Below are 70,817 nucleotides of genomic sequence, written 5' to 3'. Positions count from 1 at the left end.
ATATTTGTCTTATTATAAACAATATTTTTTTATGAACAAATGAGCAATATTTGTTTTATTATAAACAATATTTCAGCAGCCTTGTGCAAATGAACAAATATTTACATAGAAAATTATAAAATAAACACAAGTACTTGACAAATTATTAAAAATATTTTATGTGCGTATCTTCAACCTGTCTTCTTTACCGGCTGAAAATAAACTTTTTTCATAGATGTCCAGTATAGCAAACATGATCCCATGCAGCCATAACCAATGTTTCACGCGATGTGGCCACCAGAGAAAGCAACCACTGCAAATATATTTTCACGGATAGTCTTGCTAATTATTTTGGAATGAACATATTTGCATATTATTTGTCAATAAAGTTGGATGTACTATTGAGAAATAACTTCATGTTGTCTGTAATCGATCAATGTCTACCAGTGGCTCCGAAACGAAAACATCTGTCAATACTGTCTTAGATTGAAGTGAAGCCTTCAGCAATTCCAAGCTCTACAAATGTAGAAACTCATCAGTCTTTACTAAACTAATTAATAAGAGCTATATTCGCCTTACAAAGGCTAAATATAGTATGGAAACAATACTTTTCGAGTGAGTCTATGGTACTGTGCATATCACGGGTTGTTACTGTGCTACGGCTCTATATTCAAGTTTTCAAATTCTAACGGTCGATCCGAACCGTTCATCTTGTTCTCCATATTAATATGTGTTTGGAGACCAAATTTTACATTTTTTGAAAAAATTTTACTATTTTTTTAGATATTTAAAAAATCACTTGATCTGAAAATTCTGGACCATTCAAAAACAGTGATTTTCAATAAATCTAAAAAAAATAGTAAAAAAATTTCAAAAAATGTAAAATTTGGTCTCCAAACACATATTAATATGGAGAACAAGATGAACGGTTCGGATCGACCGTTAGAATTTGAAAACTCGAATATAGAACCGTAGCACAGTAATAAATCGTAATATGCATAGTACCATAGACTCACTCATACTTTTCAATCTAAATTACCGAGCCTGCACAATTGATCTACAAAATTTAAACTATGTCATTGTGATCCTCAGTTATGCATGTTTTCCCATGCAGTACTCTGATTTAAATGAAAATCACGAACGATGGAAGTTTTCTTCCTTAATTGTAATTTATAATCTAGTTAATAAAACTTGCAAGGATATGAAAAATTAAGATACGATGAATTGTTAATCAACCACCTCTTTCCTCCCGAATTCAACGGTCATTTCGCAAAGCATAGATAAGTCCTTCAGTTGAAATTTCTTAAGCAACGCGATAGCAGATATAGTCGACATGGGCATCATGGATAGATCATCCATTACTAGGTATGTGATTGGTCCCTTCACGTAACCAGATTTGCCGCTGTTTACCTTTGGTTTCTCTAGAAAGTTCATCTCCGTCCCCATGGGTTGGCGACAGTTGGGGCAAGGCATCCCTCCTACGTCTGTCATATATAACGGGTTCCCTCTACAGGTATGTACCGTGCCTGAACACCTGGAATGATTATGTATGTTCGCCTAATCAGTCTTTATGAAATGTTAATCTTATTTAAATTGATATTCTTCAAATTAGTTATATGGGAACTACTTAACGTGTCACCAAGATTGTCTTTATTGTTGTGCCTAGCTAAACAAGATTTATACATATTAATTGCTGCGCTAACTTGAAATTTAAGAAAGTAAAATCAGAGGGACAAGAAATAAAAAAACATATATATATAGACACAAATGCTACGAACCTATAATATCTCTTAGGCGGTGGTGTTGCAAGAGCCGGTGAGTCAGGCTCAAGGAGGGGGAGAGACACTGTAGGCAACCTTGGTTTGAGGAGTACATCACGATCTGACAACATCAAATACGATTCATCGAGATTCTGAATACTAGAGTAGATGGAAGTGAATGACCCAGGGATCTGCTCTTCTGTCAGAAGATGCACTACCAGGCCGAGAGGGATTCTAAGGAGTCCAAGGAGGAAATCAAGTGCCTCCTTGCCGGCCTCCGCAAACAGGACCCGGTTTGAATGCTGGTCCACCAACAGCTTTAGTTGGAGCTTTGGAGCTGACAGCCCTTCCTTTTCTTTTGTGGTCATGTTTTTCCTTCTTTGTGGGGCTGAGAGGAATTAATTGTGGGTTTTAACTTAACAACAAGAGGGTGTTTTATGAAGGAAATAAGGTAGGGTGCATTGAGAGGAAAGGATAGTTTTTTTCTTGGATGATTTGCTATTCTTTTCTTTGCTACGGAAGTCAAGTTTTCTATATTTCTAAACATTATCTTGGGATTAAAAAGTATCACATTATATAGTGTTTCAAGAATGCAGCATGAATTAACAGTCACGTTGTCTTCCGGAGTTGAAAGTTAAGTTTTTTAACTTTTGGTCTGGAAAGAATCAATTTCTGGCAAGAAAAATCATTATATAATTGAAAAAGAGAGAACAAGTAAATATATTACATAAAGTACTCGCAAGAATAAAGAAAAGTTTTTTTTCATCGTGACATTAATTAAATTGTTTTGCTCAATCTAAATTCTAGGTGAGTTCCTTTCATGCATCATCAGGAATCTCCCGATCATCAGGAATCTCCTGATTGGAAGATAAATGATTTAAAATAAGAGAAAAGGTAATCGTCCACACTATTTTGTCCACAGTTTGTTCACAAACTTTATCTCAAGTAATCCAGTTTGTCTTCTAAACTACTTTTAACGGTTCTCCCAAACTAACTTTCCGTTTTAAAAAAAAAAATCTACAAAACTGATCACTATCTTCTTCAATGAATTAATCTACAAAAAATAAATCTGATCGGTCTCTCTCTCAGATAGCGAAGGAGATCAAGGTGACCACTGCTGCCCCCATCTCCTTCACGCTCTGACCGCCGTACACACGAGATCCACACCAACGCTCCGGTCAAGCCATCTCCGCCCAATTAAATCGTCATTGTTAGATCTCACATCTACGTTGAGATCGACCGCCTCCCATTGGAAGGCGAGACCACCTCCGCCCAGTCAGGCCGCGCGCTTACTCCACGATGATTCGACAAAACAGATCTATTTGTCTCTGTGTCATCGTTCTCTCTTATCTTGTTGTTCCTTCTATCTACTCCCTCCAATCAAGGTCACGTAATTCCATTTGAAAGCAGATGCCCTTCTCACAATTGATCAGATCAGGTTAACAAAAGTAGTGAATAGATGAAATAGTTGCTTCAATCAAGTGTTGGTTCAATTTCGGCTTGCTACGAACAGTGCATGCGTCGTTTCAAGTTTTGGTAAGAAATATTGCACATTATTTTCTTAGATTAGTCAAAATTTTCTTACTTAAATTTTATAAAATAAAGTAAATGTCCTCTACTCATTTTTGTCAGTATTTGCAATCAATCTGAGTTTGTGACGGATTTTAAGTGTAATTTGATTAATCTATTTGTCTTTTCTGTTTTGATAATTTCAATTTGGATTTTCACGTCGCGTGCAAATGCAACGAGAGTAGAGATTCATATGAGTTTCTATTTGTTTAATTTTTGTATTTCTTATTCCCTTTGTGTTTTCGTTATGCATCATGTTATCATACACATGTGTTTGATTTCTCAAATTAAATTGATAGTGGGGTAGATTTTTATCTAGATCCAATGAATATCATGCATGTAAAAGGAATATATATAACACTATAACAGTATCGTTTCATGAGTAGACTGAAATGGTATATACAATAGTTATATCTACCTTGTTACAGTTGCTTAAAGTAGATAGTAATCAGATCTATTATTTGATTATGCATTGATTTGTTTTTTATAACTTGTTTTTTGAATGATATGGATTAAATTCCTAGATGATAGAGAGATGCGAATCGAGCTGATACATGTTTTCAATTTTTATAAGACTAAACCTCAAGTTTCATAATTTCAACTATTATATATAAAATTACTGATGCATGATTTATTCTACTAGCGTTCGATCTGAGAATTGTGTTACTAGCGTCTGATCCCCAATCATCATTTGAGAATTCTGAACATAAAGAAATTTGCAGGATCTATCTAATATATAGGTTTATGAGATCTATACAATATTTTACAGGATCAATCTAATATATTTACAGTATTCGCCGGAGCTCAAAGGAGGAATAGGTTCGGGCCTTTTTAAAGTAATCATAGTTGAAAGGTCAACCAGGCGCCAATGTAGCACCGTCTAAGGAGCTGTAAGGAGATCGTGATCTTCTTCCTCGCAACTGTTGGAATTCGCAACAACTGTCGGTCCAGCCGCTGCTCTGACCACTGAGATAGAAAGAGACGATTTGATAGAGGTGATCAGGAACATAACCGGGTTATTTTACAGTAGTCACCTTGTAATTTTGCAATATGCATCTTGTTGGACAGATATATTTGTGTGGTGAATATTATGGTTGTGTTGAACAGATGTTGTTGAACTGATGTGTTTTGTTGAGCAATTGTGTATTACAGTTTGGAATTGTCATATTTCTAGTTAAGATGTGTCAGTTTACAGTATTGAGCTATTGTTGTTTTTATTTTTTGTCTTTTTATTTTGAATATTCTGGATGTTGTATACATGCAATTGATTTATAGTTTAGATATAACAATTTTACAGTATTGGTTTTTTGTAGGTTATATGTTTTGTTTTTGTAGTTTAAGTTGACAGTTTTATAGTATTGAAATTTTGTATTTTTTACATTTTGTTTTATCGTTTTCATATGCTTATTTTATATTATTGAAATTTTATAATTTTTACGTTTTGTATTCACAATTTAAGTTCACAATTTTATAGTATTGAAAATTTATATTTTTTAAATTGTATTTAATCGTTTTCATCTGCTAATTTTACAATGTTGTAAATTTATAGTTTTTACTTTTTGTTTTCACAGTTTTAGTTGACTATTTTACAGTATTGAAAATTCATATTTTTCAAATTTTGTTTAATTGTTTTCATCTGCTAATTTTACAATTTGGTAAATTTATAGTTTTTACCTTTTGTTTTCACAGTTTAACTTGATAATTTTACAGTATTGAAAATTAATATTTTTTAACATTTTATTTTATCGTTTTCATATGTGAATTTTGCATGTCTGCAATTTTATAGTTTGTACATTTTATTTTTACAGTTCAAGTGGTCTATTTTACAGTATTCATTATTTTGATGATTTATTTGTGTGTTCATTAAATAGAGAAAAAAGAATAAAAAAATTTATTCTGAAAATTTAATTTTGCCTTTTTATCACATTTTTGTCAAAATAACTGCTAATAACTAACACTAACTGCCAATAATTTCTTATAACTGCAATTTTCGAAAGTACAGTTTGAAAATACATTTTTTTGTCATGTTGTGCAAGTTGCAATTTGTTTCTAACTATCATGAGACCACTTCAAATAGTTGCTGAATGTTTTGTGATTAACTGATATATTTTGTGTGATATATTGTATAATTATACAGCATGTAGAAGTAGTTTTACACTATTCGCGCAAGTCAAATCTGTGGACAATTAGACGCTTCCTTAAAATAAATATTCAAATATTGCAATGGCCCTGACATTTTTTTAACAAGTCAGAGGATTTGTTTTATTCTCTAACTAACAATTAGCGCACTCCAACATTATTATTCTCTAACTAACAATTAGCGCACTCCAACATTATTCTCTAACTAATAATAGCGCACTCCAACATTAAGCTCAGCACAATAGCAAACTATGTCAAAATACATCTAAAAGAATGAAATATTCCCCTAATAACCTAGATATAATCCTTACTAATAAAATTGCAATTTTCAATATTCACACGTAAGAACCAAAAAATATATATATACATTCACACGTACAGTTAGTGTCTAGAAAAAACCCACACGGACCAAGACCGAAACGTCCGAACCGTGGACCGGACCGGGTCAAGGGACGGATCTAGCAAAGATGAGGGTCAATTTTTTTCACTAGACCTGCCCATACCCGGACTAAACTAACCCGAGACCCGCTTAGACCCGGACCGAACCATGAAGAACCAGATCCGAACTGGAGTAAACCCCCCTAAACCTGAACTAAACCCCCCAGACCCGGACCAAACCCACCTGGAACTGGACCAAACCCCTCGGACCCAGACACGGACCAAAACCTCTAGATCTGGACCAACCCCCCCCCGGACCCAGACCAAACCCCACAAACCCGAACAGAAACAACCCAGTTCCAGCCAAAAACAGTCCAGTTCCGGCAAGAAACAGAACTGTTTCGTCTAGGAACTACTGAATCTAAATATAGTAATTCGGGATAGCCCAAAACAGAGGCCGAAACTGAATTGTTTTGGTTAGTTTAAATAGATTGACTTTGAATTTTTGTAGATTTATTTTATGTTCAATAAACCGAAACAGAGGTCTTGCAAATATTAAAGATGTTAGATTTTTTAATATGTTAGATTTATTATTAAAGAGATTAGACTTATTTTTAAATATGTTATGTTAGATCTATTTTTAAATATGTTAGATTTATTTTGAATATGTTATATTTGTTTTTAAATATGTTAGATATGTTAGATTGGGATTTGAGAAAAATAAATGAATTCATATACTCTGATGTAACATAATATTTTTGTTTAAATCTGACTGTCTGATCATTATTATGCACGGATATTAAAAGAGTTTGTGTATCATCTAGGATCGGATTTAAACATAAATGTTATGTTAGCTAAGAGAATAGGGATTATCTACCCACAACTATCTCAAATGAATAAATCAGGACCGTTCTTCACTTATCGGATGACATGGAAGCTTGATATTTACTAATTACTTAATGTATGTACAACAATAAATATGAAAAAAATTCAATTTTTTTTTAACATCTTATATGGCTAGATAATACATATAGATGTCATTTTTATATAATTTCATCATTATATGACTCTTCAAATTTAGAAAATATATTATGACCGTTCATTTTCACGCAGAAAATCAAGGGTTGATCTGCAATAAAATCATTCCAAATCTATTTTAAAAAATGATCAAGGGAGAACATTGAACGTAACCAACATAAAAATTTGGAAGTTTTATCATGTATGAGTTTCGATCCAACACGAAGCGTTTATGGGCATATGATGCTTCATTTTTTTTGTTAACTAGATGGATGAGTAAATAAAAACAAATTTTGATCAAACTTGAGTGCAAGACAAGAAATGCATTGCTCTTTAATTTAAACGATTCTGATCGACCAACGGACGACGTATTCCCGTGTGTCTTCATTAACTCACAAAACAAAAGGTTATGTTTCATGTTCATGCATAGAAGATGTCATATATGCAACATGCATGTAATGTTATATAATTTAATATGTCAAGATCATTTAATTAAGCAATAAATATGTTATGACATTAATTATAACATAAATTTCATAATTATAATTTTCATTACACAATATTTATAAAATTAAAACCAAATTTTGTTGTTAATTGACTAAATTTCATTAAATATTTTCACAAATACTAACACATGTTAAAGCGGCAAATTACTATAAAATTTTATAAAATTAATAATTGTAAATATGATTTGGTCACAAAAACTCTAAAAGAAAATGAAAATCCTTTTTAATTTCGACTTTACAAATTTGACAACTTAATTTATTTTGTCAAGTATCAAGAATTGTATGATATGATGACATGATGCACCTTTGTTTTGACGACATGATGACATGATATCAATTTGACGGTTATTTGATTCACCTTTGTTCCTGCTATACATCATGTTATTTTATCAAGTATCAAGTATTCACCTTCTAATTTATAATTTATCTAAAATACTCTTATACTTTCAATTATTCCATGAAACAGAAGTAGCTTTTTTCATATCTTTTATTCTCTGTTTTATCTTTTATAGAAGAGGTGGCAGAGCGGCCTCTTGTTTATCGGGCTTGGTTTCCCTAGTCATGAATCGTTGGGGGCTTAAAAGAAATCCGAGTTGATGACCCTCGTCTTTTCCTACCATTTCAGTTTTCACCTGTCATACATGATGGATGGAATCTATATTTGGGCCAATGATACCCTTTGTCTTTTCCTCCTATTATACCTATTATCTACAATTGACGGGGTCCATGCATTTTCATGTGGAGGCCCACAGTTGGTCGGTGAAATGGGGAAAGGAAAACAAGATCAGGAGCTCAGCACTTTGTGCATGTAGGAGCTCATAATGAGCTTCATGCTGGGTTCATCTAGTTTGAGGAACTCAAATCATCATGTGAGTTGTGACAAATTTTGAGGAACTCATATAGAAAATAACTAAACTCAAATAATGCTCAGATACTACAATAGCATCACATTAATGTTTCCTAATATATTTTTCTTGACTTGCAACAAATTTTCTATCAATTAGCTCATCAAAGACACGTAATGTCATGCCTGAATGAATCTTAAACAAGAAAAGACTCTTTTACCAACTTAAATATAGTCCCTACTAATAAAATCATCATTTTCTATATTCACACGAGCCTTTGCCATATCCCATGCATTAAGCTCTCTGATCTTCACCTCTTGAGAGCCATGGTTGAACACATAAAGTCCAGAGGTTTGACCAGTCAACACATGTTTTGGGTAGACCCGCATTGTCATACATGTTCTACCACCGCCTACAAAGCTCTCTAGCACTGAATGATCTATCTGTTATGGATAATTTATACAGTATTTAGTTTTATTCTTTTTGAACATAAGTAGTGTAATCATACCACCTGCTATTCATTATTCAAAGTATGTGTTATCCCAAAACATAAAAATAATAGAATCACCAAAACAAACTAAAAAACCCTGTATGATTTTCTTCCGTAATGTGTAGTTAAATAAAAAATTTGAGCATTTAATGATTGAACAAAAATCTACATAAGACTGTAAAAGCTCTATCCCCAAATCAACTGGTAAATGAGAAAAGAGCATGCTCACTTGAGGATGTTTGGAATAACTTTCTCCTTATGGTTTATTTTAAGATTGTTGAGTTTCTCCTTATGGTTTATTTTAAGATTGTTGAGGCTTAATTGTGCCTTCACAGTAACCTCTGACCATGAAGTATTACAAATAAAATAAACTAAGTGTGATTTAGAGATTAGCAAGGCCAACTTAAAGTTGAAGCACAGAAATGAATAACTCTATTATGATAAAATAGGTTAAACAAAATATTTACCAGGGTTCTCAGTGAAATTCTTTTGTCCTTGATTATATCTACTTCAACAAAGGCACCATGTGCAGGTTTGTAAACACCCTCTCTCCTTGATGAGCTAATTTTTGGATAAAAAAAAATATATAATTCATATGCATGACTCAATATTTTTTTTAAAAGTAGGCATTTTGTCTACTAAACATATACACAAAACCTTGATATTTTCCATCCCCAAATAATGCAACAAATGAAAATTCCCATATACAGGACTAACATCAGGACAAACACATCTCCTCATGTAATATATCTAATATGCAACTTTCTAGCAAGGTAGAATACTTTGGGGCTTTTAGCATATTTCAATAAGGTAACTGACAGTACTTTCAGATTTTCAATATATTGCAGGGGAACACATGAAAATTGTCTTGTTAATTATGATAAGAAGTTGAGAAAGAGTGCCTTTTGAGGTCAGAGCACATGAGAGTCATCTATCTATCAGAGCTTTTGTATATCCTGAAATAGATAGCAGTGTATTCTTCCTAGCCTTCTACATCACTAGTTAGAACAAAAAGGCCAAAGGGGCCAATTCCTCCCTCATCAGATGGTGTGATCTCATCACAGAGCTTGAAAGGATCTAGAAGAAATGAACTATCAAATGATTTGGCACCTTTGAGGCTTGGTAATTCAAATTCTACCTCAACATCTGCCTGTTATTAGAAACTAATAAGTCTGTGAATGACTTGTTTAATGAAATTATTATCTTACATGCAATCATCATCCAAATCCTTTGGGTATGTATTGTATACTTATAAGCAGGGTTAGGAAGAAGAGAGACTTGGGAGTTGAGGTTATTGGATTTTGGATCTTTCACGGATCTAAACTGTACCAAACAGAGATGAGAAGCAGATCCAAGAATTTTTAAATCAGAGGTGCGATCTGAATTAGAAAATATTTGTGATGTCTCCAAATTCCACTCCTACTGGTGATTTTCGTATATATTATAGTCATATTTTTAGCGAGATAAACAAAGAATAATCTATGAACAAACATTGAGGGCATGTTCGGCCGACAAATGGGAATGGGCGCGGGCACGGGATTTGAACTGAAAAACACTGTTCCCGTGGGAAAAAAAAAATTCAGTTGAACTGAATTTTTTTTTTCCCACGTGAATAGTGATTCGGCCGAACAGGCCCTGAAAGTACCAATCTGTGCATTTGCGATCCGAGATCCATGTTGACCAACTGTACCAGGTCGTCGGGCATTATTACTTTATTACTTATTAGTAAACTTCTAATCCAACAAATTATTAAATAAATCCGCATTAGACCATTAGTCAAAATTTTATAATCGACTTTGTCACTTTGTAAAAGAACATTTTGTCACATATGCCCAATTATCCCCTACCGGATAACCCAAGCATTTGATTGGTTGATTCCGTGTTTACTACTATTCACGCTATTCTACGAATTGGGTGGAACCCACTGTCAGTCACTTGTGACATACTCTGTTCTAAAGAAGTAACAGTTATTAAATTCCGAGCTTTAACCAAATAGATTTTGGAGGACATGACGAATTGATGACTAGGTGACGAGAAAAAAGTATATCAAGTTTATCGCAAACTTGAATATTATACTCGGTATAGTAATGTCAAAATGACATGTATGCTGCTTATAAAAATATCCGAAAGGTTTGTTCAAGTTGCATGAACTCCTACCTGTTTCATCAATTTCCTTTTCTGATGAAAATAAAAGTAAGTGAATCAAGTTAGACGCACAATTTTCTTGAAGAAAAAACGGGTTTCTTACTTCTTAGTATTTGAGTATCTGGAAATTTCTTATCAAAACTCGCGGCAGGTTATTCCCTGCTGCGTAGGCGTGCACGTTATCTCTCATTCTGTTTATTGGCTTTTTCTCTCCTTGGTGCCAAATAGGAATCTAATTTTGTAACGATTAATCAATGACCATGAGGAGATTGATCGTTGATTATCATTTAAAACAATTTAATTCGATTTAATAATGGTAAGGTGCGTTTGTCCTATTCCGCCTTGATCCGCAGTATACGGAACCTATGGAATTCGTATCCTCTGAGATATCTCAAACTTTGCGTGACTTTATGGAAAATCCCAACCGTTTAAATAAGTTATGCACGAATCTCAAAGCACTCGTAATACTGACCCCCTACATCACCCCGAATAGGCACCGGACACGTCGGTCACGCAAAAGTTGAGATATCTCAGAGGATACGCACTCGAACCTATGCGGGGATTGGATGACATACAATAGTTAATGTGCTATCATAAAAATAATTATATTCTATTATTTTGGGTGTTGATATATTTTTTTTTTTAAAGGATGGTGAAATTGTTATCTTGACAATTACTGGTTTGACATTTTTTTTTTAAATCAAGAAAAAAAATCACAAAATAGAAAGAAACGTACAGACATATTGTTATTGTCGACCTTATGAATGATTGCATACTAAATTTCATGCAATTTAAATATTATTTGATATTCCATTAATTAAGATTGATGGAAAATTACAAATTTACAAGTTGTTTGATAAACGGTAAAAGATGTATCAAATTCAATTATGTTTCGTGTGTACTACAATATAAATATATTGTAGATCACATTTCAAATAAATTAACTTTTACGATTGTTAATTTGTATTTAGTATATCCTAGTTGTTATTAAAATTTATCTATTTACTACTTTTATCATCATTTCTCTGCTCAACTCACTTTTTTTCCATTATGTTTTATGTAACGATATGACCTAAAGTTCCACTAATATAAGTATTATCTTGAAATTTAATGCTTAATTATGATGATATTCACTTGACAATTATTTATTTTGACAATCACTAAAATTGATGTTTAAATTTGAAATTCAGCATTATAAAAAGCATGATCTATAGTTTTAAATTAATGTCTAAAATTAATAAATTTTGGTGTATAAATTATTGCTCATTAAGTAAAATGAAATTTTCAACAAAATTTTAATTAACGATTGTTGTTGCTCAAATCCCATGAAATAAGCTTGACCTATATGTTTTAGAGGAGGGTTCAAATGCCTCCATTTTTTGTGTCTCCACCATGCCTCTATTTTTTTAAAGTTTAATAACTCAAAATTTAAAACTTAAAAGTCAAAATAAAACAGTTGGATATGATCTATGTTATTTTATTTATGCACGTGTAAAAAATTATGACATTTCAATTTTATTTTGATTATCATTAAGAGCTTGTAAAAAATGCATTAATATGGATGATTTCTAGACATTGATTTTTGAACTTATTGATTCACATAAAAACAAAATTAAAATGTGATAATTTTTATGAGCACATAGAGAAAATAACATAGATCATCTAACGGTTTTATTTTGACTTTTAAGTTTTAAATTTTGAGTTATTAAAGTTTTAAAAAATGGAGGCATGATGGAGGCACAAAAAATAAAGGCATTTGAAACCTCCTCTATGTTTTATAGCTGAAATCAATATTTTTTGTTATTTCAGTTTATTATTAGCCGAAATTGTTCAGCATTAATTAGTTTGATATTCCGACGGAATTAACCTAAAAAAGAAAAAGAAGTAGAAAAAAAAAACATTCGTCTGATGTGCTGAGTCTCGAATCTCGATCCGAGCATGATCCATATGCAGGCCACAGATAGCAACATCCAATGATTGTCTCCTCAGAAAAAAAAAAAAAAATTCCAATGACTCACAATTAACATCAGAAAATATAACATAACTAAAGAATTAACAAGGTCAAAACCTATCTGACAAAAAAAAAAATGTACCGTACCGTATTTGCCGTGTGTTGGCACACAGTGCAAGACGCAGGTTTTTTTTTATTTTTTGCTTGTTCCATGAAATTATATACAGCACAGTATTTAGTTATTTACCATTATTTTTCTCTTAAAGACAATGCGGAGCGGACCTATAGGCTATAAGCAACAGAATATCACATAATGTCATGTAAACTGACGTTTATACTGGTAGGAATATGTTGTAATAATTTCATCACGTTACGACTAAATTTTTTTTATTCACGTTACGACTAAAACTTTTTTTATTCACGTGACATGAATTAAATATGATAGAGAATAACTATGTCATTAATCTGATCAAATGTGACAAAACCAGTCACGCTTAATTTTTTTTTTAATTTTAAATTAGTTCATAAAATTAAAAAATACTAAAAAGTAAGAAAACAATATTAGAAAATATTGATAACGTAATGAGTCACATGACACGACCATATTAGTTTGTGTGATGTGATGTATCATTTTCGGCCATTTTTATTAATATCCTCCAAAAAATACAAAATTTTTAAAATAACCCCATATGTCGTTTTTTTTTAAATGCCCTAACCGCCTGAGCCTGAGGCGGGCCACATCCCAACCAGACCGCCTCTGGCAGGGGCGGTCCCCCCTTTTTTTTCTTTTTGGAGATTTAATATTTTTTTATTTAAATAATTTTGTGAATTGATCATAATTTTATTCAGTGTGTTATCCGGAGCACTTTCACAACTTTTTCATCTGATCATAACACAGATCTCTTCGAAATTGAAAGATGCAAATAGATAGGTGACGCAATCACTCTTTCCTCCAAAATAATTCATCTTATTTGTCTCCGCATGAAAATTCAAATATTTGTTGTTGAAACTTCAAACAACCTTACTACATGGCATTCAAAAAAAAAAAAAAAAACTTGAAACAACCTCGCAAAGTCATTTCTTTTCTTTTCTTTTCGTCTTTTTTTTTGGCAACTGCACATGCAAATATTAATTCTACTAATGCAACTTTCAAATTAAAAAAACAGAAATGCACTCTTCAAGTTTCCAAGCAAACAACACGCGCAACTTGCAAGCAAGTGCAATCCAATTTACAGTTAATTTGACAATGTTAATATGACACTCTTGCAAAATAACTATTTTATCTGCCAAAAAAGAAATAGCAAAGACTTTTGGAGTTCACAATGAAAAAGGCTTTGCGTACGCATCAAACGGCTCACTGGCCGTTAATTGTGGCTCCTGCAAAAATAAATTTATAGATTATTGTAGTTTTTTTTAGCATGGATAGATTATTTTATTTTATTTTTCAAAGGGACAAGTTTAATATTTAACAAAATTATTGCGACTTTATTTGCTTAAATACAAAAGATGGATTGCGAGCTTAAATGTTAAATGTCAAAGAGAGCAAAAAGAAGACTGAGAAGATGAAAGCTGCAAATCATATCATAGGATTTGGTCTGTTTTGAAAAAAAGAGACAGAAGTCAAGAGAAACTTTACAGCTCAAGCCTATTGCTACCCCCTTACCAGTGTACCAAAATCTGAACAACCAACAATAAAATTTCCAAATGGTTCTAGATGAATTTAGTAGGCTTTTTGACCCTGATTCAAATTTCTTTTGGGTTATCTCTTATCCAATTTCATAGCAGAGATGATAACATGATGTGTTACTGGTCTGGGCTGATATCAATCCCTTGTAAAATGGTATGGTATCTTTAGATAATTAATGAGCTTTACAAAATTTACTTAACAAATTGAGAGAGAATTAACCTGTCTCAGTCCTTGTAGCACAGTCTTACGATGCAATAGCAAAGTTAAAATAGTAGCCACACGACCCACACCATCCAGCAAGTTGGCGTTTCTAATAGTAGCCTTCATGGAATTTATTAAGGTTCCATATGTGGCTGCTTGACCCTCTTCAATCGCTTGGATAAAGGAAAATGTCATGGCACCTGTTGAAGTGACCTTTGACAGAGCCTGGCAAGGTATTGCAAAAGCTTTTAAGAACATTTATGTGGGCAATTGCGAAACATTAGAAACAAAAGAATATCTATGTGAATTCATAAAGCCTAGTACTGGTAAGGTATCGCTTCTGGGACTGATTGATGAATTGGATACCTCAATCAAAACACAAATAATCAAGTTGAAAACAAGCAAAACAAGATAATCCTTTTGGTACTAGTCATTACTTAAATAATTACAGCAAACTGGTATCGAGTGCTCATTTATTGTTTTCTGAAAAAAGGATCAAACTAGCCAATTCATACCACTGTATCAGCAGAGGTTTGATTATCATCACAGCCACTGAAGCAAAAGACTTCTCCGCCACTGGTACCTTTATTTTGTCCATTTTTCGGCCTGTGATCCTCCCAACTGTATTGCCCACTCCTGTAATAGTTTCACAAGTGAAAAAACAACTTGAATCACTCAACCTTTCTATTGTATATAACTTAACAAATCAAATCAAATAAATGGTGAAATTAACTGACGCAGTCATTTTACAAAGGAAAGGCAGATCCAAAACAGTCCCACTATGGCATGCATCTACAATGGCATGAAGCTTGGCCCCACGTGGCAGTGGATTCACAATAGTTTCATTTATCTCATCATCTATAATCATTCCTTCTTCCTCGAAATCCACAGGAAGAATTGTTTCGTCAAACCCATCGATCTCATCGCCATTTTCATCTTTCTGTTGACCGCCATGTCCAGAATAGTGGAACACCAAGGAGTCGCCAGCCTGGCACCCATGCACTAGCCAGTACAAAGCCATGCGTATGTTCTTCTTGGTAGGTATTTTGTACGGATCAGTTTCATCATCTGCATCTCAACTTTCATATAATGGTGAGGTTAATATCATAATTTTATTACATGGATATTAATTTCCTGTCATCAAATCAAGTATCACCCAGACCAAACTATTGTAGTGAGGATTATTAGTCTGGACATTTGACGATGTGACTTTTGCAAGAAATACGATGGCTTCAAATATGTGTTACAATGCCGTTTTTTTAAGGCTTAAATGTCCCCACGCGGTATCAGCTGGTTTGCAACTGGTGCAATGAATACCCTCCCAGGACACTGACTGTCTGACAGCATTTTTTTTTCATCAAGGATATCCATTTGTTTACCACTAATTCCCTCATGATCCGTAAAATCTCCATTTTTTTCATTTCAGCAGCAAGTTTATATACATGAGAATTCAAAATATCTTCAAAATTTTGTCTCCGATTTGTCTCTAAATTAAGTGATTTATGGAAATAAATAATGGTAATACATTTAATATCAGAACCTCCTGATCACTGACACAAAGCCAAAACTCTGCAACCTTTTTACATCCACATAGGAAAGTAATATTGTTCATGTCTACTTGATTGTTCTACGATCAAAATAAATTTACTTATTCTTTTTTTTTTGATAAAAAAATTTACTTATTCAATGTTGAAACATTTTATACAAAAATGGTGGCACTTGTTTGATTCGTATACCTGTGAAAGATCTGAAAACAAGATAATAATTATCACCAATTGACTACCTTTGTTAAAAGTCTATCTTGGACAAAAAAAAAATGTAAGATATTAATTCTAGCTTACATTTATTTGATTTCTTTGAACAATCGCTGTAAACAACTATCAAATTCTATAATGTTTTTAGAAATTCTCCATCATATGGATATGGTCCATGTCAAGTTCAGCCCAATTTGGAATTGGTAATCACCATCCAAAGGCGTTAAAACCAAACTACTGAATGTTTCATATTGTTTGATGAATGACCAATTTTCTTTTAATTCGCCCAAATTTCACAGAAGCCATTTTCAACTTCTCAACAATTCTAATTTTTAGATTTGGACAAAATATTGTGTCAATTTTCAAAATTATCAGATAGTTGTAGCATAGAAATGGATGAACGGCATAACTACTATTAATGTTAACTTTGTATGCTAAACTATAACAGAATGTTAGCATTATCCATGATGTACAGAAAGAAGCAGGGGACCCACCTGTCAGCATGAGAATTGACGACTCAGGAAAGTTGAATCGATTCACAAGCATATATTTCATACACTTGGCATCATTAAGGCACCCCTTCAGCTCGTACTCAGAGCCTTTGTATGAAATCCCACATATCACGGCCCTCTTACTCCCCTGCGCGCTTGGTGGAGCCGGGGCCCAGGGCACTGACCCGCTGTACGGCGCCGGAGCATAGGGAGGGAGGCGGTGAGAGGTAGAATGGTTATTGTTGTAGTAAAACTGAGGAGCGGGGATGGAGCGGGGCGCGGCCACATGGGTGATTGCACGGCAAACAGCACAGCGGATCGAGATGGCACCTTCTGGGAGATGGAGCGTGGTGTGACAGTTGGAGCAGTCTATCACCTTTTGCATTGTGGCTGGAGATCGGTGAGGATAATGGAAGAGAGGAGGTGAAGTCGCTTGTGTAAGAGAAAACAAGATTTATTTGATTATTTCCCTTTCTTATTTTATCTCTGTTTTTTCTTTCTCGTTTCGATCTGTAAGCTGCGAGGAGAAGGAAAGGAGGAGCTGTTCAACGGGTAGTTGACCGAGTGATGTTGACTTGGGAGAATTGTCTAATTACACCCGATTCATGGCACCAGGGAATGGGTCCCGTTGGCAGAGTTTCTGCTTCTCAGACACTGAAGACTGGTCTATGCCACATGGAGTCGCTGACCCATAATTCCCCGTTTGGTCTTAAAATTATTAAACACCGTGTCTATTCTTCCTATAGAGTCAAGTCAAGGACCTTTTTTTTAATCTGAGAAACCCATAGCCGTAGGCCATGTCAAGGACTTTTCAGGGTTAGTGGGTTGCAGTCTTACAGATGCTCTTTCGGAGAAGCTGAGCAAAAGGGAAGAGAGAATTTTTCACAAAAATAACCCATGGGCTAAATTATTAGATTAGGTAATGAAATGGTCAAAGTTTTAATTTATAAATAATAATAATAATAAAAAATTAATTTCGAATTACAACCTTCTTCAAAAAAAATTTACTCTTTATATTTTGTATTTAGTTAAAGGTTTCATTTTTTTTCTTATGGGTCGCTTAATTCTAACTTTCATTAAGAAACATCACTAATGTGATTTATGTGCCAATCAATTGATCGTAATTATGGGATAAAAGAGGCGACTGCTTAAAAGTCATAATGATCCTTATCGCAGGAGGAATGAAGGAACCGACGGCCACTGAAATTTTAGGAAGATTTAAAATTTGATTATATAACAAATCTCAACGTTTTGTATTAAATCTTCCATCAAATTTGGCTATATAATTTTTCATGCGATGAAAAAAAATACGCAACTTATTTCTTAATCATGGGGCAAAAAATAGATCTTATGCTTTGTGAAATGAAATGCATCCTCTTACGGATCTTATCCTTTATGCAAGTTCTTTTACTTAATTCATTCGAGGATGGGGGGAATTACATATTCATCGGATGTCAAATTGAGTTTTTTCAAAAAATAGATAGAGTATTTTAGAATTTGAATGTACTAGAAAGATCACGATAATTTCTTTAGTCATGTAGAAGTGATTTTTGAATTAGAATCAATAACTCATATTCAAAACATTTTGTTCAGTAACACACAATAAATATTTTAATTTATCTTATAACTGCAAAAAAATTGACCTGAAAAATATTGATCCCGATTATTTATAATAATCTTTCTAATAAATTCAATTATATAGTATTTCATCTATTTTTTTTAAATAAATTATAATATTTCAATACAAAAAATTTAAAAATCCTATTTTCGGTAAATAATTTACCAAAAATGTCACTTGATAAATTAAATTATTTACCAGAAAGAGAAATTCTTGATCCAGAAAATTATTCTGCGAATTCAGACTCTGGAAGTAATTTCTCAGAGCAGATTTCAAAAATTTTGCAATTCGGATGTAAATTTGAAAATTTTATATTTTTTTCAATATTAATAAATATTTTCGGTAAAATATAGGTCAACAGATAAATATCCGAATGTATGAAAAAGGAAGAAATAGAAGTCGGAATAGCGTGATTTTAATAATTTGAGAGGTTTCATCTGGATTAAGAGTCCGCTTAATGCCATCTAAAATAACGCCAATAAATTTCTAATATCGTAGATGCTCTTATAATAAGGACTTAAAGTCATTCAGAATTTATTTAATTTAATATGATTTTATATAGAGCCCAAATATTATTTGACTAGTATGCGCTGATATAACACTAACTCGAAAACTTATCGAATTAGTTTAAAATAATAAATTTAAATTGTTCAAACTGATTTCTTTCATTAATTGTGTATTTACATGTAAAATTTGTCATTTTTAAAACTTATTTAGTATCAAATTAAATTACATTAATTTAAACAGTTTAAAATCGTTCTTTAAATGTATCTAATAAATTTTGAAATTAATATCAGATTATACCAATATCATACTAACCAGACTCTGTACAAAATATTCAATATATACTCGCAATACAAACTATTCCGAGTCTCTGACATAATGCTACGAGTATGGTGTCAATTTATTATTCGATCTGAATGGACTGACCCGATCCAACCAACCCATAAACGATTGATTGGATGATTAAACGTGTCTGATACGTGTCTAAATTTTTTTGACCTTCCTCTGTCAAGTCAAATTAAGGATATGGCCTAATCCGATCCGTTTAATTTTACCATCTTTTTTTATCAATTCCTGTGATCATACTCCTTAAGCTCCAATTAAAATGCCGATATAGATTATTATTGAAAACATTTTGGCCAAGAAACATGCTTTTAAGATAAATGTTTCCTGATACTACATTACTACTACACGGGGCAAAACAAAGAACAAAATGTATTGAGTTTGAATTTTTTTATTATGTTGTTTGCAAAGACCTTGTAAAGTGACAAGGATACTTTGATTTTTCTTTTTTTTTTTCTTTTTTTTTTCTTTCTCAAGTAATTTTTTTTAGTAAACGTTAAATGCCTCGGGTACGGAACAGATCCAATCGGAGCCATTTAATTATATTTTGTTAGATTTAGTTTGAAATTTAGTTCTAATGAAGATTAATTATACACTAATTATTAATTAATTGAGATTAAGTTGCATAGATAAATAAAAAAATATATTACATAATCAATCAAGTGACACTGATCGAATTCGGTCAATTAATTTTGACCAGAACCTTATATAAAAATAATAAAATAAGAATAATCTGGGTAATTCAATCATATCGATGACTATATGGGTTGGGTACAGATTGGGGCGGATCATAATTTCTATCATATGTTATAATTATGAAATCAATTGACACTGTATTGAAATATTTTTCTATGCTAATTAAAAATTTGTTTAGCACAGTTTAAAGTGGAATTGTTCTTAGTAAATTAGCAAATTGAAGTTAAAACTTAGATAAAAATTTAACCGAAATATATGTATTAAATAAAAAAATATTCAAAAAGTTCTACTAGTCCATTTCCTTAAATTGTAATTATAGGTCTCACCATTAGACATTTCTTGTTCTCTTCTTCTCACTCAATATATTTATGAAATGGAGTATCACAGTCATAAAAAAAACAAAATATGAAAAATCGAGCAAAGCACGAAAGAAATCGGATCAAGAATCATACTAGCTCAGGCTAGGAGTAGGCACACTGAACAATTAGTACTGGATTGAAAGTTCAAATTCAAATTCAGGGTAGGCATTTCCTACTCCAATTCCTTCTTGGGTTCACCCATGGGTACAGACCGCATCTTACCTGACTCATTTAATCGCATTTTGGTTGGATTTAATTTCAAATTCAACGCTAATTAAGATTTATTGTGTATTAGTTGATATTAAGTTGTATAAATAAATAAAATGGTATTAGATAATTAATTGATTAATTAAGTGCCCTATTGGCTAAATTGTGGGTTCGATTTCAAGATTCTCAAACTAAGGGTCTTTGGAAATCTATCATTTTATCTAAATATGGGCACACTGGTTATTCTTCCCTTTGCTCCCCATTCTGGAAGGGTATTACAAAGGGTGCTTATATTGTTGATTTATGTTTTATTAAGCATTTGGGCAATGGTTCAACAATACTATTTTGGAAAGATAGATGGATATCAGATTTTCCTCTTTCCCTTTCTTATCCTTTTTTATTCTCTATAGCAAGAGACCCTAATCTATTGGTAATAGAGGTCTTTTCTAATCATAACATCCTTAATATTCAATTTACGAGACAATTAACAGGTATATTGTTGATTGAGTGGAATAACCTTCATACTCAACTCCAATACTATACACCAAATCCAGCTACAATTGATTCTTTGTTGTGGAGATGGTCCTTTGGGAAAAATTTTACTGTGCATTCTTTTTACAGGTGGCTTGAATATGGCAGCATTGTTAATATTGAATTCACTTCCATTTGGAATTCAAAATTACCCCTCAAGATCAAGGTTTTTTTGTGGTTATTAAAAAGAAATAATATTCTTACAAAAGAAAACCTATGCAAGAGGGGTTGGACTGGAGATCCTTCCTGTCCTTTCTGTGGTGCTTTTGAAACAGTAGATCATCTCTTTGTTTCATGTCCTTTTGCTTTTCAAATTTGGACTTGGATTGCATCTCATAATAATTTTCAGTTTACTAGCTCTACCATGTCAGACATTTGGCATATAGCAGCTCTTATTCCTTTAAAAGATCCTTTATTGATTGAGCTAATTCGAGGTGTTGTACTATGGATATTGTGGCTGGAGAGAAATAAGATTTGTTTTCAACATACACCTATTCCTTCTTTACAGGTTGTTGGTTCCAAGATTATCTCATTGACTATATTTTGGTGTACTACTCTTAACAGCGCTTTATTACCTTTTTTACCCCTAATTATGCCAATGGATATTGTTTCTATGCCTTGTCAGGACTTGATTATTCCAAGTGCAGATTTGAGCCCTATAGGGGTTGGTTTCCTCCTTCCAGGGGCAGAGGATGCAATCCATCAAGAGGCCGAGGAGGACATACAGGAAGATGGAATGCTTGGTACCGATCTACTGATGGCTCTGGCATGAGTTGATTAGTGTTCTTTCTTTAGCTAGTGTTGTTACTTTTGATGCTATGTGAGCATGTTTTTGTTGTTAGACCTCCTATGTGGCTTTTCTTGCTCTGTGAGCATCTTTATCATTTCGGTACACGTATGTCGTTTTCATGGTACTTGTATATACCTTTTGTAAGTTGTTACTGGCTTCTTTTTTGGAATTGGTACCAACATAACATCTATTTGTTTCAATGGAAACTGGTGGGTTTTTTCCCCACTTTATCAAAAAAGAAAAAAAAATGATTAATTAAGTGACACTGGTCGAATTTAGGTAGTATAATTTTGACTAATGTCAGTTCTACCTGTATTAAAAAAATATATATCCGACCCGAACCCAATTCATTAACATTGCTTAAAATGTATCATTTTAAATGAAAATAAATCACTACTATCAATCCCAAAACTCAACAGTCAACATTGACAAAAAAAACGTGAAATGAAAAAAAAAATAACAAAACAGATCGGATTAAATAACTGAACAGATTGGATATGGATCAAAATGTCTTGACCTGCAAATTCAGATCTGGTCCGTATGAAGATAATAAAATTATATTAATCTGATTCAAACCCCGACTCAATCCAATCCATTGACATCCCGACTAATAAGTTATCTGCAAACCACACTGGAATCAACAAAAAGAGAAACTTTTGCTTGCAGAGACCCGAAACCCATTAGTGGTTCACGGTCCTTGCCAGAGAATAATGTCAGTAGAAAACCACACCTTTGACTCTGCATAAGTCTTGGGAAATCTAGATTCAATATCCAGGTCTCGGCTTATCTTTTTCAAATCAATAAATTATGGCAGAATCTGTCTTTCATCAAAAAAAAGAATATCCAGGTCTCGGCTGTCGTTTCACTACAATCGGGTTGAGGCCTACATTCGATCCTACACCTTCCCTTTGCAAACCCCAATCAATCGCGGTCCAGTAGTATTGAAGCCCATTAAGCCAGAATTTGGATCCCCTCAAGTATAATAAATTTTGAGTTTGGATAAGACCGTCCGATCTGTTTTTGGCACGAATATTAAAGTACCCGTGCATTCCTTCTCGGACCGGATTGGTCTGGATTCTGATCGGACGCTCCATACGCAAACTCAAAATTTGGGGTTAATTTAGGGGACGTGGACAGATTAAGCCAGAGAACTAAAAAAATAACCAACAAATGGATCCTCGAATCGAGCTTCTCGCAAAGAAACCAGACCACATGACATCGCTCGGATCGTCTCCTCACGCCACACCCATGGCCGCCTCTACCTCCCCGCCGCCGCATGAATACCCGAGCGCAGCTAAAATATCAGACTCTATTTGCTTCCCGCAGTACACTGCCTCCCTCAAATGTACGCTTCATGCCCCACTTTATACTTCATGTTTTATTCCCTGCTGATTTTTGTAGATGCAAAGTTTTCCCTTGTATCAATTGCTTTATGTATTAATCGACTACATTTCATTTCATTTTTCGTTAAATTTAACCATTGCTATGCCAATAATACATTAAATTGTGTGAATTTCTTTGATTTTCAAGTGCTGCTATTGCTCTCTCTATGGCGTTTCTCTTGATTTTTTTTAGGGGGTAATTGCACTGGTGCTATCTTGTTTTATTAACTATAGTGTTGATTAAAACCCTCTATCAGATATAGGCTTCACATTGGCTTTCTTTGTTCTTTTATATATAGTGTTTTTGGGGTAATGACAGGAGAACCAACAAATTTCTTGCTTGTTGGATTTAATCTGTAGTTATTAGATTTCTAGTTTCTACAATAAACTGCACAAACTTGTCTCCTGAAATGATTTAAGTGCGATCTATCAGGTAATTGATGTAGTGCACCAGATATCACACTGTATGGTATAATCTGAGAGTGGTTGACCCTTAGATTATACTGCTTAATCTGCACATTGAGATGTTTTTCAAATTACAGCAACTGTCTAATTTACTTGTACATAACACCCTTTTTGAAACTGATGCTTTATATGTAAATATCTGCAAATGAGATTTAAAGATTAAATCAGTGCGATGTCAAGGAATGTATTGTTATACTTTTATTATAAAAATATATTTAGCCCTTCTCGAATGAGCCTTTTATGTTGAAGGTCACATGAACTCTTTGGTATAGTTTGGTTTAAAGCTGTCATGACACCTTCATGCACCCTGAAAATATTTGATATTAGTGTAAATACTTGGTTTGGAATGTACAAATAAAATTTCAATGTGTATATAAGTCGGTCACCTTCCATTTGAGTTTTATTCTAAACAATCCTGCTCCAATGCTTCTGCTCTGCTAAATTCTTTCCTTTAGGGGTAAAGAAGTAAAATCCAAGTGCTCAATTTTATAATTAGCTGCATATAAATTTACTTATTCTTTTCTGATATGGTGAGGACTTCTGACTTAGGTTTAGAGGCTAACCAAGAGAAGAGCAACTGTCAGCAATTCTTTGATGATTATAAAGAATGTAAAAAGAAAGAGGTATCACTTTCTTGACTTCATTTCTTTTCCTTTTTTTTGACTGATTGACTTAAGCTCTTGGATCCATGTCACTGTACTTGTACATACTTTTGGATTGTTAGTGCATAGATCTGTTCTAAGGCACTTGTACTAGCTGACAACAAGTAATTTGTTGTTGGGAACTTGGAAAATCTTGGAATAGTTACAGTATTTTTTTTTTCCATTTACTTCTTGTAGATTCAAAGATGAATTGAACTTTCTGTCTATTTTTTTGGTTTCATAGTCATAACTGGAAAGGGAGGGAGAATAGCAACCTTTACCAGTTTTTTTTTTTTGAGTAAAGGTTGGAGAATATGAAGCTTTACTAGTTAAAGAGCATTTTTTTTAAAATATATAATTATAAGAATTTAGATTTGTTCATCTAGGGAAGGAATATAGATTTAGTATTTGCTTGACAATACTTCTATATACTTGCGTGCTTAAGTGATGCGAAAAGAACTTTCTGGGATTAGCTAACATTCTAGGGAAATATGTTGGGCCATTTTTTAACAAAGCAACAGCTTTTGTACTACCCCTTTAAATTTGGTTATTTAAGGTTAAAATGTGGGTGGTATTTTATATGCTATATAAATATGTTCTCCGTATCCGTTAGCATAAGTTAACACTTGAAGTCAGGGGTGGAACACAGTAGTGAGCAAGGGGGCTAAGCCCCTATAAATTGAAAATTTATACTTTAGTCCATTAAACTTTGTAATTCTCATATGTATTAATACCTTTTAGCCCCCCCTTATAAAATAAAATTGCACTGTATCTGATTTTTCACCCCCCCCCCCCCCCCCCACACACACACACACAACAATCTTTATTTCCTAGTTCTGCCCCTGCTTGAAGTTTCCTTTGCTTTGCATCTTGCCTAGTAAAGTAAATTTTTTTTTTTTTTCCTCTTTTTCTTTAAATTTGTGACAGAGAGAGGCTCGACTGGAACGTAACAGCAAGAGATCATTCTTCAGTTAGAACAGGAGTTCTGAATTCTGCATTTAAGAGCGGTTGCACTTAACTGCTGCATTTCTAGGGCAGTTTGAATGGAATAATCCAGGGTTTTTTTGGAAACTGTGTCAGAGGATTGCATTTCTGATTTCATCCTTTAGTTTCAATTTTAGCTGTGCTAGGATTTGCCAGTTAGAGAAGGTATATCCTAAACTTTGATAAGTTTGAATGGTTATGAGGTAAAAAGGGAAGAAATAAAAAAAAAATTGTGGTTAAGTTTTGCTCATAAGTGGTGTGTATGTAAGAATGTCAGTTCCTCGCAATAATATGTGTATATATTTATAATTTTCCTGGCCAGCATAGGATTTATTCTATAGCATGTCAAAAGAATGCATTTCTGATTTATGTTTTCACTAAATGCATATACTCAAATGAACACATGGAGTCATGGAATACATGCAAGACAGGTAGGTTGGTTGTAGAAACTGAGAGGATTTATTAACGGTAAAGGCTCAACTAGGTGTTCTTTTACAAGCGCGGATCATTCATGAGCGTACCACTGAATTTGGAGCTGTTTGTCCGCGCAAATAGGAGAAGGTTTTGTACCAGCCATTTTGGTTCTGATAAGATGATAAAATGTTGGAAATTGTTTCTTAAATTTCTCTAACAAGGGCATTAAAATTAGCAGAATTTTAAGTTTTCGAAACAAGGTCATGAACCAAATTCGTCCGCACTTCTGAGATCAAAGAAAATTTACAAACAGAAAATTACACCAGATATTTTTTTTCCCTGTACGAAAAGAGAATTATATTATCTCTCTCAAATTTCTAGAGACAAAATGGGATAGCCAGATTACTAAAGAGTAATAGTTTAAAATCTCTGAGAGATGATTAACATGCTTGGTCACTTCACACTTCCATTATATATAAGAATACTAGCTATTCAATTACCTGTTTCCACATTTATAAGAATACTAGCTATTCAATTACCTGTTTCCAGTTGTTTCTTTAATCAAGTAGCCTGTTCAAAATACAGTTGGTTAAGTTTCCTGTCGAGATAGAAATATGCACCATTTGACGGTTGGATTGTTTTAGATAACTAGCCGTTGTTAAAGAATAAAAAGATGCGTTGTCATTATCATATCTAGAAACAAATCCTGATTGGTCCGTAATCAACACTCCGAAAATTTAATTGAAGATTTTTTTTGTGAATACATAAAATTGAAAGATTCACAGAAAAAAAAAAAATCTCCGAACAAGAACAATAATTAACGTCGTCCTCTCGGCCCTCCAGCATTCAAAAACAAATTTTAACTTTTAAAAAATTTGCAACACAGAATTGAGCATAGTGGTACCGTGGGAAACGAATTTAACGGACGCAAACAACAAGTTCGGCAAACTTACTCGAATCCTTCAAATTTTGTAAGTGCTTAAATAAAAAAATATACAATTACGATTTGAATTACATTACACTATGTAACTTCCTTAGGAGTAAAGCTAGGGTGTGATGTGCTCACCAAGAGAGTTTGGTGAGCACAACTCCAAAAGTTCATCGGATTGACTTCAAACGCAAAATTCAAACCGTTGAAATCCATGTGCTTCATGAGTGATACATGTGCATGCAAAATTTTGAAAGTTTTGAGTTTATGTGCTACACGGTCAAGCGGTCAAAGAAATAATAAAAATTGACTATATGAAATAACTTATAAATTAACTTAATAAAATGTTCATTTCTTTGACCGCTTGACCGTGTAGCAAATGAACTCGAAACATTCAAAATTTTGTATGCACATTCATCACTCATGAAGCACATGGATTTCAACGGTTTGTATTCGACATTTGAAGTCGATCCGATAAACTTTTGAAATTGTACTCACCAAACTCTCTTGGTGAGCACATCACACCCTAACTTTACTCACTTCCTTAGCCCATCGAGCACAATCTCTCTTTTTTCTCTAAATTTCTCCAAAATTTGGACCGGTTTCGAAATATTCTGTAGCACGGACTTTATGTACAACAGTGTAGCAAGTAAAACAGAGAAGGAATGCGAGTCAATAAACTTGTTTCGTGTTTCCGACAAAGTTCGGTCACAGAAAATGTATGGTGCGTGGTCCGCGTGCGCTCGCGGGGAATTCGCATCCTCTGAGATATCTCAAACTTAGTGTTTTTCGGAATATCTGTACCGTTCAAATACGTTCTGCACGAATCTGCAAGCAAACATAACACTGCCCCTGCGGTATCCCCGAATAGCCACCGTACACGTTGGTCACTCAAAATTGAGATATTAATATATTTTAGATTGAGTCTATGGTACTGTGCATATCACGGGTTGGTCCGTAATATGGCTCAATATTCAACTTTTCAAAATCCTAACGGTCAATCCGAACTGTTCATCTTGTTCTCCATATTAATATGTGTTTTGAGACCAAATTTTACATTTTTTGAATTTTTTTTACTATTTTTTTAGATATTTAGAAAATCACTTGATCTGAAAATTCTGGACCATCCAAAAAAAGTGATTTTCAATAAATCTAAAACAATAGTAAACAAATTTCAAAAAAATGTAAAATTTGGTCTCCAAATACATATTAATATGGAGAACGAGATGAATGGTTCGGATCGACCGTTAGAATTTTAAAAAGTCGAATATTGAGCCGTATTATGGGCCAAATCGTAATATGCATGGTACACTCACTCTATATTTTATTTGATCTTTTAAATTTTTTTGATAGATATTTTTTACACTGAAATAATAGGACTATTTCAATGTGTGCGTATTTTTTTTATCCTGAATGTGTGTACTTTTTCTTTCTTATATTTGTTACATTCCGAAATTTAAAACATGATTTAAATTGATAAATCAATCATTGGCTTAAATAAAAAGTTTAATTAACTAAAACGAAACTAAAATTTTGAAATATAAATGAATCATAAAATTATGTACATTAAAATTTAGAGGGTTAAAATCAATGGTTTAAATAGCGTTTATCGCGAAATAGCGTACGGGTTAAAAAAATCGCGCTATGCTCAAATAGCGGCGCTATAGCGCAGAATAGCGCGCTATAGCGGCGCTATTTGGGCATAGCGCCATAGCTTTTTTGGTCGGAAAACGCTATAGCGGCGCTATAGCGCCGCTATAGCGCGCTATTTAAAACACTGGTTAAAACATAAAATAAATAGTTGTATTGAGTTCTAATTAGGAGAATAAATATACAAAATTATTGTGCCAATAAGATTAATATAAAACTTACGAATTTCATTCAATTATGAAATTTTAGGATTTGATTTGATATATATATATTGTTTGATAACGAATTATTTAGATTTTAAATTGACAAATAAAGGTCCGAAATATACATACGAATTTAATTGTAAAATTTTACGAAAATTCGATTCGAATTTATAGGAGAAACAGATTTTAAATCAATTAAAGGAGACCATAATGAAATTCTGATTTGTTTGAACCTTTGGATTTCAACCCAGCACGAATCTTGATGCAGCCCCTTTAACCCCTCTCCTTCTCTCTTTCTCTCCTCTCCCTCTACCCGTGACAGAAACAGAAAACCCCCCCTCTTCTTTCCGTCCCCTTCCTCTTCCTACGCCCAAGGCCAGAGGGCTCCGCCCCTCCCCTCTCCCGTCGCCGGCGAACCCACCGAAACCGCTCCCCTTGCTCTCCTCTCTTCTCTGGCCGTGAGAGTTGCAGCCCCCGCCCCCGCCCCCTCTCCTCCCTTCTCCGCCAAAAACAGGGCGGCCCCCTCCCATTCCGCCGCTGCAACGGCCAGCCACCGCCGCCGCTCCACTCTCTCTTCTCTTTCCTTCTCGGTCTGACCCACCAGACCCGGCCGAAACCCCTGCCCCTCCTCTTTTCCCGCCTCCCATCCCCTCCCGTGAAATCCTAGAAACTAGGGTTTAGGCTTGGTGCCGTCTCGGTGTTCGATTGGTGCTATCTTGGGGTACTATGGTGATTGCTAGTGCTCAAGTGAGACGGCTGCAAGGCGGAGCGAGACGAAACCCTCGAAATCGACCGTTCTCCTTTGACATCCTCTCTTTCGGTTAAATTTTAAATTAAATTATAAACTTCTTGAATTGTGTCTGGATGAATTGATTAATGTCGTAGGATGTGAATTTGTTAATTTTCGAGTACGGGTTGTTGATTTTCCCGACTCGATCGAATTGCTCGAATAAATTAAGTATAAGGGGTTATATTGTAAAATGATTTTATTAATGGTCGGAATTGTAAAATATAGAACCATGGTGATTTGTATGAATTAAAGGGGCTAAAATGTAAGAAATGATTTGTTTGAAATGGTGGCCGGCCATATGTGAAATTATATTGAATTGGTATTGAACACCTTAAATATTCTAAGTGTTGGTATCAGTTTAATTGTGTTATTAGTTTATTAATTATTTGAAGTTACATGGACTGAATTGTTGAAATTGAAATATAACATAGTTCAAAAATGAATTATGCATCTCAAAATTTAGATTAGAGTTGGACTGTTTTAATTTAAAATGATCTGGACTGTACATATATGGATTGTCAGAGTGAATATGAATTGGAGTGGATTTATTGGACGTGATTTTAGACTATTAGATTAAAATAAATATAAAGGAAACAAATAAAATAATAACTGATAAACCGTGTTCTTATTTATAATGATGTATTGTTATTAAATTAAATCCAGATTGAGGGTGATTATAGGTGTGACATATTATATGCATGGCTTGATATTATGAAGTCCTATATGGCTCTGAAATGTAAATAAATTAAATTGAGGGTTGTTTTGTGCAAAATACAAGCCTTGGGATATACTTGAATCGAATTGAAATGATTGATTGTTTTGGGCCTTATTAAATTGGACTTGAATTAAAATAATTATAAATGAGCCGAAAGGTATAAAAGAATTGACGAATTGAAAGACGGCTTTTTGGAATCTAAGTTTTGAGAATGTAACCGAACTAAACCAAGTAATCGTATAATATAGGTGTAGGCTCAGTCGAGCCAGATTTTGCGAGGCAATTCGAGACGCCTGATCTTTAAATTAAGCGGTACGCTCGTCATAATAAGGTGCGGGATTTTTGGACTTGTTTGATACTTTATTTTCAGGAATTAAACTGTGTATTCGTTTTGTCATGTTGAATATCATTGATTGCATCATTGAATTGTGTAGAGCATTTGCACAGCCCAATCAAATTAAACTCGAATTGATCTGAATTGAATGATTTGCATGCTGGTATGGTTATAGGTTATGTTGATCTATTGTGATCTGATCTTGATTGAAAGTCACCACGATTGGATTGAATATGTGAATGTATGTGAATGGATTTACGAAGTTAAGCACTTGGATCCAATGAATTTGCCAAGTCCGGCTGTATGCTGACTTGGATTCCCAGGATCCTAAATGGCCTTAGGTGAACGGCCCTCGATATTCTCAGTACCGGTTGGGACGAGGGAGGGTGATTATGTTATGAGATGTGTGATTTGAAAATCGTGGGTGACATGTGTAACGTCTATGGCTCGGTGGCATTTTCCTACGTGTTAATGCATTTGGAAAGGTCAATTGAATGTTACGACTATTGGAATGATTCCAAAGAGGATTTTCTTTATATGATTCGAACCAGACCTTAATAAACTGTTAAGCCAAGCGATTGCAGATGGGTGTCAGATAAAGGGTCCAGCGGTTGGCCATCTGTAGGTGTCAGTAACCCTACAGATGTGGGTTTGATAATGGTTCAGCTCGAAAGAACATCTGTAATTGCTACAAGCCCTATTGAATTGAGTTAAGCCAAAATATATGTTGTGTTTGAAATTCATCTTGGAAATTCCGTAAACTGTGTTTCAGGTTGATTAAATTGTTGTCGAGCATTGACATTCTGTTATTTATGATTATTTATATATGTTTGAACTGTTATTGTTTGGGTTTCATTTTTGAATGTAGAGTATGATTGCAAGTCCAATAATCTAAACTGTGGCAAATTTCGCACTGAGAATTTATTCTCACCCCCTCTCCCCGATTATTTACAGGTTCATTACACGGACGCAGCAAATGAGGATATTGGTAATGCATATAAAAAGATCTACTGCCTTGCGTGTATATATGACACTAGATAAATACACGCGGCAGGCTGTCACACCCGGTGGATTTGGGGTGTGACAATATTAGCTGCAATGGGCCTAAAACATGTTTTTTTGTAAAATATATTTATTATGTTATTCCATTCTATACATATTTTATGCTTTTCTCAATAAACCAAGTGTTGGAAATATTTAATTCATATAACTTCATCAAAATTTGTAAAATGTGAGGTGAAAAAAAAATGTTCGTTTGTAGTTTGTATAATAAAGAACGAATATTTTTGAGTGAGTCTATGGTACTATGCATATCACGGGTTGTTACTGTGCTACGGTTCTATATTCGAGTTTTCAAATCCTAACGGTCGATCCGAACCGTTCATCTTGTTCTCCATATTAATATGTGTTTGGAGACCAAATTTTACATTTTTTGAAATTTTTTTACTATTTTTTTAGATATTTAGAAAATCACTTGATCTGAAAATTCTGGACCATCCAAAAACAGTGATTTTCAATAAATCTAAAAAAATAGTAAACAAATTTCAAAAAATGTAAAATTTGGTCACCAAACATGTACATATTAATATGGAGAACAAGATGAACGGTTCGGATCGACCGTTAAGATTTGAAAACTCAAATATAGAGTCGTAGCACGGTAACAAATCATAATATGCATAGTACCATAGACTCACTCAATATTTTTTATGTATTTTTATATCACATATGCTATTACCTTATTAGATACGCATTTACAAAAAAAAAAAACTACGAACCTCCTCGTCATGTAATTGAAGAATAGTTTGCAAATTATAAAAAAGAATAGTTAACTGTTTTTAAATATTGTTCTGTTTAAAATTTTAAATATACATGAAAAATATAAAATATTTTACTTAAAATACAACGATAGAAAAAAAATATTGTTGGCTTTTTCGTATTGATCGGATAATCCTGATAAAAGAAGTATAAATTTGTGTTTTTTTTTTTTGAAGTGTCTGGAAAAAATATATATTCTAGCTAAGATTTATTAAAAATATTTAAACACGTACGTATACTAAAATATGCCATCAATTTTGTACTTCAATTATGCTTCACATTCTTATATCCAATTTTAAAGTCCAAATAGTCGATGCAAACCGCTTAATATGAACTTTATATTAAAATATAGTTGGAGATCAATTTTTATATTTTTGAAATCTTTTTTATTGTTATTTTAGATAGGTACAAAATTAGTTTTGGATGGTCCGAAATATGAAAACATTGATTTTGTATTTATTTAAAAAAAATAAAAATAATTCAAAATAATTTGATCTCTAAATATATTTTAATACGAATATTGCCACAAGTTTTATTCATAGGAAAATAAAAATATATATTAAAAATGAGAACAGATGCGGGAAAATTTCAAAAACATAATGGCAGGATCGGCCGCCATGCCAAACCCAGAATGGCAAAATATCACAGCAAGTTTTATTCATAGTACAAAAGCTGTTGCTTTGTTAAAAAATGGTCCAACATATTTCCCTAGAATGTTAGCTAATCCCAGAAAAGTTCTTTTCGCACCACTTAAGCACGCAAGTATATAGAAGTATTGTCATTCAAATAAATCTAAATTCTTACAATTACATATTTTCAAAAAATGCTCTTTAACTAGCTAGAGTGGTTTTATCGATCGTTTTTACATGCAGAACCTCCATTTCAAAAACCTAATACGAATAAATTAGCTAAATTTATGACTTTTTGACACACTATGTGAACTACAGAATAGAGAATGCTTAGATTTTATAAAGTGTTACCAACGCTTCATGCTGTAGTGGAGCTCTAAAAACAAAGTTATGAATGCTTATATCCCAACAAAGCTTGTTTCGATTAAGAGATAGATACCTATAACAGAAGTTATGGGGATAAGTAATCAAAGTAATAACCAAACTCTTGCTGACTAACAGATTAGAAAATTACAAGAAATAAAATAGAACTCACTCCACTTTAGAAAAAACACGGGCTGAAAAATTCTCAAATCGATTCAATGAAGACATCACCTACATTAAGTTAGATCAATAGATCAGAAAAAAGGCTCAGGAACTATTATTAGTCCAATAACAGTAAATCAGTTTCATGTAATTCCACAGATAAAACAAGTGGACAACACATAATCAGTTCCTAGTACTAGAATATTTAATGCTGACCCTGTTGCGTTGCAACTGGATTGAACCTAAAACATCCTGCAGGTACTTGAGTCCTAAGAAGAACTCCGGATCATACACAGCTTCAACGGCATGAATCACAACCTAACACATGACCAAAAATATACCAAAGTATCAGACTGCGAAGAATATATGTCTGAGATAATCTGCCAAGTCAATTTGCACATTAAGAGCTCCTTGATTTTCAAAATTATCCCCAGCAAGTGAAGACTAGAAAAGAAACTAATAAATAATAATGAGCGAACAAAAGGGAATATATAGAAATAATAGTTCCATACGAAGTTGCGATGGGTTTTCAGAAAACTATAGGATATCAATATAAGTTTAGATATCCTGTCATCTTTTTCAAGTCAAGAAATGAAACTCAATTTGAACTGAATATCTTCTTCATACTTTGAACCAAATTAGAGAAGAAAACTTGACAGCATTGCTAGGTGTTTTTATACACAATCATTGCTGGGGTTTAATTACTAGAAATTTTTAGCGAATTTCTAGTAGGGTCGTCTCAGATTTTTGGCTGTTTAGTTTGATTGAAATTTTGACAGGTACGGGGTGGTGCCAGTAGGGACTGAAATGATACTGTAGTACTGGTACACTAAAGCAAAGTACATTTCATAGTAGTTCATTATTACTAAGAACCCATAAGTGAGTTCACAGGAAAAGGTTTCATATTTTTGGTAATTCAGCTTGACTTTGACAGGTACCAGTAGGGACTGAAATGATACCGTAGTACTGTTACACTAAAGCAAAATATATTTTACACTGTTCATTACTACTAAGAACCCTTGACAGGTATGGGTTTCAGAATTCTGGCCGTTTAGCTTGACTGAAATTAGGGTAACAACTTTAATTGGAGTAGAACTAGGGTGCTCTTAAGCTCACCAAAGTTTTGGTGAGCTTAACTCTAAAACTCATCAAATCAATTTTAAATGACGAATCCGAACCGTTGAAACCTGCCTACCTTACGTGTGATGCATCTACATGTGAAATTTTTAAACATTCGAATTAATTTAGTATAAAGTCAAGCGGTCAAAAAACGTTCAAAAAATGAATGCACTAAAATTAATTTATTAACCTTCTAATTTTGACCGCTTGACTTTATACTAAATTAATTCGAATGTTTAAAAATTTCACATGTAGATGCATCACACATAAGGTGGGCAGGTTTCAATAGTTCAGATTTGTCATTTGAAATCAATTTTATAAGTTTTAGAGTTAAGCTTACCAAAACTTTGGTGAGCTTAAGAGCACCCTAGTTCTACTCCTTTAATTGTCTCATAGAACCACGAACTATCTTAATTCTAATTTTTTTTTTCTAGGGACCTCTCATTTAATGGTCTTACTGGTGATCTGCCCAAAAGCTTCAGTGCACTCTCTAGCTTGAATTCATTGTAAGGAAGTAAAAGTTTGGACTTCATATGTCATAATTTTTTTTAAGTAGACTCTTGTACTAATTATTTAACTATTGAATTCATCAAATGCAAATTTATCTTATCTGTCGAATTTTTAATTTTTATCCAACAACCTTTTTTCTTCTTATCTTTATGCCATTATCTTATATTTTCTGAAAAAAAACTAGTTATATGAATGAAGTTTTGTTAGGCAAAGGCCGTTGGTTATCACAGTTGACTTTTTCATGTTGTCTTTCTTGTTTAGATTAATGTTCATGAACAGTTCATTGGTTGTCCAAAGAAAATCCGTTAGTTGTCCAGATTAATGTTCATGAACAAGGTACGTAATGAACTGGACTATATAATGAACACAATTGCACGAACTGAACATGGACAAAAATTTCTCAAGTTCGAGCCGGTTATAAACTGGACAATTATCATATAACTTTTGATTTGAACTGAGCATGAACCGAAACTCGCTCATTAGCAGCCCTAGAACACACCATTTATTTACTTTTCTTGAATTAGTTCGCTGTGTGCCTAAGGTAAAAGGGATAAGTATAATCTGCAAATAAAAAATCCACTGGGTGCTACACTGCTACTTCTTCAGGGTGTACAACAATTGAACTAAAATTAAAAGGATCATAATCAAAATAAAATGATTATAGAGCATGAAGTAGAGACTTACAGTCTCCGCCCAAGAGTGCTCCAAGAGGTCTTCCTCAGTTTTTTATGAACCTCATACAAAACTGAGTCTCGTGCATATTTGATTCGGTTTCGGAGTTCCAAAATACAGCGCACCCCTTTCTCCAAGAAATTTTCTCCCCTCTCGCTCGTTCTCTCGCGCTAGCAATGAGAGGTCTCTGGAGTCTCGAGCTCTATTAATCTCTAGGTTTTCCTTGTCACAGCCATGTCCTTGCGATATCACCTCTAATGGAGTCCGATTTCTCTCTCTTTCTCCCTTCGCCTCTCCGCCGTCGCCTCTCTGCTCAGCCTCTAACCTAGTCGCCATCGCCTCTCTACGCAGCCTCGCGATATCGCCTCTAACCTAGTCGCGTTGCCTCTCCACCGTCGTCTGCTCAGCCTCCCTCCTCCTCCGCTAGTGCATTGCCTATCTCCTCTCTCCAGGTAATTTTCTTCTCCATCATATCAAGACAATATCAGATCAGACGGGTACCATTGTTGGGTTGTTCGGGTTGTGGTGTACCATTGTTGGGTACCAACCTGAATTTTCGTGTCACTGAGATATCTATTGTGTGATTTATAAATTAAAATGCTTGATGGTGAGATTCACATGGAAAAGTACTGGTAACTCAATAGAACACCACTTCAATTTGATTTATCTTCTTTATGCTATATATTGATCAACTCTTAAGGGTTAGTGAATCAATAATTCATTCCAGCCATTGACTGATTGACACCATTAATTGTTCGTGAATGTTTCAATGAGAGATGAAGGTATATTGTGTTTTCCAGTTACCTCCAATAGCCTAAGAAATGGACAACAAGGCAGGGTATCTAGCAATTCTCTAAACTTGGCATGAATTCCAATTTTGTCTGAATCACAGATTGTCAGGCCTCATAGTGGATGTATTTGGAGAAGTGGCAATAATTGCATCATCAGCTGCTTGGGTTGAGAAACACAGACAACAAATCGAGTCTCTTGTAAGTAACTTCCTCCTAGTTAGTTAATTTTGCTAGAATCTGAAATTGTGTGATTTGGGTCTACAACGTTGTGTGATTTGGTGAGATAATATTTTCAAAGTTGTCAATTTTGCTAGAATCTGAAATTCAATTAGCACAATCATAAATTTTAGGGCTTAGGAGCTATTAAAAACTAAACTCAGTGGCTATATTTACAAGTCTAGTTAAGCTTTAACACATGTTTTTTAGGGTTTGGATTAGAGCTTTTATACATGAAAATTCTAGAAACTATACTATGAACTTCAAGAAAATATTTCTCTACTGTGTTGTCAGTCTTTGGAATTATGCATAAAGGTCCATGCTATCCTTTTTATTGCCTTTTAGTGAATGTGGACATGACAGTTTGCCCTGTTCACAATTAGTTATAATTCAAAATCGGCTATATTTAGTTGATTCAAAATTATCATGAATTGATGGCTGCATTAAATTAATTGTCCGTGAATGAAGTGGTCCAGTTTGAAAACCAAGGTAGCTAGCAATCCAAAAAGTGAAACTGTTCATAAGTTGTTCAAAGCAAGGCCCAGTTGGTTCAAATGGGCATGATTTGAACAGGGCTCAGCTTTGAACAAAACTGAACGGGCTGAGCATGAACAATTAGTCTTTCATTTCGGACCAATCATGAACAGGGCTTCATATATTCCAATTTCAATCCTAACTGGTCATGAACAGAGCTTTCGTCCATTAGCAGCCCAAACCATGTTCGAGGGAGTGGTAAGCCAGGTACTTGCCGGGTTTCTTGGCCGGTACGTGAAGGGCATTCAAAAGGACCAGCTCAAGATCGGTATCTGGAACGGTACCTAATCGTTTCCTTCCTCTTAATTGTGTGCTTGTCTTGTTTACTTTTTTTTTTCCCTGCAAAAGTCACACATTTAGGTTGAATTTCAAATTGTGTTCCCTGTAGCTAAGGTTTAGTAGGAAATGAGAGCCCGAATTCCCATTTTATGCCTGTTTAGATGGAAATCAAGCGAAATTTCTGGGAAACTATAGCACCAGCAATTACTGGGATTACAATACCACAGACAGATATAGTTACTTGTGTCAATCAGGCCACCACAGTGCCACAACAGTATGGTACCAGACCAATTTGTTAGCTGCTTCAGATGTATTATTGTTCTTTCTATTATTATAATTTTTCTCTTAGCTAGTTGTAGACTTGTAGTGACAATTTTTTTTTCCTGGAGGAACTACATAGCTGCTGTTAATTGTGTCATGGAAGTTAATCACTTCAAGACACACCCTACTGCTACTAGGCATTATTTTGAACCTCAAGTGTACTAATTATTATTTGAACTTGCTTATCTCATTGCAGAGGAAATATTGTTGGAGAATGTAGAATTGATTCTGGAAGCATTTGACTACTTGCAGTTGCCTTTTGCATTGAAGAATGGTGAAAATTCTAATTTAAATTACGTAATTTCATTTCGAATGTTCTTAGTCTTGTTTCTGTTTTATCCTTTTTCATTTTTTCTCCACCACCAAGGAGGAAACTTCCTGATTCTGGCATATTACTAGTCCGCTCAAGCCAGATTTAATGTCTTTTTAAGGGGTTTCATGCTGATTTAGCCCCCCAAGATACACATTTTTAATTTCCTTGTTTTTGGCTTTCATGTGAATCCAGAATTGACGAAATTAATATTATTTAGCTGAAGGTCGATTGATATTGAATTGCAGAAGGGAGGATTAATTGGGCCCAATTGTCATAAATTGCAGGACAAGCAGGCAAATTGAGTATAAAAATTCCATGGAAGAAGCTTGGGTGGGACCCAATCATAATTGTATTGGAAGATGTCTTTATATCTGCTTGCCAAAGAGAGGATACCGAGGTATGTTCTTATATCTGGTATGTTCCAATTGCTACAAGGGTTCCTGTACCAGCCTATAATGATCCACGCTGCACCTACTATAAGCTGCTGCTATCTGAGTTCTTAATGCTATTATTATTTTAAATGTGGAAGCACTAATTAATGTATTTACTTGATTTTTATTTTCCTGTTTTTAGTGGAGTTTTGACTCTGTTGACAAAAGAGAAATAGCTGGAAAAATGGCTAAGCTTAATGCAATCGAGCTTGCGAAGTTCTCTAGCCGTGTAACAGGTATGTTGTCATTTTGATAAAACTTATACCAATTCCATTACATCCAGACCACAGAATGTACCAGCTGGTCCGGCCCGAGTTTTACTCAGCTATATCACTTGAATTACAGTACCAACCTCCATCATTACATTGTTTTACCAGGCTTTTACTTGTACCTTGTTTGACTGGTAATCCAAAAAGAAAGATATGCATTTGACCATGATTGTTTCTTTTTTTCGTTTTTCTTCCTTTCAGATAATCAAACTGGCCAATCATTTCTTTCATATATGTCTGCAAAGGTACAAATAGAGCTTTGTAAAATAGTAAAGAACTTTCTACTTTGAAAATAAACTGCTTGATAGTTTGTCAAATTCAAGGTGATTGACTTCCACCTCTACAGATACTTGGCAATATCCAAATTTCAGTACGAAATGTGCATGTTGCATACGTCGACACTCACAAAAATGAGGTATTGTTCTTGTTTCTTGGGCTCTTTTGTGTACAGATTTCTCTTACCAAAGCTCTTCATTTTTAAGATTTTAAGATTTGAAGTCAGTTCGACCCTGTTAACTTTTATTCAATTTACCAGTACATACACTGGTAACAACTTGATTTTCTGTTCTGCTATAGAAGAAAATGATATATCTTAGTGCTATGTCATAAAGGTCTAATAATGATTCCTTCTTATGCAATATCTTTTGCCAATACATCCACAGGAGAAATTCATATTTGGGTTGAGATTTTCAAGTCTGACAGTAATGACAGACACACGCAGGCATAGTTTCTCTTCGTACGATTTCTAACCTATTTTTTCTTTTTGTTTCTCTATTCTTACATACACTTTTAATATAATGATTCACATTTTTTCTTCTCTTAGGTCTTTAATAGGAATATCAAGATCTGGGCAAGTGAGCAAGATAATTGAAATATCTGATGCTTGTTTTTATTGCAACCGGCTTGATGAAGGCCTTGAAAACTTTATAACAAGTGACTTTATGCAATCGCGAGGCAGCATTTTGGAGATAGAGAGAAAAATAGATAATTACATCATTGAACCGTTTGATATAACTATATCTGTGCTAGTAAGTTAAACTTCTCATGCATGTGACATATTGCAAATTTTAATTCTGATTTTGTATTAGCAATTTGTCCATTTTGGATCAGATACTTTATAAGCAATTTGACCTTTTTGGCTATTTTGTAGGCAAACAAGCCGGGAAAGCTTGACGGTGCTCCGCAATATGATATGGATGTTGAGCTAAATGGCTTGGTTCGTAACTTTTTTTATTGTTGAAATTTTCCCTGGGAATAGAATGAAATTAATAGCAACTTTTGTCATCTTATTCTCTTGTGTGCGTTTTGCCTTTCCTTTTGTTTCCTTATCTCTAGGTTCTTTCAACAAGTGAAATTCAAATTCAGAAAATGTTAAGTCTCTCAGACCATCTCACCATATGTGCACTCCGAGAAAAGTATGTTCCTTGTTATAACTATATTTAGGGAAGCTAAATTAGAGTTTCTATTTTCTAATTTATAACTAACTCTTCTCTCTGATTTGTGTTGTTTGATGTTCTTTTATTTATAAAAGACAAGGAGTAACTTGTTCTTATAATATACAGCATTTATTTATGAATTTGTTTTCATCATTGGTCTTTGCAGGTATGGTCGGTATAGGCCGTCTCAGAGCTCCCTCTTGAATAAGGAAGAAGGCTGGCAACTTTTGTGGTGGCACTATGCACGAGACTCAGTTTTGTATGAGGTTCGTAAAAAACTGAGGAAGACCTCTTGGAGCACTCTTGGGCGGAGACTGTAAGTCTCTACTTCATGCTCCATAATCATTTTATTTTGATTATGATCCTTTTAATTTTAGTTCAATTGTTGTACACCCTGAAGTAGCAGTGTAGCACCCAGTGGATTTTTTATTTGCAGATTATACTTATTCCTTTTCCCTTAGGCACACAGCGAACTAATTCAAGAAAAGTAAATAAATGGTGTGTTCCAAGTTTATGAACTTGTTATTTATAGTTCTTTAGCATGATATGAAAAATGTTTGGAATACACAAGTCACATTGCTTTCCCCGACTTAAAACTCTGATTCTTAATAATTGGAAGTAACTTCAAAATTTGGGTATTAGTTGTAAATATGTGAAATATTTGGTGTCATTTGCTAATATGGCTAAAATACTAGAAACTCAAAATATTACACATGTACTTTCTGCTACCTTTTAATTTCAGAAACAACAAGCATAGATATGTCAATTTGTACAAGAGGAAGTTAGAGTTGCTGCAGAAAGAGCAGGTTAGCTTTTATCTGAGACATTTTATTAAATGATACTTCTGGAAAATTAGAAAAATATTTTGCTGTTGGTATCTTATTACCATGTAACAACTGTGCGTCTTATGTTGACTTTTTGTTTGAACATGCTATTTTCAGCTTTTAAGCACAGATATTTTGCAAGAACTAGAGGAAATGGATAAAGAATGTGACATTGATGACATCTTGAACTATAGAGCATGTGCAGAGAAACAGTTGCAGGTTCTCGCTCTCTCTGTCTTCAAACCTTAGCAGTGTGCTAAGTGATTTTTTCTCCCTTTCTACACACATACACATGCGTGCGTGTGTAATATTGCGGTAGTCTGTAGTCCTGAGGTGGGTCATTTGTAACTTTTTGATGAAATAAACAAGACCAACCTGGCATAGCAGTCTATTGGGCCACTTTATTGCAGGAATGCAAACTGTGTTGTACGGTTTTTGGTGGAAATTGGACCGTGTTCCATTTCATTCTGTTTCCATGATTCGGAAACAAATAAAATAATGCAATTGAAGTACCAAAGTTATAGTAATGTCATTTTCTAATTGAGATTTTGGAGCTTCAATTTTTTTATTCTAACCTGAATTTTATTGAGAAATGCCTACGTGTCTCTTCCTTGCTGGTCTAACTACATTCAGGTCAGATCAGTTGGCCGGGTTCAAATCAACAATTGCCAGCCCTTATTACACGAGATCATATTGCCTTCTGTAACTATAACATTTTTGTAGGAGGGGCTGTCTCGGTCCAGGTCTCTTTCTATACTTAGTGATGCCCAGATGTCAGAAGAGAAGCCCCAAACAGAAGAACAATCTTCAAGTGGGGGTCGTCGTTGGTTGAACTGGCTCTCTCTTGGTATGCTTGGAGCTGGTGGTACGGCTGATACTAGTACATTTGCTGGCGTAGTATCAGATGAGATTATAAAGGTTAGCTATTTTGTCTGTCTTGTGATACCTTAAATGCATTACTATAATGGCTAATCTGCATATGTCATTCTGTCTAAATTTGAAGAATTTTTGGCATCAATTTTGGTGGAGGACCATTTAGTTAGTTGAGATAACATACAGTACCTGACATATTGTTTTATCTTAGGTGGGATTAAGAATGATGTGTATATATAGAATAATAGAACTTAAACCTACTTAGAAGTAATTATTTTGGCCTTAAATTCTGATCATGAGGTTCTTTTACAGGATATCACTGAGGGAATGGAGTTCCACGTGGTTTCGTCTTCAACTGATGGCTCTTTGGTGAAAGAGAAGATCTACACTTCTTCCATAAAGCTTACTATTTCTGAAACAATAGCATCAATTAGCCTGAGGTAGTAGCATGCTTCTTTCATACCTTGCAGCTCCTTATCCTCCCTCTCTATTTTCCTCAGGGCTATTGTACCTGCATGTTTCTAGTAAAGTTACTAGTTTTTATTTTCTGTTATTCAGTAGTACTGGAAGAAAAATTGCGGAGGCACAGCTCTCCGGTTTTGGTCTTGAGTGCAAAATCTGGGATAACTCGGCCAGCATTTTCATTTCTCTAGAATCTTGTAAGATCACAAATCCATGCAATGGGAATCTTCTCTTGGTGCTTGGAGACGTAAGTTTCAACCAAACAATTTTCAACCCTTATTGCATATCAACCCTTCATTACTTCTATATATTCCCTTCTGTTCGCTCATTATTATTTATTAGTTTCTTTTCTAGTCTTCACTTGCTGGGGATAATTTTGAAAATCAAGGAGCTCTTAATGTGCAAATTGACTTGGCAGATTTAAATCATCATGCAAAACCCATGATTCAGGTAATTTTTCTTTTGTATTATCTCAGACATATATTCTTCGCAGTCTGATACTTTGGTATATTTTTGGTCATGTGTTAGGTTGTGGTTCATGCCGTTGAAGCTGTGTATGATCTGGAGTTCTTCTTGGGACTTAAGTACCTGCAAGATGTTTTAGGTTCAATCCAGTTGCAACACAACAGGGTCAGCATTAAATATTATAGTACTAGGAACTGATTATGTGTTGTCCAACCAAGAGCTAGTGTAATGTTCACTTGTTTTACCTGTGGAATTACATGAAACTAATTTACTGTTATTGGACTAATAATAGTTCCTGAGCCTTTTTTCTGAACTATTGATCTAACTTAATGCAGGTGATGTCTTCATTGAATCGATTTGAGAATTTTTCAGCCCGTGTTTTTTCTAAAGTGGAGTGAGTTCTATTTTATTTCTTGTAATTTTCTAATCTGTTAGTCAGCAAGAGTTTGGTTATTACTTTGATTACTTATCCCCATAACTTCTGTTATAGGTATCTATCTCTTAACCGAAACAAGCTTTGTTGGGATATAAGCATTCATAATTTTGTTTTTAAAGCTCCACTACAGCATGAAGTGTTGGTAACACTTTATAAAATCTAAGCATTCTCTATTCTGTAGTTCACATAGTGTGTCAAAAAGTCATAAATTTAGCTAATTTATTCATATTAGGTTTTTGAAATGGAGGTTCTGCATGTAAAAACGATTGATAAAACCACTCAATGGCATGAGGACATCCTTCATGGCTGTGATTTCATGGATATTTATGATCACTTCGAGGTTGACCTCATGTCTTGCGAGGTAATATTCAATGCTGCTTCCATTATCTTTTTGAAGATATTGGGCTATTTCTTACAGAATATGGGTTCCCTTAGGTGAAGATATTGGCACCTAATGCAGATGCTGCTATATCCATAATGGACAAGTCAAATGGCTCTGTGCTACTTAGTCGGTGCCTTTTGTCGGATGAACCCAAAGTTAAACAGCTGGAGGTAATTTTCTTGGGGCCCCATTTGTTATTACATTGCCATACATCAAAAAAATGGTTGGTATACTATTTCAAAAAAAGTGATTTGTATATTGCTTAGGGGTGCAAACGGATCGGATAGTGCTCAACCCATATCCGTATCCGTATTTTTTTTTCGGATACGGATACAGATACGGATCGGATAGTAATCGGATATGGATACGGATTGAATATTAAACGGATACGGATACGGATCGGATATTTTCAGATACGAATACAAATACGGATATAATTCGGATTTCTAATTCAAAATATATATCTAATTAACTTGTTACACCATTACAAAATATATATCTAATTAACTAAAATTCACCAACATAAATATAACTTTAATTAAAAATACCAACACAAAAGATCCTCTTTAAAGATATTCTAATACAAAAGATAAATAGACACAAAAAAATTCTCTCAAGTCTTAACATATCTGGATATCCGAAAAATTAAAATATCCGGATCCGGATAATTATCCGTATCCGTATCCGATTCCGAAACTCAACCCGTATCCGTATCCGAATCCGCATAAAAAAAATCCGTATCCGTATCCGAATCCGCAACTATCCGTATCCGAATATCCGAATCCGCAAAAATTCGGATCCGGATTCGGACGGGTAATATCCGACCCGTTTGCACCCCTAATATTGCTGGCTTATATGTTTTTCCTATTGTGAGTATATCGGCCTTGAACATGTACCTGTCATGGCTGATATGAAACCATTTGGAAATCTAAAAGTACAAGCTCGTTTTTTTTAATGTTAGGCTGATTGGAAAATGCCATCTCTGCATTTGCATTTCTCGAAGAAAATTTACCGAGCTATAAATGAGGCACAACAGTCTGTTGCAAAACTTGAGAGATTAGATGCTAAGAACAGTGGATCCACAAAGGCCTCTTATATGAATGTCTTTGCATTAGTGAAGCTAGGCAAGGTCAGATTGGACCTTTGTCTGGATTACGATCTGCAAAGGAGCGCAATGGTTTCTTACATTATAGAAGATATGGTCGTCAGGTTAGTAATCTGAGCATTTTAAAAAATTTGCTCGTAAAGGTTTAATAAAATATGAGCAATCCCATTTAGGATTATAATACTAGTATTAGTGGGTACCAGAACATACTAGTTTTACTTGTACCTAGGTGTGGCAGTGGCAGCTTGAGTGAGATGTTGAAGCTTGATTATTGCATAAACCAACAATTGAGCACATAATGCAATCCAACAAAGTGAGAAACAAAATTTTCGAATGGTCTGCATCACTCCGTAGCTTCACTGACTTGGCACCATACTGAAAATTAAGTGTGGTAATCTTAAAAAACTACTATTTATATTGTAACAAAAAAGTACACTTTTTCATCTCTTAAATTGCAGGTATGCCACAGAGTTTCCAGAAGTTTGGGTAACTTCACAGGCATTTGAAGTGGAAGTCACCGATTTCAAGGACAAACCAACACTGAACCTGTTACAGAGCTCAAAAGTCACAGCTGAAAGTACACCTGAGGAAAGCTTTTCTTCAATTGTTGGTTGCTTACAGTTGAACTATCAGTTTCATACTGATACTCTCAATCTATGCTTGAACAATATGGAGTTTCATCTATATCCTGAAATTTGCGGGCTCTTGTCATTGTTCTTCAGAACTCTTAACTCAGTATCTAATTGTTCCCCTAGAACTGAGATAAATGGCCCATCTGGTGGGGACCATTCTTATTTAAACGAGGTAGATGGTCCATATTGTGGGGATGATTCTTATTTTGGATTTTCTAACTATGGAAATGATGGAATCCTTGCTAATCAGTTCCCTTTTCTGGTTCCATCTGAGTTGAGAAATTACTATGGCGAAGAGAGAATTCCTCTTTCCAAAGGTGCAACAAAAATTCTTGTCTCTCTGAATAGGATCAAGTTGCATTTTCATGACTGGTCTTGTGATTTAGGCATTGGCACAATACCAGAAGCAAGTGTTTCTTTTTCTTACATTAGAAATTCTTCGGATTTTCTCATGTCAGTACGGGGCATGAAAGTTGTCTCGTCTCTGGCCAATACCAGCATAACCGGGCTTTTTTTGGGACCAGCGGAACCGACCAATCCAAATATAGCAAGTGTTCGTATCAGGAAAGTGGCATCTGACAAGTCAGTAAGGCCTATGGAGGTACGGTTTGCATTTCAGAACACTTGCTGTACACTATCATCTGAGTATCTTGCCTTGGTGGTAGGATACTTCGACTTGCCTGAGTGGGACCCACCCCTGCCAAATGAGAAGATCTCAAATGTGAAAAACATCTGGTACCAATTCGAGCTTGTTGATTCTTTTGTGTTTTTACCAGTGGAGAAGTGTGAGAAAATGTGCATGAGAGTTGGCATCCCAAGACTTTTTGGGAAGGTTATTAAGAGGGGCACATCTGCTGAGGCTGGTGCAGGCTTACCACCACAATGCCTAATCAATGAGAGCTTGGTGCCTGACAAGAGTGACATTGTGGATATATTTGGAAGAAGTGTATCGATATCTTTTTGTGCGCTAGAGGAACAGACTAAGTTCATGAAGTTTGAAGAGTATATGCCTAGTTTTGGGTTTCCTCTTCTTGACACGCTAAATGCAGACATGTTTGTTCGGATGCCGTGGAACACTGGGCCCATTCCCGGATATACAAGTGTGCCTGATTTTCTTATGATGCATGTATGGAGTTGTAGCCTGGTTGCTCTAGGTAATTAAAGATGAACTTTTCTATTCAAAACAAAAGACGATGCTTATCAAAAGAATTTTTTTTATTATTTCATTTATCTTTTGGGAACTAGTCTGTGCTGATCCCTAACATTTGCACATGTACAGTATAGATAGGTCACTATTATTATTTGTTACTGTTGTTTACCATTTTCTGATATAAAACTCTTGATTCAATGACTTCCTAACATTTTCGCTTAACTTCTACAGATGTGAACTTCCTACCTGCACTCGGAACTTTAGCTGATGTCATAGATGAGTTCTCAATAGTGCGAAAAGAATCCAGAAAATACAAAAATGATTCTCTTCTGTATTTGCAGAACAAAAAAAGTGGGGTTGTTTCTGTTGAAGTCCAACGAGACTCCATTCTTAGCTTGAAGCTTTGTCTTGCTGCCCTCACACTCAACCTCTCTAAGTCAGATAAATTAGATTCATCAATATATACTAGTGTGGCTAATGCACACGTTGGACTCAATCTCTCTCTTGTGCTAGTAAATCAGATACCAGTCTATATTGGTGCTGATATTTCAACGGTTGTTCTCAATTCATCTCTGAGTTGTCGAACTCTGATGTCATTTACATCTGAGAGGTCTGATTCTTTGCATTTTCGGGTCAGTTATTCTGTCCGTGCGGAAGGAGCTAATGAGATTTTGGTTGCAGCACCTTCACTTGATATTTGGTTATACCTGATTGATTGGAATACTATAATCAAACATCTTGACTTGTATACTTGGAAGAATGATAATACCTCGAGTTTGACTGATGGACAGGAGTCTCCAGTGTCACCTGATTTTGAATCTCAATCTGGTTCAGAGAGTGATGGCATTGTTGATTTGTTTGTAAATTGTGAGAATTTCTCTGCTCGGTTTCATTTGCCAATTTTACGAAGGGAGGGGGATGAGTATAAGCATGTAACCTTTGTCTTTCATGGTAAAAATATTGAAGCCTATAAAGGAGAGAGATTTGTTAGATTGAAAATTGAACTCGAGATGCTTAAGGTTCTGCTTAAGATTTTACAAGATGGAAAAGAAGATGTCTCCATCCCATTCATGCAACTAAATAGTATGAAGATTGCAATTGATTCTAACAAGAGAAGTGCTGAGCTGGTGAATTGGCTTGTGGAAGTAAAAACAGAGATGATGGATATGGGGCTTTCATACCAGGTTTTTGGTTTCTTGAGTAACATCCAATTCGAGTTGCCTGAAGAGGAAACGTCTAGGTCAAGTTGTAGCCTTCTGCTTAAGCTTCACTTGCGCAAGGGTTCTATATTGCTTAGTGATGGAAGGGTATGCTTTATCTTTAATTATGTGTGAGCATACTAGGATTATTGTATGAATCTTTGTGTATTTAATTATAATGTTTTTTTTTTTTTTTTTTTCAACAGTGGAGTTATCATGGACCTATTATGAAAACCTTTTTGAAGAATGTAACGGCACTAGTTATACAAAAGGATAGCATGGCAGAAGCTTCAGCATCTGCTGACCTCCTGATAAACTACAACAATATTGACAAGGTATCTCAAAATTGTTATTTTTTTTTCATCTGTAGCCATATTGTTATTGTCACACTAGAATAATGATGACCAACATGTTGTTTATTAGGTAATGTGGGAGCCTTTCTTAGAACCCTGGAGCTTTGGGTTGAACTTTGAAAGGAAAATTAATGGAGTTACAAGAACACGTGCGACTACAGATGTTCAAGTGAAGTCTTTGGAGGAGCTTAATATTAATATAACCGAACCCCTGATTGAGGTTAGGTAGTAGATATGAACATTTTCTATTGTAATGGATAAGTAACTTCAGCTATTATAATTGTTTGTCAGACTCTCTCTATCACTTGGTGAATTAATACTGGATCAATTGAACTCATGTAAAAACCTATTACATAATGCTGAATCAATTGACCTATGCATATGTTATTACATTTGCAGATTATGCCACAATGTAGGTTCAATTTCATTACCCTTGTTTCTATGTCATTTTTTTTATTTGAGTAAGGGTATGGGGGTCAAGCCACCAAACCATTAATATCCACAAGGGATCCTCCATCCGGGTTCCGAATCTACCACTAGACCAAAGACTGGTTCTTCTATGTCAACTTTGCATTTTAACAAACTTTTTCCTTTTTTTTTTTTGTTGGGGGTTGGGGTAGTTAAGTATCGTCAGAAACTTAACAACTAACAACACGGTAGCTTGTAGCCTTGTACTCTATTTTTAGTCGTATCTTGTTTCTCATTTCAGTGAATGTCTTGTGTGTAGGCCCTCTTCAGGATCAATAGCATGATAGAAGACTCAAAGAATCCTAATTGTGGAGGTGGTGTTCGGTCCAACCCATCTGTTCTTGGTTTAACAGACTCAAATGACATTGGTTTTAGAAGATATGCCCCTTACATAATTTCTAATGAGACGGGTCTTCCTCTGAGGTTCAAGGTTTTCAGAGGCCCCCCGAATGCTGATGAAGTGAAGCACTTCTCTGCAATTGACGAAAGCAACGTGCCTCCAGGGTATTTAGTTTCTTGATGAAAAATGATCATCATAGTGTCTCTCTGTGGTTTTTTATGGCAGGATTTAATATTTGAGGATGAACTCATCCTCATCAGAAAAAAAATCACAAAAATTAGCAAAGAAATAAAAAAAGAGTTCAACTGCTGTGGTGTTATTCAAACCGAGGATTCTGCCTGTCCAATCCTCTATTAGGCACTAATCAATTGTACTGTTTGACAAGCTCCAAATACTCTCAGTGTGAAATAACCAACTAAAACACACTTCTTACTAAATTAAATAAAAAGGATGGGTTTGTTATGTCCATATGACCCCTCTATGGTAGTAACCTCAATTCCTACAAAATTATAAGATGAACAATCACTAAACACCCAATGGACTAAAGTGAAGCATGCTAACAGGTATTGTGTACCAATATACGTAGAAGAGATTGTAGAGGAGTTCTTCTTTCAGCACAGGGAGGCCCGCTCATCCGAACAACTTATCGAGAAGAAACTAAACTCAGTACCACACCACATGATTTCTGTTCAATTTGAGGGGACCAGCAGACCCTCCATGCCCGTCTCTATGGATTTTGTGGGTGTGACCTCCTTTGAAGTAGACTTCTCAAGTGGTCAAAGACCAGCTTCAGCTTCTTCTTTGACTGTTCCTGTTGTACTAGAGGTCTCAATGCAACACTACAGCAAAATGATACGACTGTACTCTACGGTCAGTACTGGAGGTCTTTATTGAATTGCAGTTTACTTCTGAAAACATCATTGCTAAATTGTTATTTTAGTTTCTAAGGAAATTACAAATTGAACAGGTTGTGCTGTTCAATGACACATCAATTCCACTGGAGCTTCGATTTGATATTCCATTCGGTGTTTCTTCCACAGTATGAATCGATTTTTACCTTTTACTATTATTATCTTGTTTAATGGATCAAGTAAATAACTGATTGAGTGAATAAACATGTTTCATAAGAATCAACAAAGTAATTATTTACAAGAGATTTTTTTTTTCCTCTACAACAACAACAACCAAGCCTTTAGTCCAAACAAGTTGGAGTAGGCTAGAAATGAAATCCAATCACAATCATAAAATCAAGAAAAATCAATACAGAATAATCTCTTTCAGTTCTCTCTCTAACAGGAGTATTTTCTCATACCTTAAATAAAAATAAGGTCTTAGGCCCAATTCAACCAGGTCAAGAGATCCCTCTTCCTCTCCACTTGTCAGAAGCTGGTCGAATCAGGTGGCATCCGGTCTGTGATGGCTATTTATGGAGCGAAGCACACTTGCTCTCAAGTTTGCTGTCACATGAAAACAAACTAGGGTTTATGCGATCTTTTGTGTGCTACCCATCCCATCCCAGCAATGACCCGTTTCGTTGTTGCATATCAGTTAACGACTATGACCTACCTTACAGTCAAAGGAAGTCAATTGACAATGGCCGTGGCAAAATAGCCTATGAGATAAGTTCAGCGAAAAAGCATTTCATGAGGCAAGTGAGGCTGACGACACCGTTGGTTGTGAAGAATTATCTCCCAATAAGGTTATCTCTGACTATAGATTGCTGTGGGAGTGCGCATTCAGTTGCTCTTTCTGAGGTTTACTGTTGTTTTTTATAATAGATTTAATTAATCTTTAAATTTTTATTGCTATCAATTTAAATAGTCATTTTTTTCTTGCTAAATATGTTGATATTTAGGTGGACACTGCCTCCATCTTTCTTGTTGACTCTTCAAATGATCTTGCAATCAATTTCCACATAGATGGTTATAATCCTGTCATGTCTAAGTTCCCTCGTGCTGAGTCGTTTTCTACTGTGGCTAGACAAAGGAATTTGAAGTATTCCTTGAAGGAAACTATTTCCTTCTTTTCAGATTCATCAAATGGTATACTTCTCCACTTTTAAGTTCCCTTTTTTCATGCAACTTTATAAATACCGGACTTGGCCAGCTTCTTATAATAGAAAATGAAAAAAATCAGACCAGATTACAAGCCGGTCCAGTCTGGTTACCGTTTATCTATGGGGCCCAATTAAAGCCTGGTAAGCTGAGGACCTTTTCGCAAACATGCATAGGCATAATCGCTGGTTTTTTTCCTGGTTCAAGAAGCAAAGAACATAGGTAGCAGTACAGTACCTTGGAGAAAAATCGGATGCCAAAGTCAGAATAATCAATTTTTTTTGGATTTAATAATCTGTTGACAGGGCAAAAACATTTTATTTTATTCCCCTTTTGTCTAGTTTTATTAGAAATGTGCATTGTAATCAACATTTTTCCTGAAATAGTTAAAAGCTATTGTTAACTGGCACTAACATGTCTTTTTGCAACACTGTTCATATTTTAGTGTTCTTCTCGAAAAGATTTCTCTTTATTGTATCTAGTGGTACTAATATTAACAAACAACCATTTGTAGGACCACTAAATGTAATCCTGGAGAGATCAATGGATGCGTATTGCGGTGCAAGACAACTATGCCTTCATGTTCCCTTCTTGATATACAACTCGACCGATCTGACGCTTGCACTCACTGAGAATAACCATGAGGGTAGCTCAAGGTCTCTAGTTCTTCCTTCCATTTGCATCCAAGATGGGGGTGACCGGTTGAAGGAAAAGTGTGGCCTCTTAATTCTATCTTCAGGGTGAAGAACTGTTCTTTGCTAAAAATGTTATTTTATCAATAAGAAATCTCCTGTAGTTACAATGGATGACAATTTTTTCCAAGCAAATGCACCAGCATTATTATATGAATGTTACAAGTAATAGATACAAACTAGTTAAAATCGTCAAAGGTGTTCTGTGAGAAAAATACAACAGAAACTTTTCATTTTTGAAGTGTTCAACATAACTCTTTTTTGTATTTTACATCAAAGCAGGTCTGATGTAGATGTCCCAAGTTCATCTTCAAGCACAGTTGGTACTAGCAACATTGATGAAGAAAACTTTGAAAGAGAGGTCAAAGCACACATGTACATACCTCCCGAGCAAACACCAACATCTGAACTTTTAGTCAAACTTAGTGCATGTGCACCTGTAGCCAAGTCTGATTTGAACTCAGTCTGGTCTAGCTCTTTTCTGTTGGTGCCATCTAGTGGGTCGACCAATGTTTCAGTTCCCAAGCCTGGCGGAGCAGGTGCATTTTTAATTTCTGCCACCTCTGTTCCTGTTTCTGGAGAACTTGTTGGTAGAACAAGAGCCATTGCTTTTCATCCAAGGTAGTGTTTTAACTCCTCTCTTGAGTGTTGGATTCATGAAATTGCCTAATATAATATTAACTCAGAAGGATTTTTTTTAAGTTCTTCATTCTTGTTTTACTGTGGCAGATTTGTTATATGTAATGCGTGCAGTAAAGACTTGTTTTTCAAGCAAAAGGGGACGAGGTCTTTTAGTCGCTTGAATGTCGGAAAGCATACCTACCTACACTCTTCTGATACAACAAGGTTCCTCCATTTTACCTACCACTTTACAATGTTTTGTAACTGGCATATAGCAAGTACATAATCTGGGCTTTCTCTCACGTGTTTTCTCTCTCCTACCTTTATCCTCTGAAAATGTGCTTAGGGAGTTTCTTGTCTCAATTCGATTTGATGGACCTGGGTGGCAGTGGTCGGGCAGCTTTCTTCCAGATCGGCTCGGTGATACTCAGATCAAAATGCAAAACTATGTCTCAGTTATATCAACCATGGTCCGTGTCGAAGTACAGCATGCAGATTTTGCAAACCATCATAGCAAATCTGTACAGTCGAATGGTAACTCTGCCACACTATTAATCCTGTTGTCTGATGACAAGACTGGTTTCATGCCATACCGGATTGACAATTTTTCAATGGAGGTACCCAGCCACTATGCATTTCTTTTAGAATTTTTTATAGAATCAATTCTTGTGATACATGCCTGTTATTCAGTACAAAATTTCTCCACAATGATAACATAGTAGAGTAGTCTGGATGAACTCTAAACAATGAATGTCTTGCTGTTTTTTTTTATTATTCAGAAATTACGAGTTCATCAACACAGGTGTGAGTCTATTGAAACAATAGTACATCCTTACACATCTTGCCAGTATGCTTGGGATGAACCTTTTTATCCTCACCGTCTCATTGTCGAGGTATCATAGACTTTTCTATTTATTATTAATAAGACATTCTGATGTGTGACATACAAGAACCTACAACATGCGTGCACATTCTTGCCCAACACAGCTAGCACCAAGAATTGTATTAGTTTTCGTGTCTTATTCTGCATACTTCTTATCTAGGTGCCTGGCGAGCGGGTATTAGGAGCCTACAATCTTGATGATGAGCATGAGAGCATGCATGTGAATTTACCAGCATCTTTAGATGTACGATACTTGAAACAGTCAAAAAAGAAATATTGGGTCTTTTTTTAATTGTAATAAGATATTTGCAATGGAAACACTAACAATTTTTTTATTTGTTGCAGAAACCGGACAGAACATTCTGTATATCTATATACGCAGAAGGAGCGATGAAGGTTGCTTCTAAAGTTTTCTAAGCTTCAAGCAACAGAATTTTAAACCAAAAAGGATTGTAGTTATATTTAATCATTTTTGAAATTTATAGGTGCTGAGTGTTGTGGACTCAAGCTGTCATACAATTAAGGATATGAAAGAGACAGGTTTCATCGGATTCAAAGAGAGAGAAAATATGGATCAGAAACAGGACGATCACCTAAACTTTACCGAAGTAGTTACTTTAGAATTGCCATTTGTCGGCATTTCCCTCATAAGCTCTTCCCCTCAGGTACAAATATAATTGTAATAAAATGCCCTTTTTTTCATTTGTCTTTTCTTCACCTTTACTATTAGGTTTGTAGAGTCTGAAAACTTGAATATAGATATTTTGTGAATTCTTCATTACTGATACTGTTATAGAGTTTTGAAAATATGAAAGTTTGTAGCTCTAGCATAACCTGTAAGAAATGGAAAAAAAGAAAGGAAAACGAGGGTAAGAAAAATGAACCTCCAAACTAAAATGGTTAGACATGGTATCTGACCGGCAAAATTTAATATAGTGGTCATGGTGAATAATTAAATGTTGCTCCTGGTGTCTATACTATTCAGGAATTGCTATTTGCATGTGCAAAGGACACCAAGCTAGTGTCCATGCAAAGCTTTGACCGCCAGAAGGTCTCCTTTAAAATGTCTTCTCTCCAAATTGACAATCAACTTTCGGAAACACAATATCCCATCATGCTCTCATTCGATAGAGCATTCAGAAGGGGCCCTTTGAGCTTTCTGAGGAAAGAAAGAAAGTTGAGATTGCAAAATGAAAGAACTGATGCTGATAGCAAATCAGACTTCTTTTACTTGGCTGCAACCAGATGGAGGGCTACAGATGCATCATTACTTTCTTTCCAACACATAAATATTGCGTTAGTCATTTATTCTTCACCTCCTTTTGCTTTAGGAATTCGAACAGGGTTTTTCTGATGTGTATTTTTGTATCCTTACTATTATTTCCCCTAAATGACCATGAAAATCCTATAAAGGCAACATATGAAAAAGTCTTTTGCCCTTGAGTGCCCAACATATGCCATATAAACAAGAAAATGTGATAATTGGAAACATTTGCCTCCAACTTAAATTTTGTACCTGAATATATTATTTTTGGTTTTCATCATCTTTGGCAGTGTTGCCCCTTTGTGTATCGAGCTTGAGGAGAGGCTTGTATTGAGCTTGCTCGACTTCTCCAGGGCAGTCTCTTCTAGGTTACATGCTAGGAGTTTGGAGAATAATTCTGATCTACATCTTCTAGAAGCTTATAGAGAGCTCAGAACAAACTCATTTTTAAGGAGGCCATCGAGGGATCTGTACAATGTGGAAAGTGGTACCCAGAATGGATTGTTACCATCTGTTGTACCGATTGGAGCTCCTTTCCACCAAATATATCTTTTGGCTAGAAGGCAGAGAAAAATATATGTGGAGCTGTTTGAGTTGGCACCCATCGAGCTGTCTTTAAGGTGATTTTTCTTTTAATTTGTAGACAAACATTTCCTGCATGCCCATAAAAACATGAAAGTTTTATTTAAGCTTGTAGAAGGGAAGTATTTCAGAAGTCAAATGCCTCTCATGCATGCATTAAAAAAAAATTCAAGTCCACATTTTCCCTTTATTTTGTTGGTTACAATTATAGGCTCTCTCTGACTAATTTGTATTACAATGAAAGCTTTACAAGCTCTCCCTGGCTGTCAAGAAGTGAAGTTGGGTCAGATATAGATGCTGTTCCATCAAACAGTGCCAATACAATTCAGGTTAGTTTTTTTTCTCAAACAGGTCCTGGTATAATGGTATTGTGCTTTTTTTTGAAAGAAAAAACGGAAATTTTGTAACTGAGGCTGGTGGAGGATTTTTGTTGGTTTTAGAGAGGCCTGATGGCACTTATTGAGGTTGAAGGAGTGCCGGTTCATCTTAGAGAATTAGTCATGGAAAATCTTATTGCTAGTTTGGATTCTATTGAAGACATCCTTGTCAGGCACTACACAAAGCAGTTGCTTCATGAAATGTACAAGGCAAGAGGCTCATATGCATCTCTCTTATTCTTTACTGTATACATATCAATTTTTCTGTCCATTCATATACTTCTTTTGTTTGTTTGTTCATGAATGTTGGGTCTTGCAGGTATTTGGTTCAGCTGGAGTTATAGGAAATCCCATGGGTTTTGCAAGGAATGTTGGGCTTGGTCTGAAGGACTTCTTCTCAGCTTCTAGCAAGGGCCTTTTACAGGTACATCTTGTTCATCCTGATAATGCCTTTTGGCAATACAGTAATTGGCTGGAATGTTATGAAGTTTTATCTGAGAGACTATGTAAAAGGATAAATTGATGCCTTTCTTTTAGTGCCCTGGTTATTTACCATGTCCTCCGGTCAGTATTTTGCTTTGGACCTCATTCTATCGTGATTTTATTTCTGTTTTTTTTCCTCTGACAGAGCCCACGTGAATTAGTAAGTGGCATAGCAGAAGGTTCAAGAACTCTTGTGGGTAGCACAATTTACGCCATCTCCAGTGCAACGACGCAGTTCAGTAAAACTGCTTACAAGGTGGCTTCAAAAATAATATTTCAAATGAGGCTGTCAAAATTGATATTCTTTGTGTTTTACTTGAGACTGAAATATTAATATGTAGGGTATTGCTGCGTTTACCTTTGATGAACGAGTGGAATCTGAAATGGATGAATGGAGAAGACATTTGGATTTGCATGGCAAAGGCGTACTAAATGGATTTCTAGAGGTCAAATTAATTTTTATTTTTTTCCTTAGATCAATCCCATCATCATCATATTCTTCCTTTGCTTTTTTTTCCTTCTTGTTGGAACCAGACCACTAGTCAATTTGTCATTTTTTTTATTCATTCTTTTTGTTCCTGCTGAAATTTGACTTTCACAAATCAGATCACCGTTACTAAACCATGAACCACTAGCGGTCTGGTAGTTCGATTTGCATGGGGAAAAGATATATTTGATCAATTCTTTCTATAACTAGCTAGATAATTAACTCTGGTTTTGAAATGCCTTACAGGGACTCACTGGACTCCTCCAGTCTCCTATCAGAGGTGTAGAGAAACATGGCCTCCCTGGAGTTGTCTCAGGTATTTATACCGCTCCAACCTTCCATATTGTTTCCTCTTTAGGTGTTTATCTGCGCTTCTTGTACTTGTATCAATGCTCCAGTTGTTAGCCTTCAATTGACAAAATATAAAAAAATACATAATTATACCATATTCTCCTATTATTACATACTGTAACAAAAGTAAACAAGTGAAAACTCTGTTTAATTTACAAGTTTACCTACTTTTGAACATTTAATTGTTCCCACCACATGCTTGTTTTTCCTGTCTGCACAGGTATAGCAATGGGAACTGCTGGTCTTGTTGCAAGGCCCGTGGCAAGCATTCTAGAGGCCACAGGAAAGACAGCACAAAGCATCAGAAACAGAAGCAACCCACACCAGTTCAACCGCCTCAGAGTGCGGCTGCCAAGGCCTCTTGAAAGAGACCTCCCTTTGTTCCCCTACTCTTGGGAGAAAGCCATTGGCATTGCAGTGCTCAAACAAGCCAATAACCACAACCTTCAAAACGAGGCCTTTGTCATGTGCAAACTCCTCAGAAAACCAGGGAACTTTGTTGTAATTACTGAGAAGTTACTTCTGGTTGTCTCAAGCAGTTACTTAATTAATCTAGGTAAGGAAAGCTTTGGTGGGGTCCCACCCGACCCAGCATGGGTGGTCGAAACTGAGATGAATTTGGAGAGTGTGGTACACATGGATCGGTCAGGTGAGGTGATGAATATTGTGGGAAGCAATACTGATACCCTAGCTAAGCAAAGAAGAGGGCATGTGAGGCACGGGCCATGGACCCCATCAGGTTCAACACCTCTTTTTCATGCAAGTGTTGAGTTACGGAGTCCGGAAGAGGCTGAGGATACGCTGCAGGTTGTATCAACTATAGTAGAGAAGGGGAGAATGCAGAGGTGGGATTCACATGTCTTGCATCGCAGTAATCTCACTTGAATGTGTTTTATGCTAGGGGAGTATGGTATATTGAAGCCTTCTTCAGTAGTTAGTGAATTTCAATAAACGATATGCAGCTCAAGCTGCAAGTTTTGTGGGTACTCCATGTGATTTGGCCCCCATTTTTTTGTGTTTGTTTTGCTTTTTTCTCCCCTTGTCCTGTCAAAGAAGTTTTAGGAACAGTGATTGCCCAGCACAAGTATTGGCTGTAAATAATAGTGGTTGTCTGCTTGGGCCCAGAAGAGAGCTGCACAGAGAAAGAAACATTATAGAAAGTATGTATTGTACATTTTTTTGTTTGTTTGTATGTATTACATAATTTTAGCTTCTAATTGTTTCTTTACTTTCTTTTTGTTCAGAATAGTTAAATTCGGGGCAAGGATTAGAACAGTAAAATCAGAATATAGATGTTTATTTATCCTTCTCTCTCATTTTTTTTTTGTTCTTTTAATGCTTGGAAGCGGCTGGCAAATTCTTAAATTAAAATTAAAGCCCTTTTTGTGATGTGGGTAATTCTATAAACGTAGGAAATTTTGTAATTATTCTATGAACCAGATTGGTGCCCAAGTAGAATTTGGTTTTAATGGAAGTAGCAGTGTTTTCTCACTAACTATATCCATCATCTTACGCTGACAAACATCAACATATAACAAAAATATTTTCTCACTTGGAAGAGTCAATAATGTTTTCAAGAATTACCCACGATATGTCCAATATATCTTCAATTTTGGATACCAAGTTTGGGAATATCAAGCAGGAATAAATGTTGGAATCTGTTGAGGTTACCTAGCCAAATTTTTACTCAATCATATACTTCATATATCATCATATTTTATTTGTCTTTGTTGATTCTAATTCAACATTATATACAAGATTTTCAAGTTCTTCCTCTATAAGAACGAAATAACTAAAAATTAGAAATTGAAATAAATAATATTTTCAAATTATCACAACTTTTTCGATATTTTTTTTTTTTTTTTTTTTTCTATTTCTGATGGAATTCTCTTAATAGAATAAAATAAAGTTAAATTTTTCTATATCTTTCTAACCACTCCTTCATTTAATTGTTTCTTTTACCCTTCCTTCGAGATCCTTTAGTTCATATTTTTTTTAATGTCTTGATAAATGAAATTAAAACCTAACAAACAAGCAATTGACATCAACAAGCACTACACGGTCACACACCAACAATAAGGATTAAGAGGTCTAGCTATCTAGATACTATTTGGCCAATGTTGACTGCTAAGTCCTTAGTACCTCCTATTATGTCGGTAGTTGCTTGTTGAAAACCCTCCGACTGTTCCCAGTGGTCTAGATAATCCGCAACAGCCTAGGGTTCCGGCATAGAGATACTGGAGGCATCAAGGATGTTTATGGTGCTAGAAGAGATGGAGCTGCTAGATCATCAGAGCCCTCTAGATCTGGAGGGATAAAAATGAATAAAAGCCAGAGGGTGAGAAGGATCCTCTAGGGTTGGAGAGTGAACAAGGGAGGAATGGCAGAAGGGACACAGAGGCAGGCAGGTGGAGCAGGCCTGAGAGGCAGTGGTCGAAAACCGACCAAGAAGAACAAGCAAAGATATCTCAGATTTGTTCCCCCATACGTTCCCCTAATTAGTAGAGATAGATAATACATTCCACCATAAATCATCCATAAGTTGAATGTTCCTGCAAACTACACTTATAAAAAGGGTTTATTATGTATGCATTAAGATGTCAAACACAAAATACAAAACAGCCATATATACCCAAAAATAGAGCTATCTATTCATATGGTGCACAGTTTGATTAACTGGAGAGGAAGAAACTTTGTCATGAAAGAGACAACTAACCAGAGAAGAAAATGAAACACTTATTTGAAAGACTATTTTCTCTCTCAAATGTCTTCAACTTGTTACAAAGCAAATAAGCAAATTACCAGTGCTATTCCTTTGAATCATCTAAGAAAATACTACCCGTAACAAAATCTGAAGAACCAACTATAATCCAACAAGACTTCTAGCAGCACCTAACTGAACAAAAAAATTATTTTCATTATTCTAAATTCTACTCGTAATGGTAAAAGATGAAATAAACAGGAATATGCCACACCAATGAGCAACATAATAGATCAATCCATGTTGACCATTTCATAAATCAGAACCTCAAAATTGTTACAAAATATCCAACTAATCAAGCCTGAAGCCTTAAGTAAGAAACCATGAGCAACTTCAGAAACCCAAAATTCTCCCTAATCGAACAAACTAAATCCCATGTCATCATCACTCTCTTCCTTGGGTTCCTCCTGTAAAAAAAAAAGGAAAAAAAATGCATTTGAATATACAATTTTAAGTTTACAGACATTTTTTTATGCATAACCATTTGGAGTCGAATCAATACATAAATTATTAAAAAAAAACCTCAGGATCAATCATAAAATTTACATTTCCATGCAAACTAAAATAGAAAGCTAACCTTTTTCTCTTCAACTGTTGGCACAGCAGCAGCTGAAGCAGCATTGGAACCACCAGCAGGAGCAGCAGACACATTCAGAGGTGCAGCGCCACCACCTTTGTATTGGAAACAATTAAGATGTTTAAAATATAAGTATCCCCACCAACAAGTACTTAAATAACAAGGCGCAACTAAAACTTGGACACCAATACTACACTCATGAATCATCAGAAGAGGGAAGATATATTGGTTTAATTGATCCATTAAAATTAGAGCAAATTCACTCCAAGCATTGCAAATATTGAAGTAACAATTAAAGAAGGTTTGTAATCAGGTCCTTGTACACACCCAAAATGAAATGCACTGATGCAGCGGAATCAGTAGTATTACAGGCTTATCAACACATCTACAAACATAAGTTTCAACAGACGCACTTCCCATTACAATGATCAACTATCATCTTTTCAAATAAAAGTAGAAATGTAAAAAAGGCATCGGAGCTAACCTGATCCTGCACTGAGGATGAGGTCTTCAACGCTTCTCCTCTCCAATAGTTTCGAAAATAGAGCCGGCCAGTATGAATCAATCTTCAAGTTCGCTGCCTTGACAATCGTGGATATCTTCTCAGACTGTTTAACATCGCAAAAAGTTACTACAGATTACTAAACAATGGAACGAAATTGAGAGAATGAAATAGATAGAGAGAGAAAGAGAGATCGAACCGTAATGGTGATTCCATCGTCCTGGAGGATTAGAGCGGCGTATGTGCAAGCTAGTTCTCCGGTGGCCATGGCAAGAGATCTGACAGTGCCTCTGAATCCTGATAAATGTTGATCGGAGAAAGAACTTAAATTAGGCGGCTTAGCAAAATTCCTTTTATATGATGTGCAAATTGGTGTTTTGGGCCGAGTAGGGTTTATGTGACTGTGGAGGGAACCAGCGAAATACTTCTAAAAAGTGTGGTAATGCAATTTGGGCCTTAAAAGGCCTAATAACTGATTTGTAGAGTCCATTATGATTCCGCCAACCTTCCAAGGCCTGCTCCACCCAACAGAAAACCCAAACAGGATGTTGAATTTCTGTACAGTAACAAGTTTGTAAACATGGTTCAAATGCCTTTATTTTTTATTTTTTTATATCTTTATCATACTTTTATTTTTAAGAATTTTAATAATTTAAAATTTAAAATTTAAAAGTCAAAATAAAATAGTTAAATATGATCTACATTATTTTATCTATGCATATGTAAAAAATTATGACATTTCAACTTTGTTTTGATTATTATCAAGGGCTTATAAAAACGTATTAATGTGGATAATTTCTAGATGTTGATTTTTTCAAATGATTAATTCACAATAAAAAAAATTGAAATGTGATATTTTTTTTATGAACACAGAGAGAAAATAACATAGATCACATTTAACGGTTTTATTTTGACGTTTATGATTTAAATTTTGATTTATTAATGTTTTAAAAATAGAGACATAGTAAAGCAGAAATTTGAACCCTCTTGTAAATATAAAATAATTTAATGAAATATAAAATTTAGTTATTTAATATAATATGAATATAATTTAAATGTATTATTTTTTATGCTTCTACAATATTAATATTTAAATAATTTGTCACATTAAAAAAATTAATTAAAATGATGATGAAAAGGAATAATACAGATATAATTCAAATGTTATTCGGAATATCGTTATATTATTGTTCTGATGAAAGTATTTGATGCAGAATGGTCCCAACTCCCAACTCCCAACTCCCAACTCCCAACTTTTTTACATATCCGACATCACCTCAATTATTTTTAGCTATCTTTATATTACATGCACAAGCTAATTAATTATTGCAAAAATTGTATGAAATATTTCTGACATAAAATTTGGAGCACGATATCTGTTTTTTTTGGTGCTCGGCATCTCATGTTGACACTTAATATATCTACATTTAAATTTTTTTATTTAAAGTTTTTATATAGTTCAATCCTCACATAAAATATTAAATGTGTATTTGTATCACAGTTGTTAGAATTTTATTCTATAGTTGTGAAAATTAAGTTCAAATCTCAGTTGCCAAACATTATATATTATTATGTATTTTATATTTTAATTCTCAATCCAATTTTTTATTTTGTTCCCGGATAATAGTGTTTTGGTCTCGAGCAAAGGTCATAGAGATGAAAACGGCTCAGACATTTATTAAATTATATATAAATATTATTAAAATAATAAAAGTTCGTAATATTTATCTAATTATATTAATAAATAACATAATTTTTTTATAATATATATTAAACTATATGATATATATTTATTACTTAATTATAAATAATTAAAGTTTAAAATATTATTTGCATTCGCACGAATATTAATTGAATAATAGGATATTATCGGCTTTGTTTTCACCTATGTTAGGACGATGTATGCTCGTTTAATTCACTTTTGCTATTAAAAAAAGAAAGGAACTTTGAAAACTGAAGACGATTAATTAAATATGACATTTGACCCTTATGCTTGACTTGATCGTAGTCGTACCGTACATATACATTCATATTCCCGTACAGTTTACAGTTCTAAAGACTTAACATGGATGGTTTACATTTTCAATTACTTCATTAGCTACTTTTTTTTTTTTTTTTTTTTTTTATAATAAAACTTGATCGAATGACCTGTCCATTGCTTGTAGTTGTTGGCATGACTTTTCAGTTTTCACCCTTCTTTTCTTGGCTAAGAAGATTGGGAAATAAATCTGTTGTGATTCTAAAGAACAGTAGGAATTCTGTTTTTTCAAATCCAACTATTCATTTATTTTGAGATTTGTGCATAAAAACCAAGTTTTTTGAGATTCGTGCATTCTAAAAAATTAATGGTTGGATTTGGAAAAACAGGATCCATGCAATTCTTTAGAATTGCAACAAATTTATTTCCAAAAAGATTGTACTCGTTCAGGAGGAAGAATAGTAAAAGAGTGTAGGATTGTGATAAGACAATTGTCGAATGGAAGTGATTTTAAATCAAATTGTGAAATATAAACAAGTGAAATTAAAGTGGAATTTTGAGTTAAAACTGTTTTTATTGCACCTTATTCTCTCTTTTATATCGGTTGAAATCATATGCGTATTTAATTAGCAGAAATGAGGTTGATTGACTTTTTTAGAATAAATCCTATGAACACTATAAAGTTAACTTTTTTTCTTTATCAGAGTAACATCTGGACTCCTATAACTTAAAATATGCCTCCAACCTTTTGTCTTTGGATGAAATTATTTATTTATGGAGAGATAAAAATAGTAAAATAGTGTCTTCTTTTTGTTGGAATAAGTCCAATTGTTTCGTACCAGTACCGGCCCTGACCCAGGGTAGCCGGGGCAATGGCCCTGGATCCCAAATTCTAAAAGGGCTCTGAAAAAAAAAATTATATGTATTAAAATTGCAAAACAGAAAGATGAATATTACCATTCACGGACAGCCGACGCAAAACAGAAGCAGGAGGAGTATTTGTATTTCTTCGCTAGAAGGAAAGATATCAATCTGATTGATATCCGTGAATTGATTCAATCATTCTTTTTTTTTTTTCATTTTACCGTTTGTCAAAGTTTCTTTATTTTGAAACTTCCAATTCTTCAACAATCAACACTATTGCTCACTAAATTATATGGAAGCATATATGTCAAGAAATTAATTGAGGTTATGTCAAGAAAGAATCAACACTATTGTTCAACAATCAACAGTGACATCCAACTTGACTCCAAAAACCTAGAAAATTGATAGCGAGCGCGGTAGCGGCGCGGCCTCTGTATTGGACTGCTCTGCCTCATTGCCTAGGTTTTATCGTTCTATTACTTTGTTTTATCTTTTAATTTAAAATAATGTTTTCTAGAAAATATGCATCATGTAGCGAAAAAAGAAATAGAAAAAAAGAGAGAATAAAAACTAAAACCTCAAAAAGGTTCTATTCAAAAACTTTGGAAAAAAAATTAAACCACAAAATGAGTCTTTGGAAAACGAAGTTAAAAGTGAGGTGCACAAAGAAACAAGAAATGTATCTGAAAACCAAAATGAGGTAAATGAAGATAGTGAAGAAATTAATAGTGAAGACTAGTGAAAATAGTGAAGAAATTAATCATGTGTCTGAGTGCTTAGATTCTTCGTTGTATGTGTTTTATTTTGAAGGGTATGGACTTTATGTCCTTCATATTTTGTATGATCTATTGACATATCAATAAAAAAAATTATTTATATTAAGACCATAAATTTTTCTCTCGCTCTGGGCTCTGAAATCTTCAAGACCGGCCCTATTTCATACACGACGACATAAGTGAAATAGTAAGAAATATAAGATTTTTTAAAAAAATTTCAATTATTACATTTGTTTGCTAGCTAAACAAGTGTTTTCTCGGTGTGTTGTAATCATGATATGCAAATTCAGCCGAGTTCGATCGGAATCAGCAAGTTGGATCGAAATTGAACTAGATTGAGCTGATTTTTCACTGAGTTAAGTTGATAGTGAGTTTTAGATGAAGAAACGAGTTGAACATTGTAAAATCGGTTGAGACAACTGAGTATGAATCAATTCTAGATTAAGTCTTGTGATTTAAACCGATTTAGTCTTTTGATTTAAATCGATTCCGACCCGAGTTATGTGATTTAGACCGATTTCGGCTTAAGATTGAACTGATTTTCAAATTTCTAAATCAGTCGGGTCAGCTTGCCTAGCATATATTCAGAGTTGCGGACTATATTCTTAGACTAATTTCTAAAATGAGTTTATGATTCAATTCAACTGATTCTAACCGATTCATCCGATGCCGATTTAACGGTCAAGTGACTGATTCTAATTATAATTCTGATTTTGTGAATCATGATTGTAATTAACTCCTTACCATTTCATTATTCTGATCATTCCTCACAATGCATAAAGTGGGATGTTTTTCTCTTGCAACAAATGTTTTCTGTAATTTATGTAAAGGAAATTAGAAATAGGTGCAATCGAATTATAATTGCAAGTTTATTTTTATTAGAATTTTATTTCGAACTTTGCTCTGAAATAAGATGTTTATTGAAGAAACGTTGAATTATAAAATGATACAATTTTAATCAATAAATTTTACGTGTAGCAAATTTAGAAATAAATAGATTTTTTTTCGAAACATTAGAATTATATAATGAAAAACAACAAAACTAAGTGAAAACTTAATAATGACAGAAAAAGTTATATAAAATTTCATTACAATTTAATCACATCAAACATATTTATAAAAAGTAGATAGAGCAAAAAAAATACGAGCCTCTAATCAAGATAATTAATAAGATAGAAATAAATTAAACGATTCATAATAGATATGACGTATAATAGATATGAAATAAATTAAGAAGATAAAAAAAATGAGCCTCTAATAAAGATATTTCGAAAACTATTTACTTTTAAGGAGTATTGATATTGAGTATAGATTGTGTTTTTTTTTTCAAACTGTTTTTTTGAATGAGAGAGATGGAGAAGCCATCCAACATTTTTTATTTATTTGCAATCTGAAGTCATAACCTCTCAAATAAGAAAATGTATATCTTTGTCACTAGATCAAATGTTATTTTATTTTTTTCAAACTTTTGAAAACAAGCTTACATAAAGTCATAGTTTATATGATTTTAAAAGAGTTTTCATACAAGCGGTAGTTATTTATGTTTCTCTAATATTTTTTTTGTCAATGCCTGTGATTTCAACTTTTATTCATTGTCCATTTTTTTCAAACTTCCGATGCATAATTGGTTTGCTTAGGTCATGTCAACTGTCATTGTATGGAAATATATATACATCATCAAGCTAGAATTTCCATAAAAAGACTTTAATTAATTCTTAGTAGCATTCTTTACTAAGTTTGGTCAACTAATCATCTTTTTTTATATATCTTCTCACTTTTTAATATTTCAAATATTTTTGTATGGATGAGATATATATAAGCTAGATCATTGCACGAAATATTCATACAAGTACTTGGGAACGATTTTCGAAATATCTTTATTAAAATTATATGTCAATTAAAGTGATTCGGCCTTCAGGAAAATATTTTCTTAAAAATAGGAAAATCACAAAACAATGCCAGGATCTTCTGTGAACATTATTATTTAAAAATAATTGAATAATTTTTTATTACTTCATATCTTTTTTGTTAGTTGTTACATAATAAAAAAAAATCTGCATTTTATGATTTCTTAACTCTTTGATTCGGTAATGTTTTGCTATGGTTGAGTCAAATCTTAATCAAATACGTCAATTATATACAATCCAAGTCAACTCATAGATTATAAATAGTTCCTTTCCCATTAGATGGTCAACTCAAATGACATTTATATATAGACAGTTCAACTTCAACTTTTATTTACTCACAAAAATAGAAATACTGATAGAGCAGTTTGACTTTATGCAACATATATACTATACACATTACATGTAGCGTAGTCAGAATTTTTATTAGAAGTGGACAAAAAAGAATGAAAAAAAGCTACAAATTTTATCTAAAATTTCAAATGTTCATGGTATTTTTTTTTTGATCTTTTTAATGGTCAATTAAAAAAATTAAAAATAATAAATATAGGAAAAAAATATTGAAGGAAAGAAAAAGAAGAAGTAAATATAGAAAATCATTTAAAAACAAATTAAAAAACACAAAAACAAGAGAAATGGATGCGTCCTGTATGACCGAAATGGAGGGAAAGAAGAGAAAAAGTGGAAGAAAGGATAGTAAAATGACCGGAAATGGAGGTATCCAATGTATTTTATATGGAGAGGAGAAGAAATGGAAAAACGTCGGCTTTTATCAATAAATGATTTAAATCTGATAGGTTTAGTGCTGGCAAAAAATTTCGAGGTTCGTGATTCGATTCGGGTTTGATTCGAGTTTAATTCGATTCGAAATGGGTTCGAATTGAAACGAATCAAACCAGGTTCGGTTAGGAATTAATTCAAACCAAACCCAAACCTAGCCTGGTTCGATCGAAATGGGTTCGATCATTTTTATGGTTCGAATCTCATAATAACATCGGTCGTCCATTTACCTGATGAAATTAAAATCCAAGATAGAGAGTCATAATTTAACTTAGCCGACACTCACTCGCTCTCAAATCTCAATAATCTAGTTCTCTCTCCACCTCTCCCTAACTCACTCTCCCTCTAGCTCTAAAATCTAGCTGACGCTCTCGGCGACTGGCTGTCTCTCCGGCTGTCACTCCTCTCTCTGGCCTAGATGACTGTCTCTCCTCTCTCTTCGGTCGTCTCTCATAGTTCATACCAGGAAAGCCGTCTCTGATGTATTTTTTCATGAACAATTTTTCAACTTAAAAATACTCATTTAGTTTATACTGGTAAAAGGAAGCCATGTGAATTGTCCCGCGAGAAAAAATTAATGTATAAACTACCGGTATAACTAGGACTGCTAAAAAATAATTTAGTTCGTGATTCGATTCGGGTTCGATTCAAAAAATGTGTAGTTCGAAATGAGTTCGGTTCGAAATGGGTTCGGTTCGAAATTAATTCAAACCAAACTCAAACCTAAGGTAAGTTCGGTTCGGTTCGGTTCGTTGCCACCCCTAGATAGGTTGCCCTCTCGTATTTAATATTGGTGTCAATGGGTATGATACGGAGAGGGTGGAATAATTTTCATATTCATACTCATTTCTTGATCTTCCTTATATTCTATTTATATCTGTCAAAAATTTGTTTTATCCTATCCTACTTATATCTGTTATGATTAATGGGTAACGAAACGGTAGCGAGCGGATAATGAAATTACTAATATAATGATTTATTATTTTTACAAATAAACCATCTAAACTTATCATGTCATACATACACAATCACAATTACTAATATTATGAGAATACAAATATGTAATTAATTCTAACTAATAGTTTTTTATAAAGCAAAGAAAAATAAAAATCACAAATATCTCTTCTAACATATTCAATTCGTTAACTAAATAACAAAACATTCAAATAAAAAAGTAACATGTTTAGCATAATATTCTTCTTATAACAAAATGCATACGTTTTCTCCGGCCATTTTTATTAATACCCAAAAAAAAAAACATTTTTACAATAATAACCTGACAATTTTTTTTTTTTTAAATCTGACCAGACCGCCGGTAATTGGGGCGGTCCGATTCCATACCAGACCGCCAGGACCCTGGGCGGTCCAGTAGGGACCAGACCGCCGGTAATTGGGGCGGTCCACTATGCTGCCAGATACCCGACCCGTTAGCCCCCCCTCCCCTTCTTCCTTTCTCTGTTTACCGAACCAGAACGAAAAAAAAAAAGAAAAGCGCAGCGCCGCGCCCCCCACCCCGCCCAGCTCCGCCACGCCCGCCCAGCTCCGCCACGCCCGCCGCTCGGCTCCGCCAGGTGCACTCTCTCTCTCTGCTGCCCCTCTCTCTCTCTTCTGCCTCTCTCTCTCCCTCTCTCTCTCTTTCTGCCTCACTCTCCCTCTCTCTCTCTCTAACCAATTTTGAATATTTTTGCCCCTCTCTCTCTCGTAGGGGTGTCTTTGTGGTACATTGATCGTGATTTGGTGCTTTTGGGAAGGTTTGGAGGCGAAGCGAAGGATCTCGAAACCGACCGCAACCCGCTGACTCGTTGTGTGTTCAAGCTATCTCAGGTAATTATCTAAATCAAAACTCGTTATGAATTGGTTGTTCCGAATTGCTTGTGACCTTCCCGGGTTGTTGATTTTCCCGGAAGGCGACCCGATTAGGGTTTAGGGTTTGGGTTAATTGGTTAAATTTGTAAATGAATTGTGTTAATTGGTTGGTTTTGTAAATTAATCGGTTGAATCTGTAAATTAATTGGTTTAGTTCGTAAGATTGTTGTTGGTTGAATTTGTATGGAATTGGGGCCATGACTTTGTTGTTGGGCTATATTTGAATAAAATTAGTTGGATATCGGCTTTAGAATTGTAAAATTGTGGTCGAATTTGTCGAATTGGTTAAAATTTGGGTTATTAATAAAAATTTATGGTTAGGGTTTACGGATAAAAACTCAAATTGATAGTTTAGGGTTTTAAGAACAAAATTGATAATTTTTAAGAATTTGTAAGAATTGATTAGGAATTATAAGTCATAACTCTGTTAAATTGTATGTTTATGGAAGCTTCTCCTTTAATAACTATTTATGTATCTATTATTCTATTTATGCACTTGTAATTGGTTATACTTATAATTTTAAGCCTTATATATCTGATATGAGGACCCTACTATTTGTAGCTTGGATTGACCACTTAAATACAAATATTAATATATTATATCATTTAATATAATGGTTCCGAATATTCTTAGGAAAATCATAATTTTTTTTTATATTATGCAACATTGTTGTTTGAATTTAGAAATTTAAAAATTGTAAGTATGTTATTTAGTTAATTATTTTTTAAATATTTCTTTTAATTATTTGTAAAAATTGTAAATATTTCTTTTAATTAATTTTTAAATATTTATTTTAATTATTTTTAAAATATTTATTTTAATTATTTTTAAAATATTTATGTCAATTATTTTTTAAATATTTTGTAATTATTTTCTAATTAGTCGTTGATTACTGTACAGTTAGTATTTAATTACGCACATAATTAGCCTTCCTAATCAATTACTGTACAGTTAGTATTTAATTACGCACATAATTAGCCTTCCTAATCAATTGTTGTCACTTGAAACCCTAGTTATAATGGCACCCAAAGTTGGAAAAAATAGAGGAAGAACTGAAACCGAACGCGAAGCAAAAAGAGCACTCATTAATAATTTTTGGACGGCTGAAGCCTACGCGATGCGGAATTTGGAAAGATTGTTTTCACCCAAAAATAATGAAGAATTTCTGAGCACTCTTGATTCATCAATTAGAAAAATGCTGATGGAAGGCTGGGTGGACAGGGTCCCTCCACCTGGATGGGGACAGTGCTGCTTATGTGAGCTGAAGGGAGATATGGTGGATATGTTCTTCTGTTATAAATGTGGCAAAGCTGTTCATCCCAATTGCATGGACCTGCATGCAGATCTGCTGAATGACGCTCGTCTCACTACGTGGGAGTGTCCTGCGTGCGTGCGTCGGGGTGAGGAAAAAAAGGGAGCAAGCTCCTCGTCTCGTAAGGCTTAGACCCCAATTGTATGTTGTTGTAGTATTTTATGTTTTAACTGTAACGGTTTGTATAATTGCTATTTGAACTGGTTGTTGCTGTATTAATTTTATGTTACCTTATTCTATGGACTCGACGGTTCTGTATTATTTAGTAATGTATATGGATTTTATGAATTTTAAATTCCTGGTATTTTAGTTGAACATGAGCTGCATTATTTTTGAATATGCTAGAAATAAGTGTATGTGTATGTGTATATTATACATATAGTTCACCAAACAAATAAAAATAAAAATAAAAATCAAAGTTATAAAAATTTACGATATCACTTCGTAAATATATCAAATATTTTATCTTTTGGCATACACATACACATATACATAATATTTTATTTTTTGAACTGTTTAATTTTTTTTTTTTAAATGTAGTATGCCTAAATCTAGACGGTGGGGACTACGGCCTACGCCTGGAGCGGGTCCGGGTGGAGCGGGCCCGTCGTCTGATGAGGATGTGGCTGGAGATGGAGCAGGATTTGAGCATCCGACTGGAGCGGGTCAGTCGTCTGAGGCCGAGCCT

General features: G+C 34.4%; 5 protein-coding genes and 2 long non-coding RNA genes across 12 annotated transcripts; 2 read left to right on the top strand and 5 right to left on the bottom strand.

Annotated features, from left to right (window-relative positions):
- Positions 1-160: 160 nt before the first annotated feature.
- LOC144567581 (uncharacterized) lies at positions 161-2,235 on the bottom strand. Of its 2 annotated transcripts, XM_078317744.1 has the most exons (4): positions 1,758-2,235; positions 1,219-1,513; positions 379-495; positions 161-292 (listed from the first exon to the last, which is right to left on the bottom strand). In XM_078317744.1, the coding sequence occupies exons 1-3, from the start codon at positions 2,105-2,107 to the stop codon at positions 394-396; spliced, it is 747 nt and encodes a 248-aa protein (XP_078173870.1). In that variant the 5' UTR covers positions 2,108-2,235; the 3' UTR covers positions 161-292; positions 379-393. The 2 variants fall into 2 exon arrangements, with proteins under 2 accessions (XP_078173870.1, XP_078173869.1); XM_078317743.1 differs by having other exon boundaries at positions 161-495.
- A 6,012-nt stretch (positions 2,236-8,247) lies between these two features.
- LOC144567280 (uncharacterized) lies at positions 8,248-9,270 on the bottom strand. Its single transcript, XR_013515383.1, has 2 exons — positions 9,151-9,270; positions 8,248-8,636 (listed from the first exon to the last, which is right to left on the bottom strand). It is a non-coding gene; the product is annotated as an uncharacterized LOC144567280 (long non-coding RNA).
- A 4,629-nt stretch (positions 9,271-13,899) lies between these two features.
- LOC144567794 (metacaspase-1-like) lies at positions 13,900-17,428 on the bottom strand. Its single transcript, XM_078317975.1, has 5 exons — positions 16,916-17,428; positions 15,405-15,735; positions 15,183-15,303; positions 14,686-14,892; positions 13,900-14,156 (listed from the first exon to the last, which is right to left on the bottom strand). The coding sequence occupies exons 1-5, from the start codon at positions 17,295-17,297 to the stop codon at positions 14,097-14,099; spliced, it is 1,101 nt and encodes a 366-aa protein (XP_078174101.1). The 5' UTR covers positions 17,298-17,428; the 3' UTR covers positions 13,900-14,096.
- Positions 17,429-23,076: 5,648 nt separating this feature from the next.
- On the top strand, positions 23,077-25,752 carry LOC144567569 (Cox19 family protein (CHCH motif)). Its single transcript, XM_078317734.1, has 3 exons — positions 23,077-23,304; positions 24,356-24,429; positions 25,375-25,752. Exons 1-3 carry the CDS (start codon positions 23,130-23,132, stop codon positions 25,420-25,422), a joined length of 297 nt encoding a protein of 98 aa, XP_078173860.1. The 5' UTR covers positions 23,077-23,129; the 3' UTR covers positions 25,423-25,752.
- A 7,369-nt stretch (positions 25,753-33,121) lies between these two features.
- Positions 33,122-33,504, bottom strand: LOC144567156 (uncharacterized). The gene is made up of 3 exons (XR_013515360.1): positions 33,445-33,504; positions 33,261-33,348; positions 33,122-33,170 (listed from the first exon to the last, which is right to left on the bottom strand). It is a non-coding gene; the product is annotated as an uncharacterized LOC144567156 (long non-coding RNA).
- A 2,325-nt stretch (positions 33,505-35,829) lies between these two features.
- On the top strand, positions 35,830-58,054 carry LOC144567041 (vacuolar protein sorting-associated protein, putative (DUF1162)). 5 transcript variants are annotated; one of them, XM_078317076.1, is made up of 51 exons: positions 36,060-36,187; positions 36,628-36,724; positions 37,433-37,556; positions 38,073-38,150; positions 38,474-38,586; positions 38,763-38,856; positions 39,091-39,134; positions 39,236-39,304; positions 39,552-39,610; positions 39,713-39,917; positions 40,040-40,105; positions 40,225-40,304; positions 40,492-40,641; positions 41,068-41,131; positions 41,267-41,368; positions 41,873-42,067; positions 42,335-42,462; positions 42,581-42,731; positions 42,839-42,934; positions 43,013-43,114; positions 43,285-43,343; positions 43,440-43,527; positions 43,618-43,746; positions 43,821-43,937; positions 44,729-44,976; positions 45,331-46,658; positions 46,886-47,961; positions 48,060-48,188; positions 48,277-48,426; positions 48,934-49,178; positions 49,578-49,884; positions 49,982-50,053; positions 50,343-50,768; positions 50,870-51,056; positions 51,583-51,808; positions 52,043-52,381; positions 52,490-52,606; positions 52,728-52,998; positions 53,161-53,274; positions 53,425-53,508; positions 53,610-53,660; positions 53,750-53,929; positions 54,250-54,560; positions 54,819-55,148; positions 55,355-55,439; positions 55,551-55,697; positions 55,807-55,911; positions 56,116-56,226; positions 56,312-56,416; positions 56,704-56,773; positions 57,029-58,054. In XM_078317076.1, exons 3-51 carry the CDS (start codon positions 37,460-37,462, stop codon positions 57,691-57,693), a joined length of 9,765 nt encoding a protein of 3,254 aa, XP_078173202.1. In that variant the 5' UTR covers positions 36,060-36,187; positions 36,628-36,724; positions 37,433-37,459; the 3' UTR covers positions 57,694-58,054. The 5 variants fall into 5 exon arrangements, with proteins under 5 accessions (XP_078173200.1, XP_078173202.1, XP_078173201.1 ...); XM_078317075.1 differs by having other exon boundaries at positions 39,552-39,625; positions 42,584-42,731; XM_078317073.1 differs by having other exon boundaries at positions 39,552-39,625.
- Positions 58,055-59,598: 1,544 nt separating this feature from the next.
- Positions 59,599-61,002, bottom strand: LOC144567722 (large ribosomal subunit protein P1-like). The gene is made up of 4 exons (XM_078317886.1): positions 60,848-61,002; positions 60,631-60,754; positions 60,147-60,241; positions 59,599-59,976 (listed from the first exon to the last, which is right to left on the bottom strand). The coding sequence occupies exons 1-4, from the start codon at positions 60,914-60,916 to the stop codon at positions 59,923-59,925; spliced, it is 342 nt and encodes a 113-aa protein (XP_078174012.1). The 5' UTR covers positions 60,917-61,002; the 3' UTR covers positions 59,599-59,922.
- Between the last annotated feature and the right edge of the window lie 9,815 nt (positions 61,003-70,817).

This window comes from Carex rostrata, chromosome 16 (assembly GCF_964058835.1).
Source record: "Carex rostrata chromosome 16, lpCarRost1.2, whole genome shotgun sequence".
Lineage (NCBI taxonomy): Eukaryota > Viridiplantae > Streptophyta > Magnoliopsida > Poales > Cyperaceae > Carex > Carex rostrata.
Note: the sequence above shows the minus strand (reverse complement) of the source record. Positions and strands in the feature narration are given on the sequence as shown.

Bases quoted from the DNA above. Each gene is read 5' to 3' on its own strand.
- LOC144567581 (XM_078317743.1), bottom strand. From the start codon at position 2,107: ATGACCACAAAAGAAAAGGAAGGGCTGTCAGCTCCAAAGCTCCAACTA. The intron at 1,514-1,757 runs GTTCGTAGCATT...TAATCATTCCAG, and splicing joins CCGCCTAAGAGATATTATAG to GTGTTCAGGCACGGTACATA. The intron at 496-1,218 runs GTGGTTGATTAA...CTACATTTGTAG, and splicing joins TTGAATTCGGGAGGAAAGAG to AGCTTGGAATTGCTGAAGGC.
- LOC144567794 (XM_078317975.1), bottom strand. From the start codon at position 17,297: ATGCAAAAGGTGATAGACTGCTCCAACTGTCACACCACGCTCCATCTC. The intron at 15,304-15,404 runs GTCAGTTAATTT...AAACTATTACAG, and splicing joins TTCCTTTGTAAAATGACTGC to GAGTGGGCAATACAGTTGGG. The intron at 14,157-14,685 runs GTTAATTCTCTC...TTATTTTTGCAG, and splicing joins TGCTACAAGGACTGAGACAG to GAGCCACAATTAACGGCCAG.
- LOC144567569 (XM_078317734.1), top strand. From the start codon at position 23,130: ATGGATCCTCGAATCGAGCTTCTCGCAAAGAAACCAGACCACATGACA. The intron at 23,305-24,355 runs GTACGCTTCATG...CTTCTGACTTAG, and splicing joins GTACACTGCCTCCCTCAAAT to GTTTAGAGGCTAACCAAGAG. The intron at 24,430-25,374 runs GTATCACTTTCT...AATTTGTGACAG, and splicing joins AAGAATGTAAAAAGAAAGAG to AGAGAGGCTCGACTGGAACG.
- LOC144567041 (XM_078317074.1), top strand. The intron at 41,369-41,872 runs GTTCTCGCTCTC...ACATTTTTGTAG, and splicing joins GTGCAGAGAAACAGTTGCAG to GAGGGGCTGTCTCGGTCCAG. The intron at 42,935-43,012 runs GTAATTTTTCTT...GTCATGTGTTAG, and splicing joins ATGCAAAACCCATGATTCAG to GTTGTGGTTCATGCCGTTGA.
- LOC144567722 (XM_078317886.1), bottom strand. From the start codon at position 60,916: ATGGCCACCGGAGAACTAGCTTGCACATACGCCGCTCTAATCCTCCAG. The intron at 60,242-60,630 runs GTTAGCTCCGAT...TCCAATACAAAG, and splicing joins CATCCTCAGTGCAGGATCAG to GTGGTGGCGCTGCACCTCTG. The intron at 59,977-60,146 runs GTTAGCTTTCTA...TTTTTTTTACAG, and splicing joins CAACAGTTGAAGAGAAAAAG to GAGGAACCCAAGGAAGAGAG.